At 38.6% G+C, this 72,089-nt stretch overlaps 1 long non-coding RNA gene across 3 annotated transcripts; it reads right to left on the reverse strand.

Moving 5' to 3' along the window:
• Positions 1-31,231: 31,231 nt before the first annotated feature.
• On the reverse strand, positions 31,232-33,909 carry LOC306798540. Of its 3 annotated transcripts, none has more exons than XR_013773390.1 (3): positions 33,771-33,909; positions 32,363-32,491; positions 31,232-31,315 (listed from the first exon to the last, which is right to left on the reverse strand). It is a non-coding gene; the product is annotated as an uncharacterized lncRNA (long non-coding RNA). The 3 variants fall into 3 exon arrangements; XR_013773391.1 differs by lacking the exon at positions 33,771-33,909 and adding an exon at positions 33,303-33,479; XR_013773392.1 differs by lacking the exon at positions 33,771-33,909 and adding an exon at positions 33,235-33,479.
• Between the last annotated feature and the right edge of the window lie 38,180 nt (positions 33,910-72,089).

Here is a 72,089-nt window from a genome sequence, read left to right on the forward strand (position 1 = left end):
AAAAGATGGTGGTATGCAACAAATTATATAAGTTTTATCCCCAGATTTGTGTTTTTCTTTGCAGGACTTAGCTCTGTGGTCAGTGCAGGACTGCAATGGGAACCACTGCCTTCTCATCAGATTCCTCCTCCTACAGAAAAGCTAGAAACTATTTTCATTTATCCCAAAGAATTATTTTTTTTTTTTATTCAAAGTACACAAGTGCAATATTGGAAAGGTCTGCTTTCATCACTGGATGGAATTCCCAATGAATACATGCCACTATGTGGTGCACATGGAGCCCAGAAGGGTTCTCTAAAATTGCTCCATTTTGCACATCACTCTCCCCAAATATTGTGAAGACTCAGTGTGTCTTCAGAAAAATAAGATTTAGATTCAAATTGGCTGATGGTGGAGCTCTGGAAGAATTTAACAATGCTTTTAGCCTGTTTCCTTTGTGTACCACAGTGTGGGGTGTCATTTGTTTCAGCACCTACACAGGAGGTGTCTGAATCTCTGCTGGTCACCCCCAGACCTCCCTGCAGTCAGAGGAGGGAGGTAAATTCTTGCAGAGTGTGGTTCAGCTCAGTCTGAGCCCCAGTAAAGCAGAAAGATTCACACCTGACTGATCATCTCACACAGCATAGAAAAAAAATGGGTCAGGTACAAGTCACTGTTATTCACAGAATATGGACAACTTCAACCGTAATAGCTAAATTAAAAATAATGAAATGCAAGCACCAAGTTAGCAGAAATGTCACTTTAACCTTTGCTTTAGAATATAATTCTGTTCAATTCAGTTTTTTTCCTTTGTTTGTACACTCATGTTCTTGGAGATTTTAATTACTCACTGGTTGACATTGTTCCAGTTTACATAAAACATGCTTGAAGACTAAATATAATACAATGTAAGATAAAGATACTTTTTTATCTTTACTGCAGAACAAAAGATCTCCATACTTTTCACTACATGCACCAGGAATATACATTTTATCATAGTTTAAAAATATACAATTTATCAAACTGATTTTAAGGAAAAGTAATGAAACACCACAAAGAAAGAAATTTTCTTTAAGGTAAATCTTTGCTGTCTTAATTGTATTCACAGTCATCATTTGCATTTGTTTTGCCCTCATACATATGTTAAGTATCCATTAACAGGCTTTCTGCCAGTAATGATCTTAGATCCCAGTGGTGGACTTCTTCATGGATTCATCTCCATGCTTATTATAAAACTGTTTATAGTTACAAACTCCACAACCTCTTGTAGCACTTATTACAGGCATGTCCTTCCAACTTATGCTCAGAAGAACAATCTTTGAGGTCAAGAAAGAGTAAAAAAAATTGCAACAATACCTTTAATTTAATATTTTTAATATTAACATTTTTAATTAATATTTAATATTTTAAGGCTTACTATATTGGATGTTCCTTTTTTCTTTGATGAAAAAAGATTTTTACCTTAAAATACAGCTCTATCTTATTAACCTCACTTCTCTAGCCACCTTTAATGTCTAGGAAGCATTCTTTATCCATGATGAATTAAAGATTTTCCTCATTCTGATTCTGAAAAGCAAGTATTTTCTCCATCTCAACCCTAGACTACATAAGTCATTGTAATTTTAATGTTAAAACTAGAGATTGCTCTTCAAGCACACTGACCAGCAATTGTGTCATAGGCCTCATTCTTTTAATAGTAAGATGGAAAAAGGTTAGAGTTGACATCGAATGGAAGCTTGGAGAAAAAAGAAAAAAAAAACAATTTACAAAAGCTTAGTAGACAAAACTAAGCTAAAAAAATAATAAAACAGTTATATGAGAGTTCCAAAATTTGTGTCAGAAATGAAGCTTATTTGTCTAGTATTTTAATTATACTTCATCATAGCAGAAGAAATGGCTAAAGAAAAATCTGTGTGATGGTTCCTGCTGCAAACTGTGACCATTTTCCTCCCCAAGCTGCTACTTGAAACTCAAACTGAAACTCTTTCGGTGCCTTTGGCTTTGCTGTGCTCCAGAAAGATCTAAACCTGCCAGCCTAGCAAAGCACACACTTGGCACACTTATTGCCAAGGGAAAAAGAAATGTGTTAGGCTTTTCCAATGTCTAATTTACACCAGAGATGCTGGCCTCTGTCCCTGCTCCTTTGTTGTTTCTTGATGACAAGTGTGGTGTGTGCACACATACACACAGCTTAAATAGCTGGAGATATATTTAGATCTGCTGGGGCAGGGTGATGGGAAGGGAGGGCACTGGGGGTAAGCCAAACCAACACTAAAACCCTTGTCTGAGTGTCTGTGTTGTTCAGATGACCTTTTATGAGTCTTAAGTGTCATTTTAGTGACTCAAAGACATTTTTCTTTCTCAGCATGCTTAGTCTCAGTCTCAATACCACATTCTCCAAACATTCATAAAGAGATGTTCCTTCTGATCCAATTTCCATAGATGGTCTTTCTCAGATGATTCTCCACTATGTTTTCAGCCTCAACTATTGTCAACTATCCCACACCTAAGTTTGTTTTGACTAAATGGCTCCTCATGCTGAAGATGGTACCTTGTAAGGGTCTCCTGGCACATGGAGGAGGAAAATCCACCTCTTACTCCTGATTGTCCACTATTTGGACTGGTGAAATAATTTTAGCAAAATTTCTGGAAGACTGACAAAAGTGGCAAATGGGTAAGGGCTCTCCAGTATCACAATCAAAATAAAAGAAATAGAATTTATGGAAAATTTCCATTTGTCTTGCAAAAAGCTGCACTTTGGAGTACAATTTCTGAAATGGACATTCCATGGTGGTTTAGACTTAAATAATCCATAATATGAAAACACAAACCTCCCATATTTATTTTGAAAAAAATGAAGTGTTTGGTGAGTTTTATGACCACTTCTAACTCAGAAATAATGAGGGATGAAGAGGAGATATTTGACAGTTTAATAGCCTGCATTGTGACATCTGTGGAGTTGGGAGGGAAGGGGACAAGGCAGTATATGTACTCGATGTCTTATCTGGCTTGGGTTTGTCTTTTTCTTTAGTCCTCCTGCATTTCTTTGGCACAATGTGCTTTGCAGATTGGAGATGATAAATCTCCCTTGCCACTGCTTAATAGCACAGAGCTTTGGGCCCATTTACCTAGGAGGAGAAGGAGGATAGATCAGGTTCTGTACATTACTCATTGTCATTTGGTATTTCAGTACTAATAATTTGCTCTAATTTCCTATTTGGACAGTCATACTCTAAATATTTACAATCAATGTAAGTTTTGTCCACACAAGAGATTTTTAACTTTAGATTCTGTGGAAAAAAAAGAATAAAGAACTGATTTAATTTTTCTTTCAGTCTTTTGTTCCCAATGTACATGTTGATGTGTAACAAACAATATAAATGTCTGAATCTGAAAACCATTGCTCATGCATTATCCTTTGGTTTAGCTTGTAATTTTTTTATATTTTTATATGGTGTAACCTTGATTCTCTGTTGAGATCTGTTTGCTGTTGAAAGGTGTGGAGAGAGCCAGACAATGAGGCAAATCCCTCTAATTCTCACAGTGCCATGTTCTGCCCATTGTCCATGCCATGAATGATGACAGATACTTAGTGGCTGCCCTAGATTTTGATATTTCACTTCTGTGAAATATCTGTTGTATTGATTCACTCCCCCCCTCCAAGATGCTGCCTCATCTTCTGGTGTGACACAAAGACAGCTGATGTAGAGTCTGTTTAACTTCATCCAATGGATATCTGCTTCAGTTTTTGTGAATCTTCAGCTGAAAGTTTTGTGCCAGACAACTGAAAGGGAACATTTTCCTTCCCTTCTAATATATTATTTATTATGTCACCAAGAAGAAACATTTTTGAAATTAGTAGCACAGCACAATCTCTCACTTGTGGAGATTAATTTTGCCAGTTCAAAGTAGCTGGCATGTGTGCTGGGGCAGCCTGGGAACCTGGTGGACAGGCACCTCTTGACCTCAGCTCTCAAGTCTGTACCCAACATGAATCCATCTCCACAAGCTGCAGTCATACCACTGACAAAATGGGCATCACCTCAAATGTACTTTCCCAGGTCTTTTCCAGCTCGTTGTACATGTAACTCTAATTTTCTTTCTGAAAATTAAAATCTTAAAAAGAAGTATGAAACAACAAAATTAGGAAAAATGTCTGCATTTATCTATTGTAAAAAAATAACTCTCAGAGCAAAGTGAGAACTAGATAGAAATAGTATGTCTTTTTTCTCTCCATTTTTTTGTCTTTTTATTTACCCCATGCAAGATTTTTTTTTCTAAATTATTTTTTTGGTAATATCATTTTGCAAGGCTTTTAGCACATCCCCAGCTCTAAGCTGATGAAGCCAGTCAGAAATTATTTGCTTAAAGTCGGAGACTTTTTTTTAACTTGTGCCACTATCTATTTATAAAGTGATGTGGAAAATGTCACAATAACCTTAAAGACACATTTTTTCTCTCAAATTCTGTAGGATGATTAAATAGGAGTTATTTTATAAGAGTGGTCAGAAGGTACTATTTTCTCTCAAGATTGACTTTTCAAGGTCTTTTTGTTTTCTCACAGAGAGAGATACAACAATCCTTTCATCTGGGCTGTAGATATATACATTTCCTCCTTTGAACAGAAAAACTACAAGGAATCAATAAAAGTGTCAGATCCCTCAGGGATCTCCTCCTGCAAATAGAAAGGTGCCTACTGTCCCTGAAACAGTTTGAATAGGAAGAATTTTTCTTCATGGATCATAAATACAGGCCAGAGACTCATGTTCATATATTTCTGCTGCATATATGCACATTTTGTGTTGAAATCACAGGACCAGGCCACAAAGATCTCATTCTCTCTGGTTCTGTAAGGGTTAAAAAGGAGACCAGAAGGAGGGTTGTATGGAGTGAATTATACATACTTGACTCTAAAAACAACTCTGTCAAGGAGTGTTGGGAGCTTGTAGTCAAATTTTCCAAGGGAAAAATCAGAGATAGAAGGCACCTTGTATAAGCTAAGTATGAACTTGGTGATGTAATCTCTTCACATGTAGACAAGAGGAAACTGAATTAGAGATCTTTAAACATGGTTCCAAAGCCAAAAGAAAGGTCACAAAAGCCATTCAGATCTGTCATATTTTCTGTAAAACTCCTGTGATCAAGGAGCAATTCTGCTGTGAGCAAATCAAAAGACAAAAAATAAAAAACCCTTTCACCAAATAAGTCCTTACATCAATGACTACTCCAAACACAAACATCACTGTCTGCTGAGGGGTACCAGTGCTCAGTGTTTTTCACAATGCAGAAAGAAGATTTTTTTAAAAAGGACAGAGAACATTGATGGCATTTGTCAATTTAGCCTTTTCATGGCTTTTACTGTTCTTTATTTGTAATTTATGACCAAGTTTTACTGGGATAGAATCCCAGTTCAGCTCAATCCTCAGTGTGCTGCACCCTGACCCAGCACATGAAATGGATGAGGACTGCTTGAAATCCCACCTACCTGAAGGAGCTGTTGCTGGACTCTGGCTCAGATGGCAACATTTTTCTGTGCTCTTGGTCTTCCAATAGTTCAGTGCACAATCATTTTGAATATTGCAAGAAAGTAAAGAAAGTCAAAACAGGCAATCATATTCTGAACAAATAAGACAAATTAGAAAACCATCAGAAGAGAAAGGGGAAAAAAGAGAAACATAGGATTTGCCCAGTATCACAATAACAGGCAGAAGTAGAAGTAGAAATCTCTCTCTGAATCAGTTGAGAGCTCTGCCAGAGTCCTGGGAAGATATAGCAGACACTCCATACAGTGCACATTTATTTCTCTTTTCTATATGTTTTCTTAAAGGCACCTGTGTCTGTGTGCTTCAGGGTCTGTAATGGCTCCTCTGTCACTGACACACAGTCAATGCAGTGGCTCAAGAAAGGCTGCACACAGAAAGTAAATGAAGGTGGCAGACAGTGCTCTGCACTGTGTCTTTTCTCTTAAGTGCAGAGACCCTTTAGGTCCCAAACAAAAGTTCTTTAAAGCAATGAAAACTTGTTTTAATTAAAATCTTGAAATTCAAACTGATAAAAGGATGTGTGGAGGAATTGAAAAAAGGCAACATCCATCTGTGGTACAACTTCTTTGAAACCCAAGGAAATTTACTGAAGGTAAATTGTATTCCAAATGTTTGCATATGGAAACCTTTGGTATCTTTAACTTTTTTACTTTAAAAAGGCATTCAGTGAATTGTGAAACTTTTTATTTTAACAAGCCTGAAATAAACAGCATCAGTAGCTTTTCCTTGCTACTCTGCAGCTCTACTCAGTTTCTCAAAATCTTCAGATTCTATTAGGTGCTTTCATTACCTCTTTTTTCTCTTATGGGAAAATAATTATGGTACAATTTTTTTCTCATTCAGATTTTAAATCCTGATTAGAGACCTGCAATCTGTCCTTCAAATAAAATATATAATTTTGTGCATCATGTTCAGCTTTCTAAATTACAGCAAATTGTTCAATTTATTTGTGAACTTGTAGTTACTGCAATCAGCTTACCTGCTCTTCACCTCAAAATATGTTATACTGCCCTAAATGATGAATGTTATTTTAATCAAAAGTCTTGGAGAAATCTTCTGATCTAATAGAATACTTCAGAAAACTTGTTGCCTCAAGAAATCACTAGTATTTCAGACTTTCTTTTAGGACTACTCCAAACTAAAGGTTAAAGCTGAAATTGTAATTGGATTTTTTAAAGATCATAACATGAACCCTCAAAAAACACTAGTATTGTCCCAATGAAAAAAAAAAAAAGAAAATCAATTTTAAGGTCAATGTATTTTAAGGTCAATTCATTTCAGACTCTTTATAAGGAGATCTAGATCTAAATCAATTCAATTAAAACATAAGTCAGAATTAGTTAATAATTAGTACATCTGGTAATAGGGGACCTCAGCTCTGAAGGCAGCATAAGGGAAGAGAGAGCACAGTGGAGCAGCCTCCAGCTTTTACTCTCCAAACAATTGGGGATGGCTAGAAGGTGCTGTGCCATATTGAATGAAGGATTTGTTATTCAGAAAGGTAAATTCAAAGAAAGAGAAAAAGAAACCCACAAGGTGATTTGAAATTATGGTAAAGGACAGAGAGTTTGGGGCTATGTTCGAGCATGGCAGGTTAGACCAAGTAAACAAGTGATTGGCCATGGCTAGGTCAGTATACAGAAGAAAGAGAAAGAGAACAGGTGTGGCAAACTCTTCTGAAACTTTGGAGAATCCAGGTTGTGGGTACAAATCATGAACTCTTTAAGCCATGCTGATTTGATGTGTTTTTCCTCTCTTTTTTGCCTTTAAAATATCTACAAAGTTAAATGTACCAGTATTTTAAAACAAGGTGGAAGTTGCAGTGTGAAGCACTGAGGATCATATTTCTTCTGACACAATTCAACTGAAAACAGATGAATTTTACCAACAGATGTTGGCTCTGAAAGTCAGGGAACACCAAAGTTAGCCTGAATGTCAGGCACAGTGACAGAATTTTTTCAATACAGAAAGCACATTTATTTTCATTCTCAAACAGCTTGAGTAAGCTGTTGAGGAATTTGAAGGGTTCCCTCAACAGTTCTTTCCAGCTCCCAAGATAGCCAGAGAATATCTCATGATAATGCAAGTCACCAGTGTGCATGTGCTTAAGTGAGCACAGCATGAAAGGATGAAAATAGAATTAGGCTATCCAAGAAGAATGCACGGAGAAAATAATCTCTTGTTTTTCTACAGGCATGTACATATGTGCCCATCAATATCTGACTGCAGCTAATTCATGTCTCCATTTCATGACCTGATGTCATTGCCTTTAAGTCAGTAACCTTAAGATCAGAAAAATCCACATGTTGCAGATGTATAAAAGATGTCTTTGTAATAGCAGCTGTTTTGAAATGGGAAACTGGTAGATATATAACAATGATTAAACCAACATTTTAGGGGTTCAGACAATGTTTACTGGTATTTGTGAGAACCAGTACAAACTTTTCTTCCTCCCATTGTTTTATTCCTTTCTTTAGGTTTGATATTTGGATATATATTTTTTTTAACATGCTCATCCCTGAGAAAAAATACCTCTAGTAAAAGTTACTAATGCCTTCTAAAACAGCAAGAGTTTACTGTTTTTTAGGTTCAGTTTTTATGTATATAACAATTTGTCTTGAACTATGTCCATCCTGCTATCCAAAACTATGCCTGTACTCACAGCTGAGGGGCCACAAGCAAAAATTTTCAATACCAGAACTATGTTAACTGTGAGCTTCAGGCAGCATAAGCCCCTTGAACTTCCTCTGTCAATGGGGCCATGGAATGGAAATCTGGAGCAGAAAGTTCCATTTTCAAGCACAGGCTCCTGCTGTGCTGTGCACTTCACCCACACCTGGGAACTGGTGCTCCCTGTCCCAAGGAAAATACAAAGAACGTGAGCAGGAGGAAAAACCTGGATTCTACACAAAAGCACTCCACTGAGAAAGTGAAAAGCACTTCCTGACCTTGGTGTGCCTGATGAAGAAGGAATAAATGCATTTTCTAAAAATACTATGGGCTGGGTAGGACTTTATCATTTGACTGGTGGTGAAAGTCTAATTCTGTTGCTGGGAATGGAAAGTAGGATTGAAATTGGCTGTGAAGGACCCTGAAAGCTCAGATAGTTGCCCATGATTTACATGATAAAGGTGTGTCAGGACACTTTACCTCTAGGGTTTGTACAGAACTGTCTCTCTGTTCTTTTTTAAGAAGAACTGTTCTTTATGTCTGTGGGGGGAAAAAAAAAAACAAAAAACAAAATACGAAAAAACAAGACTCAGATATCATGGTTGTACTGCCTTTCCTCATTTTAGCTGTTTATAGTAATTTCTTATGCCAACTGCAAATCCTTTATAAAGTCTATCACAAAAAATAAAATAGAATTTTACTGGAAAACCCAACCCCAATAATTTCCATTGTTAATTAAAATGTCATCTTTCTAACAATTAATTAAAAGATTTCTAGAGAGAATGTAGAGTTGAGCAGATCTCTTGTGACTCATTTTTTAACAGCAGTTTAAACCACCTAGGGCAAAATCAGGTGAGTTTCTCAGTGAAGAACACCTGGGTTATTTAGTGTAGCAAGTAAAACTCTTGTCCTCAGTGAAAATTCTCATTCATAAGGATGTGTCAAGACCTTCTTTATGATTCCTTCTCAGAGTTTTTCCCCAGTCTAGTGTAAAATCAGTTTTCTTCATTCATGATCATCTCTGATACTATCCCTCATCTCTGTGAGCCTGAACATAATTAGAAGAATGAATTCTTTCATGTCATTCAATAATATACGTAATTTAATTGCATTCCCACTTGACTTTCTTTTTATTGTGAATTTATATTTACAGCAGCTAGCTAGCAGTATGTTTCTCATTTTTGTTCTTTTGGTACCCAGGCACCTACTGCCAACAAATGAATGCTATATCTCTGTGAAATAGCCCAAAGTAAAAATCAGTAGCTAACACAGTAGCAGAAGTATAGGTTTTTTTCAAGAGCACAATAATATGGCATCACTGTTTGGGTTTGGTGCTGAGGAAAAATCTTCCATATTTTTATATTCTCAGCTCCTTAACAGTCTGTGAAATTAAGGGAATCAGTACTAGCAATTAACAATTAGCATTCTGAAATTCACAAAGTTCATATATTTGAATCCTAAACCTAAATCCTAAAATATATTCCTTCTGAACTGGGAAATTTCCAGTCTGAGCAGTGATTTTATTCTCTCTGAAGACTGGAACAAGTATTGTTGTTGCTTCCAGATGAAGTGTAACTCATGAACTCACTTGGTGCTTGGCAAGACACAATTCCCAGCCTCTCCTGTTACCAATGTCTACAGATACTCTCCAGGTGCATTCCTAGTCTGGAGGATTTTTGCTTGACAATTTCTTTGTATGTTCATCCCTGAAATATCTACATTCATAGTTCCTTGTTCCTCCTGACAGTTGGTTTAGTATTTTGTAACTAATTATAATTTTCATTAATTGTTCATATCAAATATTTTGAAATTATTTTTATATTCCCAAAGCAAAAGTGAGATAGCAGTAACAGAATTAAAGGACAAGCATATTTCTTTTGAAGTTTTAATTTTGTTGTGTTTTGCAGTACAAACAAAACTTCAACAGGCAGTTTAGCACAGCAATGTAAGAATCTGACCTTGCTATAAAATTCCTTGGGTAAAAAAACCAACCAGCCAAGGAGTTCTGCCTATGGAACATCAAATAAAAGCTGTCAATTTGCTAGTCATTACTTAACAATTTTGGGGAAGTCTTAGGGAATTTTTACTGCAGCAGATTCTTGGCATCTAGCATTTTAAAGGCTCTTTTGCCTCAATTTCCCAGAAAGACAAAAGAGACAAAAAGAGGGATACACCAAATTTAATAAGGTAAATATAATTTGCTTTCCTTGGTAGTCAAAGGGAGTGAGAGGCCACTGTTGAAGGGCTTCTCCCAGAAAATCACCCCAATTTGAAATCATTCTTTGGAACAGTTTTTCTATTCACAACTTAGAAAATCTTGGAAGCTGATCTCATTTTTAAAGTGTGATTAATAATTAAACTGCTGTGGTGAGAAATCCCACATTTTGCTCCTCCCTATTTTTAGTGGGCTTTCATTTTTACAGAGACACAGTTTTTGCTCAGATGCTCTAAATTGTGATTTAAAGGGCAGCAGAAGACACACAGGAATTCTTCTGGTTTGAATTTCTCTACACATTGCAATCCATATGTATAAATATTTTTACTCTATTTTGTGCTTTTAACCAGTGACAGAAAATCCCAGTATAATAGCTGTAGTCTTGATTCTTAACTGGTTTTCAGTGTCTTAAGCCAAGAGATTTTTTCCCCCTAAATTTAATAAAGCTTCACTGGTGCTGAGCCAATATTAATTATATCAAAAGCAAATTAGTGGTCTGTCAAAGTAATAGAGATAAAATTATCTCCCTTTTTTTACCAACGGACAAACCAGATGGCCCCCAAAAAATCCTATGTTAGCATCTCTGCAAGTCACTGAGAATAACCATATTAGTGAAATTTTGTCAAAACATCCAGTTTGAAATGTCTCCTAGGAGTAGCTGATGATTTGCAACTGAACTGTTTGTTACACTCTTGAAGGACAGCATTTATAATTCCCTTTTAACATCACTTTATCCTAATTGTATCATATTATCACGTTTATCCCAGGTTGTCATCATTTTTCAGTCGTCATTTGGTGTCATTAGTGCTCTCAGCCCAAGTCACAGCTCACACAGATCCCAGGGGTCTCTCAGAGGTTTCAGTGTGCAGGTCTGAAACATGCCCAGACCTTTTCTGATCTCAGGACAGAGCCAGGGAAGAGTGGCAAATGGGCAACCACAGCAGGGACCTCACTTTTTCCTGGACAAATTAGAACATGAGGAGATGAGATTTGACCCTGAGATGGATTTGGGGTTGGGAAGAGTCCACGCCTAGGGGAAAGGGCTTGAAAGGGCTTTAATGTTCCATATTATTTAATAAAGCTGAGCAAAATATGTTCCTAACTGTAGCATTATCTAAATTGCTTCAAAATTAGAGGGGGGAAAAAGTATGCTAATGAATTATTTGAAATAAATAAACCAGATGAAATCAAAATATTTTTCATCCTTTTTAATTAGTTAAAATATGCATATTTTTACCCTTTCTTATCTAATTATTTTAGAAGAAAGACAATTCTAGACATAGTAAATAATTTTGTCTTGAAAACTTTCATTTTAATGTGTAGGACAGATAATTTGAAAGCTTTTTTTATAAAATTTGGATTTGTGAGCATTGAAACTGCCAAATTTTGCCTTCAATCATCCACTAAAGTGACTTTCTCCAGCAGAAATACATGCAAATAAAATTTCTGAATTTCACAAAAGTGCCAGAGAAGTTCTCAGCTAAGAAAAATATGAGATAGAAGTCCCCTCACCTCCCTGCTGCCCCTTGGTCCCTCTGCACAAACCAGCATCTGCCTTTTTTAATGCTGCACACTGAACAATAGCCACGAGTCTGTACACACCACCTCACCCATATCTCTGCATTCTCTCTTCATTTATCATTGCTCTGCTGAGGATCACCTTCATTTGCTGTAGCAAGCACAGGGTAAGGCATTGAAATTTCAATTCCATAAAAAAAAATAAAACACAGCAGAAAGTCCATTTCTATGAGATAACTGCATTTTTTCCACGAAATTAAATTGTTTTGTTTTCAGATTTAAACCTTACATGCTGGCACAACCTAAAATCCTAAGATAAAAGTTGCTCTGTAAGAGATAAGTGTTATTCTTATTGATTATATAATTATCTAGAAATACACCACCACAAAGTCCTCAAGGTTTAATCTATGCCACATCAGAGCTTTATTACTATTGCAGCCACTCTGTGGTACAGACAGACTGAGTAAGCATTTAATCAGAAAATGATATCTAGTTTCACAGCAGGGTGGGTTTGTGAGTGTGCATGTAAGCGTGAAAGTTTTTTCATTTGACTTAAGGGGGCCAAATGTTGCTCTTGGATATGTACATGCTGCTCCTACTAACATCTGCATTTTTGCATATATATAACATTTCTCTCAAGGGCCCCAAAGGCAATGGTTTTCAAGTCCTAAATGCTTAAATTATTATGTATATTATAAGCAGTTATTTTAAAATACTGACTTTCTAAGCCTCAAAGCCATCTACTGTATGAGCTGTTGAAATAATAAGGGTTTAGAAAAAAATTTCTTATAAAGAGAAGTGTAAGTGAGAATTTAGGTACTTTGCTCAAGATGTAACCCGCTCTAGGATAAAAATTCACACCTAATACTAGTTTTTCTGTAGAAAGAGCCATTCTGGAACTGCCAGACATGATTAACTCACTATGTGATTCTCATATTTTAAAGAAATCCTAATGTATTCACAGTTTGCTTACTTTATTTTAGATTTAATTGCAAAATATGCCCTTGTTCTAAATTAAGTGCATCAGTTCACAGTGTTGCAAGAAGAACTATTTCACTTTAAACTACTATGCCAGAGTCTGAAATTACATCTCTCTATAGATATACTGGTTATGAAATCAGCAGGATTTCAATGAATTTGGATGACTCTGTAGCAACCACATGGCTTCAGAGTTACTTTAACTTCTTGCTCTATCAAAATCTACTGCAAACCATTCCAGTGTAAAATATAAACCAAATTAGTGAAATACAATATCCTGCCATTTATTTTGATGTCCATTAGCATTTCCAATTAAAACCTCTGTGCTTTGACATATGTGAATGAGCCTGCTGTCCCCCTGGAGTCCATTGCAGGTGGACAGGAGTCTCCGTGCAGATGGCCTGGGTTTGCTGCCCCCAGCAGAGGGTCTGGACCCTGTGCACAGGGTTTGACCTTCCTGCTGTTCAGTAGCCCTGCCACGTTTGGGACAAGCACAGTGGGAGCAGCAAGTGAAGGTGACAGTGAATTTGTTGGACACTGTGACTGGGAACAGCCCTTACAGGTGAGAAGTGACCAGCCAGTGACTCTGAGCTGCCACCTGACACCTCCCAGCCCAAAAAAAACCAGAACCAACAGATCTCAGACTAAGAAAGTTTTCTTTTAGACTGCGGAAAATTGTTATAATTTGTTATCATCTCAGAGCTAATCATATTTGAATGGAGGGGAAAGCAAGGTATCTGCCTCGCTGGGGTTACAGGTAAAACATGAAAACAGGCAGCCAGTGATAGGCAGAGACACAGAAGTAGGACATTTAGGTTTTGGGGGGATTGATTGTTTTGATTTTTGCTGTTGTGAGGGGAAGCTAATTACAAGTCCTTTTTCTTCCCATGGTTATTATCTTCAGTATACATCAGTAGTTGCCATCTTTCTGTCAAGACCTCAAGCAATTTCTAGAGAAATGTGAAGAAAAACCAGCTGCTAAATCAGTTGCTATCAGTTCTAGTTTTAGGTTTTGGACAACACAACAATTTTTTTTTCTAATTATGAACAGCCATGCATATAGAGGATTCTTTCACACAGGACTCAGTCCTGTGACTCGTTCAGCTGTTATAAGGTAAAGCTGGGCAGCCAGAAACCTGCAGTTTACTTGATTAGGGGCAAATACTAAACAGGTAGGTAAATAACTCAAAGACAACTGGAAGTGTTTTTGGGACAATCACTGACAGTGTCTAAAATGCAGTGAAGGGATTGACTGAAGGGGAACGTCCCAGAGATTTCATCAGTTCCAGAATAGATGACAGGACATCCAGAGTAGCCAGAGCAGCCTAGCTTGACTCACCAAAGTGAGGATATGAATGCTGCAAAGTGTATCCATTCCAGTTCTGGGATGGAGAAAGGCTTGCAGAGAATAGGTGGGCTCATAAAAGCATCTCCTCATTGTAACTTCTGGCTTGAGAAAAGGAAGAAGCATGAATCAAAGCTGAAGCTTGTAGAATAGAGATTCTTGCATCAATTAATAGAGCTTAGTTTGTTTTATTATAATTTTCTACCCAAATATACACATTTAATTTGGTTGCAAAAGTGTTTGAAGAACAGTTTGGGACTTCTTTAATCTGTAGTGTCTTTCTGATGTGTATTGTCAAAGAAGAATCACTTTAACTTTAAAAGGAAATATATATTTATATATATTTTATATATATTTATAAGGATTTTTTTTTGTTGTGCCTAGCACGAAATTCTGTGAAATTATGATGTAATTTGTGAAGTTGTCAATAAAGAGAATAGTATCATTGATAAAAGAGCAAAGCCAGGAACTGGAGTATATGAGCATTAGTAACACTCTCCAACCACCAAAAACCAAAGATTAAGAAATCCAATTTGTACAGTCAGAAAAAAAAAGAGAAAAAGACATACTGAGTCCACATATAGAGGTATCCCTGGAGTTAAATAAGAGGAAACAACAGCAAAAATCTCCAATGGAAATAAAAAGGGAAAGAGGAAAAATACATGCTACTGCTACAAGCACTGGAAGAAAAGAGATGAGTATTTAATGCTGTTTTGTTGTTTGTCAACACTTACCAGAAAGGAAGGCACAAAAGAGGAAAGATCTTTTGGTTGCAGGGTGAATAAGGGTATCACACATATGTTGTGTCAGGGACTGGGATTTTACCATTAGGAAAAGGAATATTTGAATGTTTTTGACCTACAGCTGGAGCTAAAGGAAAATAGGAAGTTGAGCAGAAATGGGCAGATAAATATTGTGATGAGACATCATAATCCCTGGCCTGTAAAATGGCTCCTTTGATACCACTGAATCAGCAGCCAAGCCTTGGTAAAAAATCTCTAAACATGCTGACATTTTGAGCTGTCTCCAAACAATCAAAAAGACTCTGAGAAAACACTCAGCACAAGGGACTCCTGCTTTTAACCAAATTTTAGATTTTAGTATCTGTCTGCTTTAAAGCTCTACTTGCTTTATCCATGTAAAAGTAATTTTTCATTCACAGTGTCAGGATGAATAGGATGGGCCATTTAACCCCCTAGCATTTGTAATACCTTTGGTCAGGTACTGTTTGGTTTGGATGCTCATCCCCAAAAAAGATCTGTAGTCACCTAAACAGGACACTAAAAGGATATTCAAGCATTAAGGTGGTAATGCAAAGCTATTTAGAATGCAGAATTAGTGTATCCTGAAAGTCAAATGATGTCTTTGGGTTCCTAATCAGGAAGCAGCCAAATTTCTCCCAGTGTTGTTGCCTGCTTGGTGTCTGTACCACCACACAATGGTGGTGGTTCACAAAATCATGGGCAGTCCTCTCCCAGCTCTCACAGGCTGCCTGCCCCAGAGCAGAGGTAAAAACTGTGCCATGAGTCATCTGGGCCAAATTGTCCTGTGCAAAACAACCCAGGCACCCAGAAGCCTCACCAGTTTGTGCAGAAATAAAGAGCAGCATTCATTTAGGATTAACCTTTAGGATCCAAATATGTTGCACTTATCATTGATTACCTTACCATTGATTCCCTTTCTGAAAGTCTAAATGATTTTTAAAGTGCTACCTGATTAAAAAATGTTTATAAACAAAAGGGTGCCTTCGTTCCACAGGTGACTGTTCAAATCCATACCCCCCTACCAGTTCCATAAAAGCAGTGATATAGCCTGCAAGGTTCAGAGACTCCAGAACACACATGTGAAAAAGCAAACTGTAAATGAGGCACTGCTCAGGCACTGAGGCCTGAGTACCAGAAAGGAAGCCTCAGAGCAACACTGATGTGAAGCCATCAGTCCAAAACCTTTGCTAGTGCAAGCGTGACCTGGGAAAATTTGAGGCAGAAAGGAGCTGCCAAGCATGGTGTGGGGGACAGAGCCACTCCATCAGTTCCCCTTCAGAGGAGAGGCACAGTGTGGGACTTGCCATCAGACAGCATTAGGGAAAAGCCTCTGCTGGCTGCACCTGAGTGAGCTCAATCCCAGCCTGTGAAGCTCCAGTGCTGCAAGAAGAGGGTGAGAAAGCAGCTGAAAAAGTCACTGCCAGTGGCAAATACCCAGAGCAGAGACCTATTGAGGTATTAGGCACAAACAAACCTCCTCCAAGTGCCACCCCCTGGCTGCTTCATTTGTGGGAGGCTTGGGCTGGCACAGCAAGGCAGAGAGCTGGGCTGCTCCAAGGTTCCCAAAGTGCAGGTTAAAGGCATTAGCCCCTGAATTGGTTTTTGTGTCATATATTTTCCTTTTCACTTAGTCCAACAGATTAACAAAAGGATCCCAAAAAAATGTGTCATATCACAGAAGGAAATGAAAAAAGTTTCAAATATGAGCAGTCTGTATATTTAACATAGAAATCTGTGGTTTTCAGTGTCTCAGGGATACTGGAGTAGAGAGAGGTGTCCTCTTCAAAATCCACCTGAATCTTCTTAATGACACAGCAAAATACCTCGTTTTCATCACTTTATACTTCAGTATATTATTCCCTGAAATTCAAGCTGCAATTCAGTTTTTAAAAGTCTGATGCAATCGAGATGTAAAATTAATTACTTCGAAAAATACCATCAGAGTGCTACCCCTCATTCCAGGTTTGGAACAGCAGTTACATGGCATCCACCCATTCTCCTTGCATTTATGGCATCCTCACTCTAGAGGAAGTATTGAACAAAAGTGCTTCAGGTAATTCTAAAAAAAAAAAAAAAAGTTGTACTGAATGTGTTGGAAAGAACTTAAAATTGGGGAAAATAATGAAGAGATTTTGTGCTCTGTCTCTTCATCTTCCAACACAAGCAGAGGATATTTTATTATGAGATAAATACAGTCTTTACAATAAAATTTTAAGATACTACTGTAAATTTGAATAAATAAAAACAATAAGTGTATAAATAAATGTTCCATAAAAGAATAAAATGTGTGTACATGTTCTGCTACATTCTGAAACAGGCTCCAAACACATGGTAACATTGCCCTAAGCCATCACTGCTGTTGTATAAACAGAGAAATTTTCCAGGTAATCCTATAAAATGCAGCTACTATACATGGTTGAAAATGCAATACATTTTCTTTGAATTGTTGGACTGTACTAAAAAGTAGGTATTCTTCAATCTTTTAAATTTTCTTATGTCTCTATTTTTGGTATTTTATTTTTTAACTATTTTTGGGCAAAAAATACATTTCTTTTCAATTATTCCTCTATGTACTTTATTATTACTTGAGCAAGAGAATGCAAAAACAACTACAGAAGGTTATCTATACTTTTAATTAATTTTTGTTTAAAAATAACTGCTCAGTTAGACCAAAAATTTTTTTTCCAGTTTTTTAAAGTTTTGTGCTGTTTTTTTCCAAAAACTAAATCCAGGCATTTCCATTTTCTACAAAACAAGCAATTTCATACAAAAACCTTGCATACAATTACCTTTGGGTGAAAAAAGTTCCTATCAGTACACCCAAAGTACATTGCTTGTACTACATCTTTACAATACAAATGAAAGCTGTTTGAATCTTGAGCACAAGGACATTGATCCCTTTAATCATTCCAAAATAATACAATGACAGTTGTCATTCAGAAACCAGCTGAAAGATTCTCCCCCTCCCCAAAAAAGTAAAGCAACCTCTGGTAGCCTTTCCTTGGTCACAAGGAGCATACGTGAGTTTATTATGGGATATTATAAAAAAAATCCTTAAGAGCATCAGGTGTTATAGAACAAAATCTTTATAGTCTCACATTAATAGCATCAATTGTTTTATGCAATCTGTCTGCTGAGAACAAATAGAGAATCAGAACTTGGAAAAGGGTTGAAATAGCCATAGGAGCAGTTATTAGAGAAGAATCCATGAAGATTCATGTTACATACATGGGTATTTGATAAGACATTGTTTTGATGATGTCTGACTAGACTTTATTGTTCTAGCATATGATCATCCCAACAGAGCATAATCAAGGCAGTTTTCCTCACTGGAGCAAAAATCAGATTTTCAATGGACCGTCACAAGAGACAGGGAAGATTCTTAAGCACCAGCAGTGGCAATCACAAGCTTCACTCCTCACAGTCTCCATTTTGCTTTCTGTATGTTTTCCTCCTAAATTCATGTGATATTCCATGTTTAGTGGTACATCAATGTGGAAAGATTTCATATCATCTGGGGTTTTTTTTGCATGGATGTTTTTCTTTTCAGATAGTATTTCATTCTGTGTTTTCCAGTTCAGCTTTTAACTTTACTCCTATCTGCCTAGAAATGTTTAAATTTCTTTGCCAGTGCCACCTCTGTTCCTAATTTCTTTTGCAAGGGCCAAGACATAGAAAATACAATAATGTCAACACTGTATTTTTATTCACAGGTAATATGGGTGCTGGAAAAGTGATTTCCATGCTTACTAACTGTTGGTTCACACATTATGTTTATCCTTGACCTATCTATACTAGCAAGGGAATAATCTTTGCTTCATTTTAATGCTCTATTCCGCTCTCATAATATGACATATTTGGTTGTTGTCTTCTGGTGAGAATGACAAAGGGAGAAAATATTATCTGGCCTTTTAGACCTTTTCACAATTTTTCTTGCATATTTAAATTAACCTTTTGCCTTGGAATTTATCATTACTTCTTCTGTAAAATGCAGCATTCCTGCAATGCATTATGCATTTTTCCAGGTCTCACCTGAACATGCTGCTCATCAGCCCTGCCTGTGCCTGCTCAGGAACAGTCCAGCAGAGCAGCTGATCCCGATCCTGCAGAGTCCCTGGACTCCTTTGGCTGCTCATGGATGTGTCTGCCCAGCATCAGCCCCCTAATGCCATGCTGGCTGTGCATTTTTTTGGGTACCAATCCACCCCTGAAAGCTCAGCTGCGCCTGTGCTGCTGCCTCAGTGAGAGGTGAGAGGATCAGGTCTGAGGGATGGATGGTGAGAATGGCCTTCGTGTGCTCAAACCCTCACTGCCAGCCTGCAGCAGATAAAATGAAGTTGCCCATGGATGGTTTAGTGGTGCTCTTGACAAGGTGGCAGGGTTGAATTTTCAGTGCCCATCCACCCACTGTAATTCTGACTTCATTCCCAAATGCAAGTCCTGGAGTGTAATTATCCCTGGAGCCACTGAAGAAAAATATGAGGAAAACATTTTTCTTTTAAACTGCAGCTTTAAGGACGGAAAGCATTTTCAGTGTATGGAAATGTCTTTTAACCTAGCTCTGCTGGGTATAAAATGAACTTTATTTTGAGTGACAGTCTGCTATTTTCTTCTCAGAATCTTCAGTCTAACTCTATTTCATGGTGTGTCGACTCTCTATATGATTACTCCAATATTCAGGTGCAGAGAAGTAAATGTTTCATGAAAGTGATGTCCCTGTCAGTAGTGTGCATATCATCTGGCCCCCTGAGCTGTCAGTGAACAGATTGTAGAATTACCATTAGAATACAGGAGCCCATAGCTGCAGGCAGTAAATGGAGAGCCGGTAAGCATATGTCACCAGCGTGATATTTTAGCTTCGTATGAATTTGTAAAGTGGAAATAAGCCAGCAGTACCACAGCAACTGCTAACTGTTCTGACTATCCATGTTTCCACATTACACCATATGTTCACAAAATTTGCAGCAAAAAGGAATAAAAACTGCTTTCCACTTTTGTGGAATATAACTTTGTGAGATGTGGTTTAAAATTTCATTGGTCTAATGCTTTAGAGATGTGTTTACCCTGATGAAATTTACTTTTTAAGATATCACAGGATTTGTGTGGATGTCTACCTAGGAAATTATGTTTAGCTGTCAGCAGGATAAAAACAAGGCACATCTGGTTTGATCCTCCAGGGAGGAAGGTGTTAGATACGTTTGGATTTCAAAGTCAAATTATGTTTTTAATCGTATTCAAGATGCGGTTGGATAGCAGTCCATCCATGCAGGCAGAAACAGAGTTCAGTGCTGGCTATCACTTCTTGTTATTAACCTTGGAAAATTTTGTCTCTCAAATTTGCCACAAATGTTTTGAATCAAAAAGAAAGCCCCTGGGTCAGTGAAGAGGTATTTATGCCTGAAATGTCAATTCTTTGTTCTCAAAAGCTCATCTGACAAATTATAGAAAGACACAATAATTCCACTAGGTCTTAAACCATCAAAAAGAAAAACTAGGTACATTACTTTCCATAACACAAATATATTTTCTCATTAGTGGAACATTTATATTGAAGAAAACCAAGTCTCCCCTTTCTAAGTCACAACACCTAGTGCAAAATAGAAATAGACAAAAATGTTGATATTTGGACAAATATTAAGTCTGAATTACATTCTGCAGATATCAGTGTCTGTTTGCCTATTCTGGGATAAGAAATGGGAGGGACACCAGGTTGTGAGGACATTAAGCTTTCAAGAGATGCAAGACACTTAGATCCCAAAACAAGATGGGATATAGAGATCAGCCAGATCAGGGCCCTGTTTCTTTGGTGGACAGAACAAATGAAGGTTCCTTTACTCAGGAGCATATCTGGGACTATAGCAAGATATCATTATTAGATGGTAAGAAATAATTTTCTTGCCCTGTACTTTGACACAGAACATTAGCTTTTGGTAACCCATTCTCAGCTGCAATATGCAATTATTCATCACCCATTGTCTTGTAGAGGCTAAGAGGCAAAATCAGCACAACTGTCATTATTGATAATGATTCAACCAATTAATAAATAGGTGGCTATTTTCTTGGTTGGAATTTGATAAATGGTAGTGACATCAGAGATATTTGAGCCTTGATACTTGACAAGGTCATACCTTCTGAGACATACAACATACACAAAAACTAAAGATGTGTTTAATTATTTTCTTTATGAAAAAAAGAAGCAGACCACCCAGTCAAATATCATGACCTTCTGAGCATCTTTGAAGAGTCATTTATATGATAAAGCATTTGGGCAAGTTCAGATTTTATTTCTTGGGGGTGAAAAAGAAAACATCATTCCCTTCTTCTGATTTATTGGCTAGCTGAGTTAATTTGTTCTCTCTGTGGGATTATTGCTATGCTGTTTGCTGGCAATCATTTGGAATTGTAAATCTAATTAATTTTATGTGTACCTATAGCTTTCCTGTGGGTGTCTTTATACAGCTTAACCGTATATAAATATGATAATAATAATGTATAAGAATAAAGCAAGGTTAGGAAGAGGTAACAAAATAAGACACACTGAAAGACTAAAATGATAACATGGCAAACAAAATCAAACCCTCAATCATTGGGTGTCCTATGAGGGAATAGTCTCATTGAAATCTCATTTTTCTCTCCTTTTTTTTTAGTGTGTGTGCACGTTTGCATTCTGGTCCATGATCTATAACAGCACCAAATTTGAAGGTTCTACTCAGTGGCATTGTGAAAAATCACCATTGTGCCTGCAGCATACCTGCTTACTTTCAGCAATTTTCTTGGCTACAATCAGATAAAGAGATTTGATGACCTTTATTCACCTTAATTTTTCCAAACTGAAGGCTTGCTGCACCTTAGTGTAGATAGAAAGGAATTGGTTCACACACCATGGCTGACAAATGGATAGTCCAGACTTGAGGAAAATAACTGAAAGTTCAGCCTTTACTGTCAGGGTAGTTTACTTTTCTCTACTCATAACGATTGCATAAATGAACATATCAGATCTCCAGACCTTAACCTGGAGTATGGAGACTAATCACCACAAAACACACTTGACACACAGCTCTATTGTATGGATAATAAATGTGTATTTGTTTGTGGTTTTGCTCATTTCTGCAGTTTCAAAGCAAGCACCTGCAACTTTGATTATACTCTCAAGACCATAACTGGGCTTTGTTAGTTTTTCTTGAGATAATCAGAGCAAAGTTGTGGTGTTGCTTTTAGTTAAAGGGCATTAGTTCTAGAACTCTCATGCTATATGACAGGAAAACCTTCCATTCAAAAAAGTTTCTAGTAAAAGAGGAGATAGTGCTTTCCATCCTATCTTTATCAATTAAACTTAACGATGAACTTAGTGCTTTAGATGGCATGAAGGAAACTCTCTTTAAAATCCACATTTTGTATCACTATATTCTATTATTATTACATTCATTTGTGTCGTGGTTTTGCAAAAGATAATTTGTAAGATTTTTTTTTTTTTTTAATCTACTTAGCTGTGTATATATATATGCATTTTTGGTAAAGAATCACCAAGTTTTTAAATTATGCTATATTGTTTCAGGTATTCATCATACAGACCCTGTAGGCCCTGGCTGCCACTGGACAATTGGTTTTAAACCATCAGTTACCATAAATACCAAAAGTGACAATAACAAGCCAGTGTTAAAGGCTCTATTTCACATACAACTCTGGTTTAAAGTATGACCCCTCTGATATCAGGATTCTCTCTATATACATAATTGTATGTAAAGCGGATAGAAATCTTGAACATAGTTTTAGGTCAGTCTAACAATACCCACTTGTATCTTTGCATTATCTTTTTGGGGATGTTTTTAGATCTTTTCATTGACATTGAGAATAAAATTAATATTTGTTTAAAGCCCATTGGGTTCAAATTTCAACTCTGTTAAGTAGAAACAAAATTTAATTTCTCTCGTTGGTTTTAGGAATTCTTTTCTTGCTGAAACAAAGACATTTGAGGAATTTGATATGTTTGGTTTTTTTTTTCCACTCAGAGATTCAAGCAGTAGAATCTTTCATTTTGATAATTTCAAAATGAAAATTGTGATTTTCTTCATTTTGGAATCATAGAACAGTTTGGTCTGCAAGGTAATTTGAAGATTATATATGTCAACTCCCTGCCCCAGGGGTTCGGTTCATCCCCACACTCAGGACTTCATCCAACCTGGCTTTGAATATTTCCAGGGGTGGGGCATCCACAGCTTCTCCGGGCAACCTATTCCAGTGTCTCACCCCCTCAGAGTAAGTAATTTCTTCATTTTGTCCAAGCTAACCCTGCTGTCTTTAATCTGAATATGCTTTGTCCCTTATCCTGTCACTACAAGCCACAGTAAAATTCCTTCTTCATCTTTCTTTTAAGCACTCTTTACACACTGCAAGGCTGCAATAAAGCCTCTCTGAAGCTTTCTCTTCTTCAGTCTGAACAAACCCAACTCTCTCAGTCTTTCTTTACAGTAAAGGTGTTCCTGCCCTCTGGCCAGTTCAGCAGCCTTCCCATTGACCTGTTGTAAAAGGTTCAGGTCATTCTTCTGCAAAACTCTTGATTCATCTCCCTTCTTTTGTATTAGAACTTAGTTGCAACAGATTTATTTTAAATTTTTTAATTCTAGTAGATAATCCTCGAAACCCAAACTGTTTACCTAAGTGTGAAAGTGGGAAAAGTGAGAATAAAACCATCTTCAAATAGCCCTACGACCTTGTACTGGAGCAACAAGTGGGGAGCAGGGGGCAGTGGGTGCCTGTGAGGAGGACAGAAGGAGCTGAAGGAAGGTTTGCTGTGAGCAACACCTGCCTAAAAGGTGGAAGGCACCCCACCTTTCACAGCCAGACCCATTTATGGGCCATGACCATCTCAATGAGGGTCTTTCCACCAGCTACAGTGGAACACAAGAATAAAACAGAATCTGATCATTTAAATCCAACAGGAACATGTCATATTCCCTACCATGTATGCAAAGTGTTGAGATGTTTATGGGACCTTATCTCACATGCAATTCCAATACCACCAAGGATGGTAGTACATCAGTTCTTGCAGTTCTCAGACTCCTGGAAGCCTGAAACAGCCAAAGAATAAAAGAGCAGACATGATATTTCCTCACCATCAAAGGAAAAAAAAAAAACACTGAAAAAATTGGATGTGCTGGGCACTGAAAAAAAGAAGACTATGCTGGGCAAGGTGAGTCATTAATCTATTTTCTCCTTTTTATTTTTTCTCTTTTGTGTACATTATGAAGAAATACTTTAAAAAATAATTCTGGAGAACATTTACTACCATTTACTAACATTTACTAGTCTGAGGCCTCCTTCACCACATTCTGAGATCTAACCTATAGCTGTGTAATAAATCCTGAAAATGATGTTTGTAATGGAAATGCTGACAGAACTTTGGCTATAATTACAGCACATTACTATAAATTACTATAAATACAGGTCTGTGCAGCATATATATGTACCATATCCACATGCATATGCTGTATACAGTGGTTTATTAGTCATAAGACATTTAATGTTTGATTATTTTTTCAAAAGTAGAGATGCTGCAGCTGTGTCCTGAACACATTCTAACAGAGACAATTAATAAAATTATTACTGCATATATTGTGACAGATTCACACAAGTATCACTTTTGATGATGATGTATTGATAAAACACACTGCAAGAATAAGTAACTAATGTATATTGCAAAAGGTAAACCTGCAATAGCAGGAATTTTGCTTTATTTAAAGAAAAAAGACAAATGTGCAGATGTATGAACTGTCTCAATTGCATGTTTTCTAGCATCTCACACAATCCTCTCCAAACCAGGTTTTAACAACATTTATGCTTTCTAGAAAAAAAAAAAAAAAAGTGAACAGAAACCCACCCCCAGCCCCCCTCCCCAAGTTATTTAGAAAGAAAGGAGCATCCACCCAGGTGCCCCAGCACACATCACTCCTGCTCTGTGTGAAAGGAAGGCAGGAGCTCCATTACAGCATGACATCCCTCCAGGGGATTGTTGCTGGTGTCAATCAAAACAAGTTTTTCACCAACACATTTACTGAGAAAACCTTGTCTTTCTGCAAGGGGCCACTGTCAAGACTTGTTAAGAATAAACAAGGCAAGACCATTCCAGTTTACATTTGACATCAGAAGGATGCACATTTAGCTGTTTCCCAGCCTCTCCAGTGGGTAGAATCCTGGAATATCGTGAAGTAGAAAAGCCTGATATGTAAAAACAGGCTTGGAGTGAGTCAGTGAAATATACAGAGAGCATGTATGATATCCTTGTCCTGTAGGATAAGGAAACCATGATTAGTGTGGGGAGGCCAGCAAGAGAGCTTATCTATGAAGTTTTCTGAAACACTAATTGCAGTTTCTTTCATCAAGATAAAGACATCTCAAGAGATAAACTGAATAATTTTATATATGCAAAACCATAGTCATTTCTGCTGGCTAATATTCAGCTTACTGGTCTTATTCTGCAGCTCTGGAAGGGCACAGCTTATTCTAAATCACCAGAATTGTTTTTATCTTGAGTTTTAGTAATAATTAGTGCTTAGTCTTAAAGACTAACTCCCCAGAGTCATGAGTTCCTAAGATAATCCCATGCTTTATTACAGTAAAAAGCAGGATTTTTGTTGTTACGGTCAAAAATTAGCCTTAGAGTTTCCCTAGGGTTTCTAAATAGAAAGGCAGGTAAAAACAGCCAGAAAGCTTCACTTGGTTTTAAGCAAAACAATGAGTTTTCTCTTCTTTTTGTATAGGCAAGCAAAATCATAACTCAGACAGCAAAACCAGAAGAGAAAAATACCAGAAGTTCATGGGAAAAAAAACCTGAAATTGAAGTAATTTTTTCCAACTATCCTACCTTTAGGAAGATAAGAGATATGAGAATGACATTGCTGTTGTAAGTAATGCCTGAAGCATGGAGCAGCTGAGCAAGATTTTTGATAACTCCAGACAGAATGAGACTACAGAAATATCAACTAATCAATTTCTTACTGAATCAGCTTGGAGCCTTAGGTCACAGAATGTTTTTTTACAAGCTGTGACCTCTGGATCTCATTCTTACTACCTATGCAGGTACCTAAAGGTTTTCCCCTCTAATAGATGCAACAGCACTATCTCATGGAAGAATGCAGGAAAAATTAGCATCATGTATGTAGAGGACATATAAATGCAGAATACACAAAATTCAGTCTTATACATACAAGATTCTAAATTCTTCTTCCTAATTTTGCAAAAGAGATCACAACAACAATAACTACTATCCCTAATTTTCAGAGAAATCATCCCTTACATATATTTTCCATACTTTTTTAAAGTGTATTTCCACTGGAAGTATTCCAATACTTCAGTTAATGACGTATGCAGTTGTGTATAAAGGCAGCAAACTCTATTTACTTAAATCTGCATCAATCTTTTATCAGTAGATAAAGGCACTATCACACTATCATAGTTAAACTAATTATTATTGATTCTGCATTTCTTGCAAAATACCATCACATTTTTGTATCTCATCACTAGAATCAGTAAATAGATCTTGCCTTTGATGGTTATTGTAAACCCTTCTCTCACAGCTATTCTGTGAGGACCCTTACAGTAAAGGATGGAAGCAGTCTATTTATTTTACAAGATGTTATACCTTGACTACACAAGAAGTGAGAACTACTAGGATATTTTTGCTTTGCTTTGATATTTTCTTTCAGTTCATCCAGAAATTTGAAAATGTGAACAAAGACTGAACACATATTCAGAATTGGAAACAAAACGTTTAACTTTATAGGCATTAGATATTCCATAATTGAATTTAGGATTGTCTCTGAGAAAAAATAGTCCAGTTTTCAGGATATATGCTTGAGGGAGACAGAGCTAGAGAAATGGCTCCAAATAGCAAGGACTGCTGAATTGTTCAAGGGGAGAAGGGCCAACATAATAAAAGCCATTAACAGAGAGCAAATGCACCACTGATTGAGCTGAAGGGGCAATGCTGACATGGTCCTGCACTGGAGAAAGCAATACAAAAATTAGAAAGTTTCACATAGAGTCTGTGGAGGATGGGGAAGAATTAGAGGTTAGAGAATTGTTTATAATCTAATCCCATAATATTTCTGAAAGACATTCTATAATACACAGGATATATCTGTGCTGTTAAAATGCCAGGAGGTGAAGCTGAGCACTGGATGGGGCTGCCAGCTTTCTGCAGTGCATAATTGCTACCATATTCCCTGGCAGGGTTTTTGCCTTGCCCAGTTAAGAGCTCTCCAAGACAATGACTGGGCACAGTTCAGGGGATAACTTGTGCCAGGACCATCCCCAAAGGCCACATGGAGAAGAATGTGGTGGTTTGGGTGTCCCCCACCCTACACTTTGCAGCAGTCAGCACTCTGCCCTCAAACACTCCTCTGGCCACAAGACACTTCATGCAACACATTCCCACAGCTTCATGCTATGAAAACATTACTATGGTAGGTAACAGTCTTCATGTCCTTTCTCTACCTGCAAGCAAAAAAAAAAAAGAAACCAAATATAAAAATAGTATTTTTTTAAAGCTCAGAGATGTTATAAGGGTCAGAGGATGCCCACAAGACCCTTGGGCCCTGAGACTATGACAGTGGTGTGTGACCTTGTTTTATTTATTAGTATAGACAGATCAAAGAAATTTTCACTGATATCTATGATGAATGCTACCAAATACCAGAGCTCTCAATACACATACAGTGATGAAAATGCCTCCACACACTTGGTGTTTTGCATTTGTAACTGTGTGATTGCATCAGTGACTAATTCAATAAGATAAATCAGCAATATTTGATGGAAGAAATTTGATAAAATATCAATTAAATGCAAAAAGACATTCTGAGTGCCACAGGCTTTTAATAAGAGAACCACAAAGTTCAAGTAATTATCACCCAAGGTCCCTGGCAGCTGACAGATATAAGACCAGCTCTTCAAGACAGCCTGGTAATAAAATCAATACACAGACTCACAGTGGTGGCTGTATGTTCACCTAGGGCTATATGGCCTGCTGTGTTATGATGTGTAATATTTCCAATTTCAGTAGCCACTGGCAGATAAAAGAACAATGTGGCTAACAAAAAATTCAGTGCTCTTTGATTCCCCAGCTGAAATAAAGAAGAAAGCTTTTCCTAGCTGCTTCAGTTAGGTAAAAGGAAGCTAACACTCATAACAAGAACTCACAGAGGGCAAGGACACACACTGACATTGCTGGATATATTGCACATTTCCTTAACCACATAGCTACAGCATCTCATTTCATCTCATCTGCACCATGGCACCAAGCTATTTACTGCACAAGAAAATAAGAAATGCAGGATGATTAGCACTGTGGGTCTTTGGCATTGTAACAGAGCACACCAATGTGTAAAAAGAAAATAGTGCTCTTGAGGATATGTTGACATTTCCTAACATTAGGTATACATTTCCTGACTTGTACATTGGAAATTTACATAAACTATCTGGAGTACCCTGGGTCCTGAGACAGCACTCTACAATAAGGACAAATGCTACTCTTTGGCATCACCAGAGATTGAAAGATAACCACCTGCTACTTCTGAAACTGCAGGAGAATAATTCTATTATCTTTGACAGAATATATTGTAGCAGTGATAAATACTGCAGCAGAATTAACACATTTTTTAGCTATTTCCAGAATATCAAAACAATAGAGAATTATCTAAAAAGAGTTAGGACATTTATGTTCATTTGTATTGGTTTGCATAGCAAGACTTTTGAGGCTCCAAGGCTCCAAGAGAGGCTCACCCTGGCCAGGGCTGAGCCCATCAGTGACAGAGGTGGCACTCCTGGGGTAAGGGTGTCCTGGTTTCAGCCAAGGACATGGTTAATTGTTCGCAATAGCCAAGAAGAAGAGTGGCTGAGGGGGCATGACCAGACTCTGATTTTATTCAATACCACCTCATGTCATTACCAGGGATGAGTAAAGAGACTATCTCCCTTCCAAGAAGAGCATCCTTTTACAGGGGTGAGAAAATGCAGTGGGGAAGAGCTGGTCAGTATTTGCTGCAAGTTTTCCATGTAAATAATTTCTTTGCCTCATATTTTTTGTTAATAATATCGTTGTTGTTACTGTTTGTTCTCTTATCTCAATGTTGCTTGGAGTTAATAGTTCTTACCTCAAGCTGTGATTTTTTACTTTTGTGCCTCCAGTTCTCAACTCCATCCTGCCAGAGTGGGAAGGGCAAGGGGGAGTGAGTAGTGGTGTGGTTTTAGCAGGATTACTGAATTGGAGAATACCAGTCCTAAACAACAATGCATAATTGAGAAGGGAGGAAAAAAACTGTGCATGACAGCAACAGAGAGAAAAGTGAAAATATATGAGAGGAGCAGCCCTACAGATGGAGCAGAAGGAGGGTGAGGAGGTTCTCCAGACACTGCAGCCCCTGGTGCAGCCCATGGTGAGGCAGCTGTGCCCCTGCAGCCCCTGGAGCTCCACAGCAGAGCAGAGATCCACCTGCAGCCTGTGCAGAACCCCAGACTGGGGCAGGGGATGCCCAAAGGAATCCCCATGGGAAGCCCATGTTGGAGGAGGCTCCTGGAGGCACCTGTGCACAAAGAACTGCACCTTGTGAGAAGGACTCCTGTTGGAGAAGTTTGTCTCCCATGGGAGTGACCCAACAAGAGGAAGGAGCAGCTATGATGTGATGAACTTACCACAGCCCCCAGTCTCTTTGTCAATGCCACTAGAGAGAAGGAGGTAGAGAAACCAGGAGTAAAGATGAAACCAGAAAGAGGGGAGAGTTTTGGGGAAGGTATTTTCAAATTTTGTTTCATTTCTCATTATACTACTTTGATTTTTTTGTTACAAAATTAATTTTCCCCAAGAAGAGTCTGTTTTGCCTGTGATAGTCCATGGTGATCTCTCTCTCAGATCTCAATCTGAGCCTTTCCTTTTTTCCTCTCTCCTGCCCAGATGACAGACTTAAAATTTTCCTATCACTACTTCCTCCATTTCCCCCTCTCATAAAAAGCCACTGCACTCTAGTTACATGGCTGCATAACTGTTCAAAAATAACTGAAATACTTCAGAAAACATTTCCCATCTTAAGTCAAAGCATGGAATTTTTTTGTGTAAGCTGTTAAAAGTTTTAGGAAATAATATAGGGATGCATAATGGAAAGTTTCTGGTTGCTATAATCTAAAATACACATATATATCACACAATCACAGCATGGTTGAAGTTGGAAAGGACTCCTGGAGGGCATCTGGTCCAACCCTCCTGCTCAAGCAAGATCATTTGAAGCAGTTGTCCTGAACTGCATCTTGATGGTTTTTGAGTATCTCAAAGGACAGAGACTCCACAACCTCCCCGGGCAACCTGTGCCCACACTGGGTCACCCTCACAGAACAACTTGCTTGCTGATGTTTAGACAGAGATTTCTGTGTTTCAGTTTGGGCCCACTGCCTCTGGTCCTGCCAATTAAAGAGGATGCAATGGCTTGTGGTGAACGAAACATAGGGATGCTAATTTATGGATTTTGTTCTAGTGCCTAACCAAACTCAGGGGCACAGGATGGTTCCTGGAAGAATCTTCAGTTCATTTGTGAGAAAGAAAGACATAAGTCCTGCAGTTCAAGCTGAAACATCCTGAAACAGATCAATTACTCATGGGTTCCAGATCTGGCATTAGGCATCTTTGGCATTTTCACATCCAAAGCTGTGAAATATTACATCTATTCAATTCAACAAGAGTTTTTGTTCCAGAATTAACACTTATACTCACACATCTCAGCATGAATTAGCACAAGGAATTTTTAAATTATGTAGTGGGAAAAACCTGCAGCTTTTAATTCCCTTTAACCTTTGCTGAGTTTCTGATCTTTAAATTGCTCCTACAGCTATTTAATTTCTTCCCCAGCATTACCAGCCATTTTTGTTTGGTTATTATTGTTTTTATTTGTTTTGTCTTGCTTGAATGGAGGAAGGTAATAGCTGTGTCACAATGACAGAGCACTAGCTCTGGGCACCAGCCCTGGTGCTGCTGCAACCATGTCAGAGGGAGCAGAACTCTGGTCTGCCTGGGATGGGCACTAGAACACCTGCCCCAGCCCAGTATGGCCATGGAAGACACAGGTGAAAAAAGCCTGAAAGGAGAAGGCAGGGAGGACTGGGGAGAGGAGGAAAGCAAGGTCTTCTCTGGCAATGGAGGAAGATTGCTCCTCCCTTGCTTATCTTGTGTATTACAGATGGACACAGACAGGGATGTGATCAGACCATAGCATGCTACTGTCTTCTCTCTCCTGTGCCACTCAGTCAGAGTGTTGCCAGTGCTCTACAAGACAAATGGGCACCCTGTCATCATCTTACAGGAGTCTGGAAGCTTCCCATAATCATGGGAAGCAGCTCCAATCTCCCTGGCTGGACCCTCAGATGAGCTCCAGGCACCAAGCCCTAACAGTGTAGCGTCCATGTCACAGTGGGCAGAATGATGGTGGTGGCCCTGTTAGAGTGGGGCTGGTGACACGGCTGGCCCAGGATGAGGCTCTCGTAACTGACAGGGAAATTTGGGCTGGACAGTCCTGGTGAGAGGCTGGCAAAGCCTTGGGCAGGGTGAAAAGGGTTTCTCATGTTGACAGAGGGTGGCTGCTCCATATGTTGACTCTGCTGTCTTTGACAGCCACAGCCCCATAGAGAGCCACAACCAGATAATGGCACTTGTCAGTCCTCTCCCTCCTCCACTACTCCACTGGAGAGCACTGCAGAAAACTGTGCAACATCAATCTAAGCTTCAGGAAACACAGATATCTTCATTCTGTACCACATCATGCTCCTATGGGTGCTAGAGGGCCCCCAGAGCTGTGGATGAAGGGAGCTCCACTGCACCCACCATCTCTGTGGCCTGTCATGGTCCCAGAGGCAGCTGGAATAACACCAGAGCTATGGACTCAAGGAGCTCCACACTACCCCACTTTCCTTGTGAAACTTCTATGTGTCTAACCTCCTTACAAACATGCAAGGAGAAACCAGAACTCACCTTGTGAAAAAGACAAGTCCTGAACTTCGTCAGCAGTTCTTGTCTTAATAAAATAAAAAAAAATTGAGGAGAACACCTATTACATACTAGTGCTGAAATATCTACCTTTGCTATTTTCTGCTGATTTCCTAAATGTTTGTTCTCACAGAGAGAGCAATGGCAATTTATTAATATCCACTATTCAGCCCTGAGGATATATTTACACTTCCCAGGAGACAGTGTATATATATGAATAAATATATATGTGTGCATATACTCATTTACATATATATATTAGGTGCATATTATACACATAAAGGGAAAGTCACTATAAGGAAACAGTGCCAGGTTTTGAAGGCAACTCACCTAGCAACTCTGAAATGATTGTCCCTGCAGCCTCTCCCTGCTGTGTATGTGGATCCATTAGCTGAAAGTATTCACAGAATGAGAAAGAATCCGTGGTCTCTGGCAGTGGAGATCAGTTGTGCCTGTTTACTGAGAAAGAAGATTTCTTTTTCTTTTACTGTTCAATTTTTACCTTATTGATTTTTTGCTTTTTCTATTTGATGAATATTGATTGTACTCATGCAGTGTTGCATTCATACTAGCACTTTATTTCTCCCTTGTTTATTCATCGTGGTAATTTACTAGGGGTATGAAAACTGCTGAGTATCACAGAATTACAGTATCACAGAGGTTGGAAGGCACCTCTGGAGATCACCCAGTCCCTGCCCAGAGGAGGGTCAAATACAGAAGACTGAGTATTCTGTCAGAAATCATCTGCTGACACACCAGAGGGTCCTGTTACTATCCAAAAGGACCCCAACAGGCTGGAGAAATGGGCTGACAGGAACCTCCTGAAATTCAGCTAGAAGTGCTGCACCTGAGGAAAAACAGCCCCACTCAGCAGTGCCTGGGGCCACCCAGGCAGAAAGCAGCTCTGCAGACCTGGGGGTCCTGGTGGACCAGATTGGTGGACATGAGCCAGCAACCTGCCCTTGCAGCAAAAAAGAGCAATGGTATCCTGGGCTGCTTTAGGGAAAGTCTTGCCAGCAGGTCATGGTGATTCTGTACCTTTTTTCAGCTTTGGTGAGCCACATCTGGAGCACTGTGTCCAGTGGAATCCAGTGTATTGTCCCTCCACCAGATAACAGGGTGGCAAACGTCCTATGAGTACTAGGGCCTACAGCTTTGAGGAGTCTTCCTGATGCTTGAAGAAGGTTCTCAGCAGCCATCACCTGCCTGCAGGTAGAGCTCTGCACAACCCTGCTGCTCTCATACATGAAGGGCAAATCTTTCTCCTCACCAGCCCAGCCTGTCCTAAAGAGCCTGTACCCTTCCATCACAGCACTCCATTTGTGTGAGCCATTCCACGACCTGTCTGTGCAGCTGAACACAGCCCTGCCTGCTCCCCATGCTGCAGATGTAGCACCTTGGGCCAGCCTTTCTTGTGCTGATTCCCCAAAGGTGTGAGAGCCTCTCCCTGTGCCACCCTCTCAGCATTGATGTGCCCGTGCTGCAGGCAGGGCCCATCTGCCTCTTCCATTGTTTCCAAGCTGTCTCCTGCCCACATCAACCTGCATCGTCTGCTTAAAATTCATAGAATCATAAAATGATTTGGTTTAGAAGACCTCTTAAAGATCATCTGATTCCAACTCCACTGTGGCTAGGGTCCACTAGACAAGTTGCTCAAAGTCCAGTTCACCCTGGCCTTGAACCCCATGGGTGAGGTAAAAATCCAGTCCAAAACCCCTGCATCTATCTCCCTGCTGACCTTCTCCTTCTTCTCTTCACCCCCTCTCCTCCGCATCCCCAGTGTCATCCCCACACACCAGCTTGCCCAGCTTGTGGGCAGTGATGGTTCTGCTGCCTTGTCCAGGTGGATCCGTCCCTTTCTGGCAGCCTGCCATCCCAGAGACGGTCTCTGCAACCGAATCCCGCCCATCCACACCGTCGGGAGGCGGCGGTGGGGCTGAGATGCGGGATCGGGATGCGGGCCGGGATGCGGGATGAGGATGTGGCTGATGCGGGCCGGGATGCGGGATGGGATGCGGGATGGGGATGTGGCTGATGCGGGCCGGGATGCGGGATGGGATGCGGGATGGGGATGTGGCTGATGCGGGCCGGGATGCGGGGCCGGCGGCTCCCTCTCCTGGCCCTGCGGCGGCACGGCGGGGCACTGCCGCGGGCTGGGACCTGCGCTGCCTAAAGACAAAACACAGTCAAGATTTCTGTTTGGGGTTTTTTGTTTGGTTTTTTTTTTGTTGTTGTTTTTTTGTTGTTTTTTTGTTTGTTTGTTTCCCGAGGCATTCATATTGCTTCCCATGGCCGTGCCTCCCCAAAACAGAGCGCCTTTTCTTTGCACATGTCAATTCAACATAGATAGAGTTAGCGCTGAATGTCTCCTGATACCTGAAGGAAGGAAAAGGAAAAAAAAAACAAACCTGCTGACTGGGCATTCTGAGCAAGTGGAAAAATTGGGTTCAGAACCTCTCGTGAGGAAGAAACAAATAATTCCTTGTCCTGTGTTTTCTTGATATGTGCACTAAACACCAATCTCTAATGGGAATGGGAACAGCTCCTGCATTTAATGAGTCTGTACTCTGCTTCCTTGCAACGCTGGCCTGAGATTGAGCTCCTGCTTCTGGATTACAAGTGGGAAGAAGCAATATTCAGTCTTAAATTCAGAAAGGGTTGGCAACTCCGGAGGTGGGGGGGGGGGGGGAAACAGGTAAATAAATATATAAAAAATATAGAAATATAGAAATATAGATTTTTATTTTTTTTAATCAAATCACTGAAAATCTGGAGAGAATCCAATGTGACAGCAGCTTGCATACTTTCAAAAAAACTCAGCAATGTTCTCACACAGCTCCAGTGTATGTGGCTGAGCAGCATGGAAGGTGGGCATTATTTGGTGCATTGACCCCTTGTGCTTTATAAAACTTCTGCAAACAAGAAGAGCAATAGTGAATTTATGACAAACTATTAAGAGTTTGTCCATAGGGAAAATTCAAGAGAGGTTCATTGCTTTAAATGGATTATCAAAGCCTCATTAAGCTTCTTTGAGAACCCCTTATTTAGTATTAAATTGTCTTTATTCTTACTCTGAGGGGGTTTTAACACTTTAAATATACACCTTCGGTGCATTTAGATTGATTTTCCTCAGTATCCCTGTTAAGAAAGATCCCATGCAACTGGATTTTAGGCAGTTTGCAAACAGCACAAAAGACTTCAAGATTCATCCCCTCAATCCAGAACCAATCCAGGACTACTGTCACTGTGGTGAGGAACCTTTCCTGTACTGTCTGCATTGTAATTTCAGATCCTGTCTAGAGGTGCAGACTCAAAAGCAAGATTTCTCTTGCCTGCATAAGCCCTTAGATCTCCATGTGAAAGGTAAGGTGACAGGACTAGAAGAAATGGCCTCAAGTTGTGCCAGGGAACATTTAGATTGGACATTAGGAAAAATTTCATCACTGGAAGGGTGCTCAGGCATTGGAACAGTTCTGGTGGTATCACCATCCCTGAAAGTGTTCAAAAACATGTGGATGAAGCACTTGGGGATAGGGTTTAGTGGTGAATATGATGGTGCTGGCTTAATGGTTAGACTTGATATTTTCTAACCTCAGTGATTCTGTGCCTGTTGAAGTTAGTCACTGCTCTGAACTTCTTTGGAAAATAGGAGAATGCTGGTATGGAAGTCCACAGGAACACTCCCTCTGTGATTGCACTGACTGCCTGAGTCTCCACTGAAGGTGCTGAAGCCTCCACAGAGCTTCAGCCCCCAGAGCTCAGTCCAGCTGCTTGAACTTGGGGTGTCTCACTAGACAATTCTCCTTGAGACTTATTCCATATATCCACATGAGGACAGAAGATAAGATGGACACAGTCTGAATGGGAAAAACCACAAGGGGACCCCAGGTGGAACTAGATACTGATGAATAGGTTAAGTAAAATATACCCTAAGTCTTTTATGCTAAAAATAGCTGATTGTTCTTTTGCTTTCATTGATCACAATGGGAAGTCAGACATATTCTGTGCCTCCAAACAATTACATACAGGCCTTAATTTTGAACTTAAAGTTCAAATTAATGGGTTTGATCCTGTTTTTGGGGGGCTTTTTTTGTTTTGTTGATTGTTATTTGGTTAGGGGTTTTTTTGGCTGAACGTAGATGAATTTGGTGCAGCAGAGTTTTAGGCACTCATACCCCTGAGCTTGTGTGACCAAGAAAGGGTATGATAATCTCAGTCATGAGGAAGAATCTTATGAATTTTGTGTCTGCAGAGCTCAGCAATTTGTAACCCTATTCTGAACGTGAACTAATTTTAGGTACTAACACTCCAGAATAGATGGAATTGGAGTGGGTTGGATCTTCTCTGGTATATCTGTCTTTCAGACTGGCATACAAGACATAGGAATGCTTATGACAGTCTCCACTCACTTATTTTGCTATTGCTGGAATTTTGTGGGTGAATAGAGGTTTCTTAGAACTAAAACGAATTTCTGAGTGATTTCTTTATTGGTGTGTTGCTCAGATCCACTCTTACGTCCCACATAAGCAAATTCCTACATGGACAATACCTGTGAGCAAAAAAAAAAAAAAAAAAAAAAAAAAAGGGAAAATGCAATTTTTAAAAGGACATGCTCTTCTTGATAGGTCTTTTCAGATAACTCAGCTTTTTCTTCAGGAACAAAATAAAGTAAGCAACCAATATCCCTTGATGGTGTTGGGAACAGCAGAAAACTAGCAGAAGAGGCTGGGGGACGTTCCTCTTGCGGCTTCCAGCGCTGCCTGGATTTTGTGGCAAGCTGCAACGCAGATGTGCCGTGCACAGAAGGGCTGGGAGCGGGGGCGGCAGGGGGCGAGCGGCTCCTGCCAGGGGCGATCCCAGGGATGCGGGACGGAGCCTCCAGCGAGTCCCAGCCCCGAGCACTTGGATCCTTGGCTGCCGTCCCGAGAGCCTTTCCGAGCAGCCAGACTCGCGCTGGAGCTGCCGAGCGGCGCTGGCGGAGATCAGGTTTCAAAATTAGGATCTAATTTTAAAAGAGATGTCAAAAGCTGGGAGTGACAAACAGTGGGGAGGGCTGCGAAGAGGCAAGGCCAGGTAATCTCTGCGGACAGCTCGGCAGCCGTGCTGACAGCCGGAGCGGCAGCTCCGCAGCGCCGGGCGAGCGCTCGGGATGCGCCGCTGGCCCCGGGGCGCTGCAGGGAGCCGGGATCTGCCAGCCGGGAATGCCGCTGCATTCTCGGGAAACACTCTGCCACCCATGGGAGCCATTTTCCTGCCTCGCGGTCCCTGTGTGTGGAGACCCCACCCCATGGAATAAATAAAAACCAGGACTACGGAGCGAAGTACTGCAGTATTCCCCGGTGTAATAATGCACTTCAGTAGCATCGCTGCGCTTGACTGGGGCTCTCGTGGGTTTTTTTTTTCCCTCTTTGGAGCATTACAGACCCTTGAGGAAGTGTCCAAGCCAGAAGCAAAGAAGTCTGGCCATGCAAAAGGGAAGAAAAGTGGTGAAAACAGTCAGGCAGCCACTGTCTTGGAAATAAAATAATAATGATGATAATAGTAATAATAATAATAATTTATAAAAGCAGTGCATTGAAATAGGCAGTGTCCAATTTGTTGTGTGTAGTTAAATAATCTGGATAAATGCAATCGCCAGGCAGGTGTAACATCACCAGCTCAGATGAAGCCAAATCATCTCCTGTTTAGAAACTCTGGTAGCAACATTCAACTGGGCTGCTATGCAGCAATAAAAGGGAAACTCACTTGTAAAGGATGAACCAAGGACTTATCTTTACTCCTCTTTTTCATGTTTCTTTTTTTTCTCTCCTGTGGATTGTTTAACTTTCTTTTATTTTGGGGGTTTTTTTTAGGGGGAGGGGTTGGGGACGCTGAGGTTTTTTTACATATGGGTTAGGAAAAAGTATGACAACAGGGCCAGCCTGCTTTATCTGACTATTTGAAGAATGATTGCCTGATTACTTTGAGTCCTAGAGAAGGGGAGATAATAATGATGTGCAATGGGGTTGTAGGTTTTTGATGGGGAAGTATCTTTCATCACTTATGAAGTTTTTCTGTAGTCAATGCTTTTAGTTTTGAAAAGAAATTTTCTGTCTTGACTGAAGAAGATGCAGACATTGTACAACATACTAAATAGACCCAGTTAATTAATTTCATCTGCAACCTCAGCACATTTAAAACTACCAGTGTGAGTGTACCTTTCCTCCTAGACATGGGACCAAAACCCAGATTTCCCCCACACGTTTTCCCACAGTCCATTTAACTCTATTTGGCTCCACTTTCTGACACCAGCTTATTTGGCTGTTTCTGATTCATCTCAACTAGTTTCCTTTGTTTGTTTCTTTGTCTTTGTGTATGATGAGCATTTTCACCACATGCGTTCCTGAAGCAGAAGTTGATTTCCAGATCATTCCATGTGTCAGGCAATAGAAATCTGGGCTCAGGCTGCAATACAAGGACTTTTTTATGTGTACAGATTTTCCCATTATCTTAATCTGTAACACTGAGGCATCAACACACCACAAGTGTGAGCAGCTCACAGGTTTTAAGATCACACGTGTTAGAGTGACTTGCTGACTTAGAGATTAGAGAAAGCATTTCATATTTCATAGATCATTAGACTATCTAGATGTAGAGCTAATAGTTCAAAAGGAAATATAATCGATTATGCTTTCATCAAAGAGAGAAAGAAAACCAGAGACATTCTTATTAATGCCAATCAACACTGGAGACTGAAATCTTGAGTGATTGTGATGTGAGGAATTTGTTTTCAGTCCTTTCCTCATAGCAGTATTATAGAGACTGAAATCCAGGTCCCTGATTAACCCCTGAGTAAAGAATAACCTTCACCTAGAGAGCTCTGTTTTCAAAAGGGTTGGCCCCTGTAACCAGAGCCTGTTCAATTATTCTTCTTCAAAGAGAGCAGGCACCCAAGAATGTCAGCTTCATAGAAGGAGCTATAATTTTGAAGCAACTTCCTGTTTGTCAATTTTTTTTTTTGTTTTTTATCTTGGTGCTGTAAATGGGAAGAAATGTCCCAAAGGAGATTTTTCTTCTTTTTTTTTTTTGGTTCCATGTTGCATTTTGCAATTGCAGAAGCTTACAAATGGTGTGTGTTTTCTGTCACTGTTTATAGATTGAGCAGACTATCTGTACATGTGTAGCTACCAAATACATCATGAATTCAGATTTGCAGGATAACATATTACAGCATTCTTGTTCAAAAGTAAATAATGAATTCCACTAAAAAAAAAAAAAAAAAAGCTCAAAAAAAACAACTTGAAAATCACACACTAGCTACTATTCAGTAAAAAAAGAGAAATAGCTGAAGCTGAGTTTAGGCATGAAGTATATCCCTGGAAGAAGTCAGCCTGTCAAAATTTCCCTTCCCTGGCAAGGTACCAGAAGGGGAGTATTTTCACAAAGATGAAAAGAGTGTTAAATGCTAGCATGCTTCCAGATTGGACACGCATTCTTTCTTTTACATATTTTTGTTATGAAACAAATGCATTTTGATAAAATTAGGGATGTGTTTCTGCCTCTACTGTACATTTTGTGTGATAAAATGGCATTGATTTCCTATCTAATTTAAAACAGTTTAAAATAACTGGTAACATCTAGTAGTTTTCTATTCTTCCAACCTTTATTTTCTCTTCTGTGTGTTTTAATGCAAAGCAGGGAGTTGGCAGGGGTTGTTTTCTTTTTGTTACTTTTCAGTTTTAGAAAAAAAAGGCACACATTTTTACCTTTTCCCTTCTGTTCATGACTTCCTCATCATCGCTAAGCTTTTCTGTTTAGTGTCCCAAATTGCATGGCAGAAAGAAATGTTTGGATTTACACCCTGGTGCTTTATGGTTTATGATTCAGTTCTTGAAAGACAATAAAAATCTTTATTAAATGATACATTAGCTCCTTCTAAACATCCCTCCAGTATTTGGAAGCCAGGATATACATGTACTCTATTTTCTTTGTCACAGCCCTTATATTTCACAGTGTATTTCACAAATCTCTGATTTGGGGGGCCAAAATTAGTGTTTGCCAATGATCTCAAAACAAAACAAAAATAACAACAACAACAGAAAAAGGAAATAGAAGAAAAAAAAAAGAAAATAAGGAAACAAAAAAACCAATTCTATAATTTCCCCCCCAAATATGTGTTCTGTGCAACACCAGGACAAATGAGTAAATGAACAGTATGTGCATGGAAGACTCTTCCACAAATTCCCCTATAAACCCAGATCCTAGATCATGCTATTTGGGTGTACAGAAACTGTGTAGTATGGGCAGGCTTAATCTCAGAGGCTGCAAAGCTGCAGCCTGGTAACATTCAGCATACTCAGGTAGTACTGGATACATACAGTATACAGATATTAGGTGCAACTCTCATTAGGAGGCTGGACCTTTGTCCTCTCTTATAAACTAATTTTTTTTTCTTTTTTTTTTTTTTTTTTCTTTCTAACATGGAAATCCTTTTGAAAGGCTTATGCTTTCCAGGAAAGTAAGTAATTTTATTCAGCCTATGTTTCCCTAATCCCCTTTTTTTCCTTTCATGGTTGCTGCCATTTAAAATAAAATAAAATAAAATTTAAAAAGTTTCAATGAAACAATCAAGCTTTCACAGATCACAAATATTAGGCTACAAAAACAGGTAGAACGTGATTTGAAAAAAATACACTGAAGGAATTGAATTAATGTAAATTATCATCCTCCTGTATCTCTCTGGAAAACAATACATATGTTTGTTTTAAACTCATTCCAACACCCAATTCCCAATCTGGGAAGGCAAACCCAGCCCCTACTTTGTGTAAGCTTCAACTGCAAGCAAAGCTTCCACCAAAGCAATTGCAGCTGACATCCCCTCAGGATCACTCCTAGCATGTGCAGCCTGCGAGTTTCCTTGGAAACTGCCATGCAGCAAGCATGAGATTATGGCACATGACTGCTAAGCTGTACAGCTTTACCCAGGAAAATAAAGGAATGCAGGAATGGGGACCAGGACTGCAATCCACCTCCCAAGGACAGTAACTGCTGATTTTCAACCTGAGTTTTCTAGTGGCTGATGGATTACTTGTACTCAACCAGAAAAGATAAGGAACTAAAGCAAATCTCTTTATTAAGAGCTTATGTTTATTCCATTGCAGCCTGTTTTCCTGCTGGGAGGGGCAAAACTGAAAAGCAACCTGAAAATCACCACATCTGCAAAGACCTTCTGCAAGAAGTCAGCTAGGAGGCCATAAGACATTTTCCTTAAGATGAGCTAATCTGGATAGGATACCTCATTTTGATAGAGGCATTCCCTCTCCAAATTTCTATGATTGTACAGTGCTGCAGGTGAGACTTGGGAATGACTGCAGTGGTCCAGCCAAGTAACTACCAAACTCACCAACCTGCACCTGACACGTTCAATAATAAAGTAACTGAGGAAGAATATATGTACAAGGGAAACACATTTTTTTTGTATTCAGGCACCCTTGACAGATTTTCCTGCAATGGACCTCAGCATTTCTGACCACTAATAACCCTCTAGTCCCATCCCTATCCTGTGGCAAGCAGTCCTGCATCAACACTTAGTGAGGAAGTTTTCCTTTGGCTTATCATGAATCACAGTCCTGCTGGTTTCCCTTTGATGGCTCTTAACTTGCATAGTAAAGACAGTGACCAATTGCTACCTATTCACCTTCTCTTTTCAACTAATGATTTTACAGCTTCTCTATCAGATCCCCCTCCAGTCATCCCAGTTTGAGGCTAGAGAGGAGAGCACTAGACTCATTGTTTTACAGTGCATTTTACATGTACTTTGTCTATGGTGATGTCAGCTTGGGACATGCATTTTCTTGTAGTTTTATTAGGCGAGACTGATTAGCTGAATCCTCAAATATATAATCTAGTCTGTGGGCTTTGTAGTCTCCATATGAATTTGACCTAGGATATACAGGTCACAGGAAAGCTTAATGATTTGGGTATTTAGATGATCTGTGGGAGCCCAGCTTTGCTGCCATCCCTTCATGGCAGTAGTTATTATACTTGGCCTCAAAATCATTCATATTAACTCAGATCAGCTTCAAAGGTTCTGATTTAAACCCCACCTACTCTGATTGATATCTTTCTGGGACTCTGCTGTGTCCCCCCAGACCCTGGCAGGAGGCTGTGGCCCTGGAGTTGTCAGAGCACCCACCCAGAGCCATCTGGTGTCTGCCTGCTGTCCTCCAGGCACTGCTGGCTGAAGGACAGCTGCCCAAAACAAATGGTGACCTCTGTCATCTGCACCATCAATTGTTGCAACATCTGGCAACTGGCTTTCTTATGAAAACTGACATTTGGTTGCTTTGGACTGAGGATTTTAAGATCCACGGGCCAGAGTAGAAAATGGAACAAATCACAATTATATTTTTTTAAATATGTACTTCAAATGGCTTGCAGTCACTTGGAATAACAATATAAAGAACTCAAAGCAAATAATCAGTTTATCACAGTGAATGAATGTTTTTGATACATTTTTGCTGGTGTTATTCCATTCCTGCCTTGAGTTGCTACCGTGCTGCAGCCCCAAAAACTCTAAATTGTGTTAGAGACTCTTTCCTGCACCTCAGAGATGCATTTAACAAAACACAGTGACTACATTATTGCAGTTGTCTCCACTGAATGTAGGTGCCTGACCATGTGAGTTTGCATCCAGCTTTACATCTGCACCCATGTGCACAATGCAGCTGCTCTGGCTCCCTGTGCTCACTCCCCCTTCTCATAACTTTTCTTCACAAGACAAATGCAACAGATAGATGTTGGCATACATCTAAATTTAAAACATTTCAGTATGTTAAAAAGTGTTTTTGGCCTTTTGCTGCATTCATAAAGCAATTTTTTTAAAAAAGATAAGAAGACTGATATCCTCAAAATCTTGGCAAAGCTAATAGTGAACTCTGGAAAATTACATTCAGGTACTGTATACAATTTATTGTGTTATTTCAGTCCCACAGATGGCTACAAATAAAATAAACGTTTAAAATAAAATATTTATTTTGAGCTACAAACACTGTTTTTAAAAGATTCCTCCCCTAAACTCTAGGCAGATTTGACATAAAACAGAAAAAAAGAAAAGCAAATAACTATCAAATAAGCAACTAAAATAAACTTTAGGAAAAAAAACATTCAAAATGAATGAATAAATCTTATTAGCCACAACATAAAAGAAAACCAAATAAAATATAAATATGACAAACATGTACCTACATAAGGAAAATAAAGGTTATTAAAATGTATAGGAATAAATTTATAATTTAAAATCTACTTATTACAAAACTAATGCAGACTTTTAGATCTAATTGAACTAATTAGCATGAGCAGACACTAATGCACAGTGGCTGCACTGATTTATCAAAACACCAAACATTCAGATAGTTAATTCCAAAGGAAGAAAAAAAAAAAACCAAAAACCAACATCTAAGAGCAAATACTTATATGTCTCTGTGTTGAGGTTTCATCTGGGCTCCCTGTGAAAAATGGAGACGGACAAACAATAGTGTGGAGCTCCAGAGCCCCATTTCAGGCACCTCGCTGCAGCAGCCCCTGGCGGAGTCTGAAATGGAGTTGGGCTTGTTTAGCATGCAGGGTCACACCACTGACCCACTCCCCTCTGCTTCCACTTAAAACTCACATTTCCTCCACGAAGATAACATGCTCCTGGGATATTTAGTTACCTGGTCTCCAGAAAGATCTCAGTTTTCAGGGTGTAATTTTTAACCTTTGTTTAAGATGTCTTTTTTTTTTTTTAACATAAACTCTTTAAACCTGATATATTTCTTCAAAGAACACGTGCTTACAAGGAGAATGTTAGGTTATTAAAATATCTTAACAAATCAAAGTTCTCTGCAATTTTAGCTTGGTAGGTTTTAAAGGAGTGTTAAGGCTGTCATTAAATGTTCTTTCTTTAATTTCTTTTGATATTGTCTAGCATAAACATGAATATTCATAGAGATAAACTGATTTTGTATGTGCTTAACTGAGAGCTTTTGAACTGAAAGAAATCATGAGCTAGCACTTCTGTGGATTTTTTTAAATTCAGAAACGTGTGATTTGTGATACACATGAAAATTTTTTTAAAAATCAGATTAAACTATGACAGAAATTTTCATGAAAAATGCCAAAAACCAGCTCAACCACTTTTTGAGGGTGAAACACTTCAAAATATTGTTTGTATATTGAAGGAATTTTGAAGAAACTGGAAACACATCTGACTAGAACTTTCCTGGCATAAATTTGTTTCAGTTGAGGTGCAGGTTGTTGCTGGAGAGGACCTGGCTGAGCACATTTGGTTGAGGAGTTGCTGCTGTTTGTGTGACAGCCACAAAGGCACCCTGGATCCAATATCTGTGCAAGCACTCTCTGCTTATCAGGAATGGCAAGTCCCAGACCACCTCCCTGCCCAAGTGCCCCCTTGAGAGGCCAGATTGGCATTTAAGGAATGTGAGGATTAGTGATGTAAACTGCAGCAAATCCAAAGTTTGAAGAGGGCAGAATCTATTTAAATGTGTCACTGGGAGATCAGAATTGCATTTTCATATTTTGCTTTCTCCAGTCTTGTCTTTTTAAACCTCCTGACTGCTTGCTGTCCCAGTCACAAGAGCAGCCTCTCACTTCTCTGCTTCTTAACATCCCCACATAATCCTTCCATGCTGTCTGCCAATCTGCTAATTTATTTTTGTTTTTAAGATAGGGGATAGAGGAGTGTGGTGTGTTGTTGATGTTGTAAGGCAGCTGCTTCAGGCAGTGGGCCTTTACCTGAGAAAACACAAACAATTCAGGGCATCTCTGCCTGCACAAACATAAAACTAGGAACCTCCCAAATCCTGTTCCCCCCCTCGTCAATCTGTAGAATTCCTCCCTGACAAAAGCACAATTAAGAAAATAAGTGCAACTACACATCACCTCTGAGACCATGATTTTACATGAGGATTTTGCTGGTGAGAAGTTAATTTTTGAAGTTTCATCTCCTTTTTTTTTTTCCTTCTCACCTGCTCATTCCTTTCTCTGCTACCCCACCTCTGGTGGGGAAAGCTTTTCAGTCCTTCAGCAAGGCTAATGGATTCATCAGTATTGCTGCTGACAGCTGGAGTGATGCAGTTTAATAAACAAAGAAAAACAATACTTGAAGAAGGGTGGGAGAGAGTGTCTATTAGCTTAGATCATTCCACTCAACCATTTTTTAGTATGGTCATCCAGGGAGTTGAATTGCCACATCTGAGTAGCAGCACAGGTGGGAAGACTGCTTTTAAACTGGCTTTGCAACTTGGAAAGTTATAATGTGGAATCTCAGCCTGATTTCTTGGGTGTGTGGAGTAATATACATTCAGGAATCATGTTACACCTGACTGAAAGGCAACCAAATCTGTTGCATAACTACTGGTTTTGGGAACATAAGATAACAGATTTTGATACAACCTGTATAGAGATGTTGAGACTTGTACAAGGGCTGACTCCTCACTTTCTGCTCTCAGAAGCATCCAGGCATGGCAGGTTTTATATTCTCCTTACAAAGGCAATTCTGTTCCTCCCCATCTGAAAACAGGTGCCAGAAAAAGAGAAAAAATTTAGAGAGGAGCCAAAAAAAACAAACAAAGGAGCATAAAGCCTTCCATGGAGGTGAGAACAAAATACACTAGATGACAACCCTGTGGAAAGGGAAAAATTCTAGAGGAGTAGGAGAAGGGCCCAATTTGGGTGTTGTTGAAATGGTACATAAGGATGGTTTGCCCATAATTTCATACCAGTAAAAAAATAGTGGCTCACCAAAATGAGTAAGATGTAAGCTGAATACAAACAAAAAAGGAGTGCATTTTCTCACTGTGTCTAATTGAAGTGGGGAATTTGCTGCTACAGGATGTTTTTGGTGCTCGAAGCTCTCTTAGATTCAAGGGAAGAACAAACAAGGACGATAAATCTAGGAATGGAAACACCTAGAAAACAAACTTGGCACAGGAGGCCTCTGAGGTTCAGCTGGTGGAGTGTGCTTGGGAAATATCAGTGCATGTCTCCACCTTCCTCTGCACTGCCCCAGGCACCCACCTTGTCACTGCCAGAGGTGGGATGGCACCTGGGATGGGTTTGACCCAATTTGGCACACCCGTTCTGATGTTCTGCAACTAAACTATAAAATGGGAGGTGTCCTTGTGTTTCCCTGTGTTGTTATGCTCCTTCATGGACAAGGCAGCATCCCTTATTGTATCTACAAAATGGTGTGGACCTGCACCCACATCCTGAGTTAGGGAGCAGAGAGGGATGTTTGTCCCTGGAGTCAGCACAGGTGGGAACCAGTGAATCTGGCAGCCTGGTCCTCCTCCTTCCCTGTACAGGAAGGACTTTTAGGGAGTAAGATAAGAGCCCAGGGCTCTGTTCTGCAACTGATTGGAAGCTAAGGGAATTTGATATTTTTTAGGAGATAATACACCCCAGTTAATCCACCTAAATAATAATTCTGGTGTGGTTGGTTCCAGCTATAACCTCTTGAGTGCTTGACCATGTGCGTTTGTAAAATACAGACCCTTTTAGAGCTCATTTGAATTTCTCACAAAAAGCATTTTGTGACCTAAAAACTGATACCTTTAATAGATGTACAAAGACTCTAAATACCAACACTGGTAAAGGAATAAAGAAATAGATAAGTGCTGGTGTTTGGTTAAAGCTTCTGTTTTAATCCCTATAACAAGGAAGCATCAGAAGAAAAGGCTTATGTTCATTTGTGTTTTACTTTTAAAAACAATCTCATAAGGTTTAATGTTGCACTATCACATAGTTCTTATTTTGCATAAATACATGATGATTATAGCTGTATAACCTTGGCAACATACTGTCCTCATGAGGCAGCCTGAAATAGTAGAGAAATGCAGATTATACTATACAACTGCTCTTTGGGGAACAATATTTTATTATGTTTTATTTCCTTTCCATAAAATTCAAAGAAAATGAAGGTAATTTGGGTTCCACAAAACCAATGATAAGCTATTGGAGGAAATTCCTAAATCATGCTCAGTCACAGCCCTACAAACAGGTGTAGGCAAAGGTGGGTAAGAAGATCAGGCTAGACTCATGAACACCTTGACATTGGAGATTTCAAACAGGAAGTCATTTAAAAATGAATAATTATTTGAAAACTGTGGGGCCAAATCTCAGACACAGGAAATAACTTTATGCTGTAGCTTACTATTGGGGGAAAAGAAGTGCTGAAAATGCAGGGTCCAGTTGTTCATTACTTTATACAGCCTGAGAATGTGGCCCAGGGAGTCTCTCAGGCTGGCCATTAGGGCCATTGTAAAAGCCATTAGGACTAGCCTGTGATGTCAGTGATAAGCTCAGCTTTCATTTAATAAGACAAAATAAAGGCCTTTTTCATGGTGGAGATAGAATCTCAGCCAGCTTGCCTGCCACTGAAGGAAAACAAAACTAAAAACCTTTCATATAGGCAAGCGATTTTTTTTTATTTTTTTTTTTTTGACACTAAATTGACTCTTGGTCTATTATCCAGGGCAGACTAAAATGCCACTTCTTATAACCAAGCCAGTACTCATTTGTTTAAGAGAAGTGTTTTCTGTTTAGTGCTTCATCAGAAGCAGGATGAAAATGTTCCAGAGAGCAACAGTGCCATATACCCTAGACATGCAAATTATGAGTTTTGCCTATGTGAGGAGAAAAGGGCTAAGCCCTTTACTACAACATGAAAAAGATAAAGCTAAACAAATTGTTTTATGAATCAGTGATATAATCTGTGAAAAATCCCACAGGAGTGAACCTTTGCAGCTAAGGAATGGTGTAGCATCAGCTTTACCATGGAAGGACTGCTGCTTTTAGTGCTTGGCATGAAAGAGTGAAAGTGAAAGAGTGCTTCATTGGCATGTCAGCCCATTAATCTTGCATTTGGCATATGAATTCCCATATGATTTGAACATCTGCCTGGAAGGTACCTTTCTGGGCTAGCACAGATGTATTATTCTGGAATTAAAATAAATAGCAAAACATTTCTGTCTTTCAGCTTACTTTCTTCCTATAACCGTGTTGAAGTAATCATGGATGAAATTTGTCAGAACCCAAAGCTGCTAATGTTTCATTAAAAAGGCAGACATTAAAAATGTAGTAGGGTAATTCAGAACTTGTCTGTGGGACAGGAATCTACAGGGTTATATTCCTGTTCAATCATGGGAACAGTATATTCCACTGGTAAAGCCCTTGCCTACAGCTTACAACACAAGTATCTTTAAATAAGAAACTTCTGTTTAATGCCATGATATTTAACACTAGAGTTCCTTCAGTGCTGTTAAAGATGGCACTAGTAGCCTAAAAATGATGACTGAGAAATTTTGAGGATTTCTCTCTGCAGGCCAGCCTTGAATAATTACAAACCAAATGTCCACCTTCTGATTGGAGCTGGTTTGACTTATTATAAGACAAACCAGTGACTGCCCACCAGAATTTCCATGTCTTCAGTGGCCATCTCCTATTTGACCATAAATTTACTGAATGGCAGCCAGCACCTGCCTTGCAGTGACACAGGAGGCTGTGTGACACTGCTGTGACTGGCTGAGATAAAGATGACACTGCCTCCTGCTCCCAGAGTGGATTCCTGCATGCACAAGTGTTTGTGAAAGTTGAAGTCCTTTCTACATCGTGGGAGGACTTTAAGAGCAAATACAGGCAAAGATGGGACTTCAGAAAGAGTGGAGACATCTCTCTGTGGTGTGTCTTTAAAGAGAAGCAGCATTTAAAGAGAAGCAGCATGAGCTCATAAAGGGAAATCACCGAAGGGGAAGGATGTGACAGAAGCTGCAGCCACAGTTTCACTGGCAGACCGGAGATGGGCTGAACCATGGAATAAAAGGTGTTTTGTGCACGTACCCCTGAACTGTCATCTGCACACCCACTGAGCTTGAGTCATCCATCCCAGATAGACATTGACACTATCTGTTCAAGAAGGCAAGAGGACTAACAGTGACAGTGTGCTAATGTTGTTCTATCCCCTATATTCCACATGCAGAACATTCAATTTCTCCTTCTTTCTAAGTGCCATTGTTTCCCAACTGTGGAATGATCTTCAGATGAGATAGACAGACGATTCAAGGTGCAGCAGCAAGATGCATTTTATAGAATGAGTCAGAAGGGAGTGCAAAATGGAATGGTTTGTGCCTTCAGACTTTTGTGCCTGTCCTGTCAAAGCAAAAGGAGATGAGGAACATGGAGAGGAGGAGAGGAAGAAATGTATTTCTTATACTTCCAAATACAAAATTGCAGTTGCTGGCTTTATGAGTTGCAAGAAGAAACTATCATTTGAAGAATTTTAATATGACATTTGATAGATATGTTAATCTGAATATGTTATTGGCAATATGAGAGTCCATCACTCATCCTGGTCATGGTTTGAAGTGAAGTCATACAGGAATTTTTGTTCCAGAAGTAGAGTAAGCAAAAACATTGTTGGTGCATAAAATAAGAATATAAGATGATCAAGCTTAAAAGTAAAAAGCATATTGGTAATCTCCTGTATCCATAAAGAAAAAAATAAATAAGATATTTGATGCCTAGCACACCACACATTTTATTTCAGAGGAAAATCTGTCAGACATTATTCTGATTTCCAAAAGACTGCAGACAGGCACACCTGTTTCACCTGATCTTTCTGATAAATTGTACCTTATCATATGGACTGACTGGGCTACAGTACTTCCAGCCAGGGGAGGAAGGTGCCAAGGGTCCAGTCTGTTTGAGTTTCTGGTAGTTTTTTAGACAGTGGGAATGAGAGAGGATGACCTGCATTTTCTACTTATTCTATTAGTTCAGAAATTCACTGTCCTAAGGATCTTAGAATTTCTTCTTCTCTTTTTAAGAATTTCTGTGTAGTGCACTCGCAGGTGATGCATATATTCTCCATACAGTTCAGTTACAATTTTACAGCCTCACATAGTGCATGAAATAACTCATTAAACAATGTGCTCTTCTATGTGCAGAGCTAAGGTCTGCTCTCAGCTGCCAGATGTGGCACTTGCCCATCACAACAATTATCAGCAGCATTGGTGCTGGTATTTGTGCTGGTATCAATACTACACTTCAAATCACAAGCACAGCAAAAGGCTCTACTGATGACAGTCAAAACACAGCCTCACTTTTTGTATGCAAGATACCAAATTTGTTTTCCCTCTGTTTGGAATTAATAACACCAATAATATTAATAATTCAAAGTGTCAGGAAAATAGTAATTGCTTTAGAACTGTATGGGAACAAGCAGTAAATAGACTGAAGAATTCAGAAACAGATAGCTAATATTACTGAACAAAGTTTAATAGCAGCACCAGAGCCATATGCTTGTCTGACTCCTATTTCTCTCCCATGCACAAAAGCCTCATCTCTTTTTAGGGAAGTATTTCAGTCTGTAGTGTTCAGATTGGATTTCCCAGAAATAGAATCTGGGTCAATTATGATCATTTTCTTTATCTATATTTAAAATTAATTGGAAGGAAATGGTGACACTTAAATGCACCTGGCTGATTAAACCATAGTCTGTAGCCAACTGGAGTTAGCAGAAAGTCTTTTATTGATTTCAGTGGAGCTCAGACCATGCTATTTAATCCATTTTGCTTATTGGTCTCATTTATCCCATGAGTGAACACAAACTGAAAAAAAGAGATTGGATACAAGTGAAAAAGGGCCCAGTGAAAGTGTCTTAGACTCTATGTGAAAGAAAAAAAACCCAATTGTTTAGGTAGTATTGGAGTTATCTAAGAATAAGTAAAATACCTCACACTGTTTTTTTTGTCTTTTTCTCTTCTTTTAGTCCTTTCCCTCTTTTATGGGTGAGGAATGTGTTTTTACCTATACAGCAGAAACATTTAGCACATTGTGGATTCTTCTGAAATCCAAGCAATAACTAATGATGATGCATCATTCTGCAGTCTTACAAGTAGATACAAAGGGCCAGCAAAGGGTTCATAGAGCATTTTATTATTGACATCATTGTTCTGGGAGCTTTTAGAATTACTCTGAGATTTAATAATGAGCTCAAAAGGACACTTCATTTTTTCTTAGGATTTCTTTCACACAGTCTTTGCTGTAATCTGGAATTGTAGAAACATGCAGGAATCAAAAAACCTATTGGTTTAATAAGTGTTAGTAAATGAGTTGAACAGTAATTACAGACTGGACAGATTGAACAATAGGGTATATGAGCTATGTCTTCTTATTAGGTTCTTCAATACCAGACACAACAGGATCCCAGATTTTTATGAAGATTTCAGGGCATGGTTTAAATAGAAGAAACATATGAATGTGCAGTTCTGAGTCTTTTGGAATTCCTGAGAAACTCCGCTGGATATTTCATTCTGCAGTTATGGAAAGCTGAAAGTTGAATTTGCACTTGAATTTGCGCTTTTAAGATTCTTATTCTGTTTAAATCCAAATAGTACAGACAGGTTGGACTGAGGCTGGATAAGTTCTTGCACCTTGTAGACAATCAGACCATGTGTGATGCTAGATTAGAATTATTCCCAGTCTGTACAGAAACATCTAGTCCTTTTATGAATCCCACTATATCATATCTTAGGAACTGAGCTTCAGAGAAGAAAATACTCAAAAATGTTCAAGGGAATTTGTTAAACAGCACTGCAAACTCAAAACATTCTCAGTTCTTTTAGGAAAGTAGAATTTCTCCCTTTTACTTGCCAAACATTTAAAAACACAGTTCCTTGTGGCAGAGTGCACCTCTCAGCTCCTGTGCTGCTCAGCCTTCCCAAACACCCTCAACACAGAGATCAGAACAAGCAGAGCACTGTGTTATAGAGCCAGCTGTTTCCAGACCTGGAGAGGATGGCTTTGACTGCATGTTGCTCTCCAATTTTTGTTTTGTTTGATTCAATATGAAGCTAGAATGACATATTGCTGTGGTTTTGACACAGTACATAGGTAACTAACTTTGTTCACAATAGTATGTGATTAAAATAGAAGGGAAACAAAATAACTTTCATTTTTGAAAAGAGATCTCTTTCACTCACTTTTCTCAGAAATCAAAGCACAAATTTTGGGGTTGCCAATAAACAATTTTATTAGAAGTAAGAAATGACAATCCTGTCTGACGAAAGTACTGTTTTATTATGTAATTGACCAAAAGCCACAACTTCTCTACAAGCTCAATTTTTTGTTTGTTAAGTTGGGTTTTTTTAATAATTTTTATTTTTGTTCAAAATTCCTTAGAAAGTTCAAGAGTTTTTACTGCTTTTAATTGAAAAATCATCTTTTTGGCAAGAGAGTGTATATTGATAGGTTTTCCCTAAATTTCTTTCTGCGCTGCCACTTCACTAGCTCATTCACCTTATAGCATTGAGGATAACATGCAGGTAATTTTAGAGAACTGTCAACCCAGAAAGAATATTCAGATCATAAAATGGAGTGTTCTTGTTTGGAGGAACTGGAATCATAAAATCACAGCTGATTATCCAGTCCAACCTCCCTGTTCAAGGAGGGTCATCCTAGAGCCCATGAAAAGGACTGTGTCCAGCTGGCTCTTGAGTAAAGAGGGAGACTCCATAGAGCCTCTGGGCAACCTGTTCCAGTGCTCAGTCACCCACACAGTAAAGAAGTTCTTCCTCATATTCAGATGGAAATTCCTGTGCATCAGTTGCTGCCTGTTGTCTCTTGTCTTATTGCCTGGTATGACCAAGAAGAGCCTGGTCCATCCTCTTGATGCCTTCCCTTCCAAAGCTTTGTTTGCTTGTGTTTAATTTTAGACACTTAACTGACATTCCCCACTAACCCCACAGAGGCAAAGCAAAAGAGAAAAACACTTTCAATTCAAAATCTTTCAAAAAGGAAAGTAATCCAGGTTGAAGATCTCTAGCTGATTATTTCTGATGACTGTTTGGTAAACCCAACCAGCTCCATCCCTAACTTCAGACAAGCAGTGAGGGTCTGGTTGAAAGATTCCAAGCTTAGGAAAAGTAGACCATTCCAAAACTTCTCAGGTGACAATGCCACCTTTTGCATCTCTGTGAAAAAGTCTCTGAAGCAACAGAATTCAGGGAATAGAGGATGATATATTATCAGCTGAGATGTGCTGCAATGACTATGCAAGTGTAGCACTTCAATAACTCTGCAGACATGTCTCGAGTTCACCAATCAAAAGGTCTGTTTTTCACTTTGAACAACTGACATATTGCCTTACTCTAAAGCAAAACAGTTGGAAAGACACGGTTTATTTATTTATTATATTTTTTTACAACCAATCACACAACAAGAGTTTGAGGTATAGTGTAACATTGATGACCTTGTCTTGTGGTGAAACCACATGTGTCTCACCTTCACAGTTGTCTTTATTCTGGGGCAGTACAAGCATGCTAATGGCTCCTAAATGAAAACCCACCTGTCTTTGACAGTAAAGTCTATGCATGTATTGGTCAGCAGTAAACACAGCTAGCAACTGTTGAGTCTCAGATTCTTTGAAATCTAGCAATATTTCACTGGCAATGTTACTTAGGTAAAGAAGACATTCAAACAGTGGTTGCACGAAACTAGAATTTATAATCCTTGTGAAACCTGCAGGAGTGGTGATAAGCATAGGAACAGAGTTATCTTGAATCATATATCAAAATTGTTCCTCCTCAATCTTTCTCTTTCACATTATTTTGCTGCTTTGGTCATACACCCCACAGGATGTGTCAGTTTGCATAAAGGTCCTTACCTTCATTCTGTTTGAGTCAATCTTTCCCTACAGAACACCAGAGTTTGAAAAGCTCTTTGACTTCAGCAAGAATTGCTGCTTTCATAAAAGATAAATACCTGATCTCAAAGCTTTCTGAGCATCTAATATTTCTACAGCTACACCTGCACTGCTTAGGACATTGATCCCAGTCCTTGAACCCCAAGCTGTGATTCTAAATAGCCCATAGCCATGAACATTGCTGCTCACTGCTTCAAGAGCAAACTGGCTGCACCTAAAGTCTGCACTATTTGAGCCAGATTTCTGCTAGCCCACCTGTTGGTTTGTTTGTTTTGGTTGAATGGTTGTCTGGCTTTTTGTTTGTTTTCCCAGTTCAAGATGTTTGAAATTATGTGAGAAGTGTTTTACAGCCCAACAGAGCAAATGTTCTCAGAATGGCCACCAACTTTCATCCCAGAAACGTCTAATTGCTTTACTCTGAGAGTTTGGGTGTGAAGTACATACACAGAGAGCATGATGAAGAGATTGGAATAAAGGAGAGAGCTCACTTTTGTGATAGTGTAGACACACACACACTTAAAAGATACTATAATGGATGCTTTACAAGTATCTAAATAACCATAAGTAGATATTATTCTTGAATCACAGATATGTTTATGGTTTTCCTTTCACAAACTGACCATATCTTGGTCCAAAAATGCTTCCTCTTAGACAACAGTCTTATTACATTCCTTGCTCTACTGGATTATCCCAAATGCAGCTATTTCCTGTAATACAGGAAATTTCATTTAATTGTGAGAAAAAGATTTTTTTATTGTAAGTGTGATCAAACACTGGCAAAGGTTGCCCAGAGAAGCTGTGGAGTTTCCATCTTAGGAGGTACTTAAAACCTAACCAGATATGGTCCTGAGCAAACTGCTGTGGGTGACTCTTCTTTAAGTAGGGGTATAATTTTATCATTCTATGTTTGTTATTTCTGAAGAAAATTCTTTTTTTTTTCATAGTTAAAGGCATAAAATGTCATATATAAACAGTGGTCAAAAAGTGTGGGTTTATGTCTTCATGTTATCCTGGGGTTCAGACCAAGACTTAACACAATGGGAAAAGAAAGCTGGGCAGCTTCATCCATCTTTTCCCACCTTCTTTCAGCTACTTATTAACTCACATACTTTGTATTCAGGGAAGTAATTCAACAATTAAGTTTCACTTGGTCTGGATGCTCTATGTCAATGTTTCTACTAATGGAAATAAAACAAAGAAATTACATTACTAATTGTACACATGTATCACAGTTCTCTAAATGGTGTCCTGCAGTACAGGTAGATGTCCCTGAATATTCTTGTGCTCTGTGCTGGTTTTCCCCATGACAAACTGAGGGTGAATGTGGATGGTCAAATGTTGCATGAAATATTTTAATTGCCATAAATGGCTATTAAATTTTTATTGTTCATATAAGCTGTGGAGTAACACTGATAAAATGCAGTGGACTTCTGATATTTTTAACACATTGGAAATTTTTATTTCTGAAAATTTTCCACATATGACCTATTTAATTTCCCTAAGATGAGTGTGTCGTGTCTACAAATTATAGACTTGATGAATAATCAAGTAACATTTTGTATTCATCTAGATGGATTGAATAACTCATAGCACAGAAATAAAACAATCGTTTTAATTTTCCTAGAATGTTAAAGGCATTCAGATGCAAATTCAGATTTTATGGACCTAAAGACACATTCATTATTAATTTAAAAATATTTAAAATAGCTTCGATTTAATCATCTAGAAAACTTAAAGAACATAAAGCCAGATTAGTGACATCAGAAATCAAATTAAATAGTTTAAAACCATCTCCTCAACTTCATACAGGTGGCAGTTTCATATAAAGGACAGTTTATTCCGACTGAAAATAATTTTGAGATCTACATGAAATAATAAAGTACTTGCCTTCATTTTGCATTGATTTGAAAGCAAATTTTCTTCAGAGTCTAGATCCACCAGGAACTTGGAATATTTTCATTATAACAAGGTGTCCTAGATTTTAAAAATAGCACTGGATAATGATATGTAGTGTCTTGTCATCTGCAGTTGGATGTTGATTGCAGAATGTGAGAGACCTTATTTCAAGGGTCCAGGTCTGTCTCAGATCTGCATGGTGTGAGGATCAGGTCCACCCCAGACTGTGGCAAATGGCAAAGGTGGACCAGAGTCAGTGGTAGAAAGAAGGACAAGACTTTCCTTAGAGGTAGCAAAATTGTTGAGTTGAGAGGAGCAGTAACAGCTAATTGAATTTATTTGCAGCTTAGGTATTATTTCACAGAGTCTTTTAGTATCTTGAAAACTAATTGCAGAATGAAAGCTTTACTTTAGCTCTGAATTCCAGGAAATATGTCTTTTCCTCATCCCCACCTGATCCTCTTGAAACAGTTCGATTGCTGTCCAGTGGTGAAAGCTCCCAGTGGTGGGACCATAATTTCATATATCTTCAGGATTCAGAGAAACACTTAAGTATTAATCACCCTTCTCTTTAAGAAAGGAGTTGAGTGTCTTCTGCTAATGGCCTAGAAAGTTCAAAGGCACTTATTTTCCACAGCAATTAAGTGAAATGAATAATGAACTACATTTATTTGGGTTCTTTCTGCTGTCATGATTATTTTCTCCCATGCAATTCATTGATTTCTACACAGATATTCCTGACTTATTTAGTCTTTGTACTGATTGCTGACCCTGCTAAAAAGAGAATTAATTAATGTCAGATGCAGGGGAGAATCACTGCCTATCAAATGCGATTGACATTATCATCTCCTTTCACCTTAAGAGTAAAAATGTCAAAGAATCAAAGTAAATTTTGAGTACTTTCAAGCAGCTCTATTTTCAAAACAGTGACCCTTCTGAATCCAGAACAGACATCTATTTAACTTTTTATCATGCTTAACCTAAAAAAAAAAAAAAAAAAGAACAAAATATTTTTATTTATAAAAGCTCTTCTTTAAAAATCAAAGTGACAGTACAGTGGGCAAAAACAATCCTTTGTATTATACTTATGATTGAAAGTTTTAAACTTGCTGCCACCCTTTATAGAAAAACAATGAAAACTGCTGACTGTATACCTTTATTGCTTCAATTGCTGCAAACTACTTTTTCTGCTACTAAAACTTTTTCATTAGGTACATAACTGATGTGGCACATTCTTTATCAACCCTCACATTTTCTGAAGGAAAATCCCAATTAATTAATGTGTCTAAAAAATGCAACTAGATTTCTCTTTAGAGTTCAGACACACTGAATGATGAACACTTTTAATATGCCATAAGAGGAAAACATGTTTTCATGAAACCTTATTGACAAAACCTGATAATTGTGTGCTTGTTGGAGTCCTGTTATTGGATTTTTAAAAAGAAAAATGGCAAAGCAACCCTTTCAAAATCCTTCAGAGCCTTCATTAATGATGAATGTTTTTGTTTTTTTTTTTTCCCAGTGAATGCATCTTCTTTTTCTTTTTTTCTTATTACAGCATGTGCAGAATATTGGATGACAAATATTTCTCATTCAGTGTTTTGCCAGCAGTTACCAGTCCTACAGCTCTTGTGCTGAGTAGCTCAAAGGAAACTGGTATTACGCATAATGTAAAGCTCTGTGAGCAAAGCAAGAAGAAAATAATGCAGAACACAGTTCCAAAGGGATGGTTTGTGTGCATGCAGATTGTCCCTAGCAGGGGACAGAGTGCAATTTGCACTTTTTTCAAGGAAAAAGAAGGAAGGAGAATGAAGGGAAAAACAAACTGGCTGACCTCTGCTGAAAATGTCTGTGCAATGATTGCTGCTTGCTCTACAGACCGAGGGCTTTAGCTCACCTTTTCTCCTGGTCCTATTCTCCTTTTGCACCTACTCATTCAATAAGCCTTGCATGCAGCTTGTTGCACAGATCAGCACATATAGTCCAGTGAAAGACTGTGTTTTAAAACTTAAATAAATTCCCATACGAAAGCTTTGGTCTCTCAAATTGCAAGACTAAGAAATAATTTTTTTTTTCAAGTAAAATCAAATTAAAATAATATAGCTATTTCCTCTATAACAGTTGCCAGCAAATTTAACCAAAAGTTACCTGTATAATTATAACTAGTCACATTTGAGGAAAAGAAAAAAAAAAACCCAACCCCCCCCCCCCCCAAAAAACACCCCCCCCCCCAAAAAAAAAACTAAAAAAAAACCAAACACAAAAACTAACATTAGGGAACCTCATTTCAAATTTTGAACACATCTTAATGCAGAGTAGGTCTGACACAAAAATCTTGCCCTCAGTGAAGTAATATGGGATCATGCAGAAATGTAAAAATGTTTGTGTCCACCAATGTTAACTCATTTTATTAGTGACATTTTGACATTATCATGATCATAATTGTAATGTGCTGGTGCACTGTCTCAGAATTTTTGCCAGAGCTTTAGATAATGGAGGGAGTAACATTAACACTGGTGGAGTGAGCACTACATCTAGTCACTGCCAAAAATAACATTAATCATAAATGTTTTCATAAAAGATTATGTAAGTTATTTTTTGCTTGGAGTCATCTTAAACAGGTTTGGTGGGGTTTTTTTTGCTATTTCATTTATTCTGAGTTATGTCTCTTTCTTTGGTTTGTCCATTTTAACAAATTTTTTATTAAAAGTAGTTGCAGATAAAATTTTCATATCATAAATTATTGATTAAAGCTGGAAAAAATCTTAACCTTACATAAACATTAGTCCAGAACCCAAATATTTTCAATCCAAAAAAATCTATATTAAAAGGAGGGAAAAATAGATTATTTACATACCTGTTTTCCAGGCAGGTCAGGATTTTTGAGCAGACTTTTCATGTAATCTCATGAATTCAGAATGTGAAAAGTACCTTGTGGAGGTCAAGATTCTTCAGCCCCACTGCGTAGAGTTGGCATGACTCATTGGGAAAAGCAAATGTAGGTCATGAATGCATCCTAAAGCCTCTGAAGCAGAACACATGAAGATATGTAACACACAGGACATGAAAAAAATACACATTTTTCATTTGTTTTTCAATGCCAAACTAAGAGACTCTTTAAAACTAGTCAGCAAACAAGACCAAAAAAGGGTGTCAACAAAGTGTTTTCAGACAGTGTTTTTAGCTAATCTTTGCCTGGGCTCCTTCTGGAGCCTGATTCCCTCTCTAGAGCTGACAGCACTCTGCAGTGATGCTGGATTTTGTCCTTCACTCCATGAGCATCTTTCCCAGAAATTAAAGCACTGCTAATGAAACTGTATTTTATTGGCAAAATGGAAGTCACTAGTACTTCAAGTTTATTTTAAAAATTATAAAAGTATAAAATTCTCTCAATTAAAAGAAATCCACATTCCCCAAACCAGTTCAACAGCCTGGTTTTTTCTTTGGGACCATATTAGCCACTACAATTTTATCTCACCTCATTTCAGTGACTGAAGATTGAAGTAAGAACCAAAAGGAACAAAAATGGGAATACATGAATTTGTTCTCAACATAAACATTGAAAGGACATGGATTACATCATTTTGGCAGAAAAATAAAGAATTAAAATAGTTAATTCCTTTCCTTATCATTACACTCAGAGTAGATTTTGCAATTTTCCAGCTTTTGGCAGCCCCTTCTTTAATGCATATTTGAACAAATGCCAGCTTGTTCTTCCTCCCCAAAGTCTGCCTGGGATCATGGTACTTCATGTCCACAGAGACAAGAGGGCTGCCCTGTCCTAGATTAATGAAGCTATTAGCTCTAACAAGAAATTTCCAAATGAGGAAAATCAAGTCAGTCTTATATAAATTTTCCCTTGTTTTTAAGAGTTTTTAATTTCTTTTCTGCTATACAGGAATTAGAAGAACATTAAGAATATAATTTAGCATCCTTGAAAAATGCCAAGGTAATTTTTGAGTCTCAGGTAAACTGTGTCATCAAAATCAATTTTTCATTACTCAGTGCTGATTCACTGACAACCTTAGGAAAAATAATTATATATATTTATGTATTTGTATGATTATAATTGATTGGAAATAATTCTAATGTTAGAAATGCCAGGTCAAATCTAGAATAAAGAAATATCAGAGAAAACTGCTGAACTATCAATTTTCTTATCATAAGCCTCAAGTTATTTGAATTAGGTTGAAGTCACTTTGTTGTTTCATTCCCACAGATCAGCTTCACTGAGCATCTGATTTGCTGGGGTATTGGCTCTTTTGGCAAAGCAGTTTCTTGTTTCTCTACAGAAAAGTTATGCAAGAATTGCTTTTGTGTTGAGGAGATGAAAAACAATAACAGTTAAAAACAATCTTTCAATCTGAGCAAACCCAATTCTGTTAACTCAGCTTCAGGAAAATCCTGTCTGCTGCTTCTCACATTTAATCTTGTAAAAGTGAGAAACCACTGCAGAAGAATCTATAGGAGAGACAAGTGAGAGATCAAAAGCAATGTGAACTAGGACCAGTGTTACACCTCCTCTCACAGAATGACAAGGGGAAGAATAAAGAATGGATGAAAGAGGAAAAAAGAAACACTGAAATAGAAAGGGAAAAGTTGTGGAAGGCTTCAATACACAAAGATAAGAAGCAAGATATAAAATTTAAAAAAGGAAAACTGCAGCCTTTTGAATGTGGACTTTTATCTCAGATTCTGTAATCAGATGCTTGTCTTCAGGCTTTCAAACAAGTGCCATGAGAACTATCATATGTTATTATAAATATCAAACATAATAATTCACAAGAGATGGTAAAAACTTGGAAGGGACATTATACTTTCTTCTCCCACATGAAATAACAGCAGGAAGTAGTTTAGTAAACAGGAATACAAAAGGAATTTATTCCTGAGAATTTTTACTCATGAATGTTCTTCATGAGGAGAATAGGAAGAATGAAAAAGTTGTGGTGGAAATAACTAGCTTTTAATGCATTTATTGTGAATATGGATTTGCATTGTAAGACCTGGAAGCACTTTTTTGCCAGGCTTTTTAAAAAAGACTGATTTGTGGAATCAATAAATACTTCAGCCACTACCTTCCTGCATTTGCTGTGAGAGTTCTTTGCAATTTTCTGGCATAAATGGGCCTTAATCCCACAATTTCCCCAGCAATTTCCCAGTCCTCTTACTCATTACAGACAGAAAATTGTTATCTCATCATCTTCATCAGATTCTTTTACACGGACACTTACATATTGCAGGACAGAACACTTGCAGGCTTCAATCATCTCCACATTTAGGCTGAAAACTAGCAAATGATTCTTATTATGTCTTAGCCTCCTTGATCTTTTCCAAATGACTCTCCATGAGAAAGAGAGAGTGAAAGAGAGAGGGACAGTAAGACCTAAACCAGAAAATTTGCTTTAATATGAGCTGTCCTAGTTCAAAATCTTTTTTATCTCCAATTTTTCCATCTCAAATTTGAAAATTACCTTTTTACTTGTGTAATTTTTCTAATACCCATACTTTCATTTTTAACTAAAATGAGGATCTTTGGGAGTTTATTTTGTTTTCCTCTGCTGCTACACTTTAAAGTTTCTTGACTCACTTTATTTGAATTAAGATACTTAATTTCTAGCTCTTATTTAATTGCCTGCATAGCATTGACATAGAGGAGCTTGCATACATATGTGTGAGGCACATGTGGGGCACTGGAGGTGCAGAGAGGGGTTTACAAGAGGGTACAGCCTCTATTTCAGCCATCAGATTCCATGAAGAAGTTGCAGGAGGTCGAAATTGCAAGATATTATATTCTTCATTAAGGCACCAGCTGTTCTGTTATGCAACCTGAAGGTTGAGAGATTTCAATTAATGATGATTGTGAGGTCTACTAATATTGACTGCTGTCTCCTCCATCGATCTGGAGTGCTAGTAAAATTCCCCTAGCCTACCATGCCAGGCAGGTTTTTGAGAAGTGCCTGCATTCTGCTCCTCCTGCTGAACTGCCAACTCCCACATCTCATTAAAATTAATGATGATTGTGTGCCCAATGACTGCAGGTTGACTTGCAGTTTTGCTGGCTTTGTGGGTAATTTTCCCTAGCATGCCTTCTTCAATTATTTCCTAGCTAAATTATTCATAGCAATCTTACAAAAGTAATAAGCCTGCTTATTGTTTTTTAACTGATATTACAAATGCAAAAGGGAAAAAAAAGAGAGAAAGCAGAAAGAAAAATGCAGCATTGTCTGCTTATATACTGTCTTCTGGTCTCACACGAATTATAGCTGGGTTGCTGTGTGCTGGTGACTGAACAACCCTCATCCAATTTTACTACATATCCATAGATTTCCTGAAGTGAAAGATTTTGGATGTCCTGTATTGACAGCCCTATGTGAGTTGTTTTGTAGTTTGAAGCAGATGACTGAAATTAAGTACAGCTGGAATTTTGAAAGTCCTTAGAGTTATTCACAAAAATAAACTCATTCAAATAAATAGGCATTTGTAAGAGAGTGAGCCAAAAAGTCTTTGAAAAATAATTTCTATTTTAATAAATATCCTTTTAAATACATAAATGGAAAGCAATCACTAAGAAAATTTCCAGCAAGGAATAGGTATTCTGTAGGCAGGGCCTGCAAGTTTTGGTAGCAATTTTTTAGATTTCAATAGTCCTTGGATCTGACCCAAATTATTCTTTAAAAAGAAGATTGTCTCAAAATCCCTACCTTTTTTTACAATTCTTACAAAATTTACCTAATCTAACTGTTCACTTGCACATGCACATGTTCTATGTGGAATCCTACCTTTTTTCCTGTCATTTGCAAAAGACATGGCTAGTTTTTCACAGGAGATTGTGGCCACATAAGAGAACATGAGTAATGGTACCAGACCTGTCAGGGAATTTCCTTCCAACCCCTTCATCGCTGCTGCTCCCTGTCCCAGAACCATAGAATCACCTTGATTGGAAAGGATATCTGAATTCATCAAATCTGCCATTAACACAACACTGCCAGGTCCACCACTAAACTGTGTCCCCAAGTGCCATAAGTGTTTGTGTTTGAAATGCTTCCAGAGAAGGTGACTGAACCACAGCCTGCAGACACAGGATGTGCCCAGCTCACAGCAAGGTATGAAAGCCAAATAGAAAGAAGATCTGTGTAGAATGTAAAGATAAACTGCTTTTTTCAACTACAAACCATGTACAGACTAGAAGATTCTTTGGAATAATCTTCAGCAAAAAGGGCTTTGGGGAAGATTTCCCATCTTAAGACACTTTGAGTGGTAGAACAGAATTTATTTCTCATAGCACAGAGCTATGTCCTGTACTTATTAAGCAAAAAGTCTTGTGTTTTTCACAGACACCAAGGAATCCATCAGGCTAGGAATTGCACAGTGGGAATCACACAGTGGGAGGAACTCTCCAGATATGTGTATCCAGTGAATATTACACTCTTCAGTGGAAACTACCTAGCCTCACTCTCCAACCTTTTTCAGCTGATTCCAGGAACATTTTGCAGCCTTAATATTGAATTTCTCTTGGCTTCAGTGGAAGTCCTAAGTATGATGAACTATTTATATAGGATTATCAGGCCATTATCACAGTATCCTCAGCATTACCAGATCATCCTCAGCAGTGACACCACGATAATGGGAAGAAAAACACCTAAAGAGCAGAGAGCTAGAGAGCCAGAGAGGACAAGTAGGAATTTCTGCACAGTTTATCTTCCTTTCTCTGACAATTCTAGAACCTCCAAATTGTTTCTGAGATCTTGAAACTTCGTGTTTTTGTTTTTCTTGCAAATCTTGCATTATTGTTATTTTTTCTTTTTGACGTTTTTTCTCATTTTGTCTCCACAGACTGTTTTTGAATCTAAACCATTGTTTTCTGAAATTTTACAACAATGGATTTGATCAAGGTCCCAAAATTTGGAACCTAGAATTGGCTGAGCTTAAATCTACAATATATTCTTTTAGCTGAGAGGTTAAAATGAAAGTCTAAATTAAGAATTTACAATGGGAATATAGCTAGAAGCACTACACGGTGCACAAGAAGGAAGATCTGAACCCATTTTTAATTTTCAACAAATCCAGTGACTCACACATTAATTAGAAAGTATATTTCTTTACAAGATTTTTAAGTGTCTGTATCTGATTTGGACATAGAGGTAATCATCCTATTTCGTGGAGACACAAAGAGTTCTTGGCAGAATTTAAGCTCAAAGAGTTAAAAAAAACATATATCAAGGTCTTTTTTGTTCCGTTTCCACTCAGGGTAAATGAGAATTTTGCAGGCTCTGAAAGTTAAAGTGGTTTTGGTAAGAAGTAGAACTGTTAAGGTCCTCTGCTTTTGAAGATGATAACTATTTCTTTCAAATATTCCTTGGAAATTTGTCTTCCAGTTTCCTTAATTGGAAAGGAAATGCTTAACTCTACATTATTCTTCTAAGAAATTCTTTTTTCTCTATGCCCTTCTTTCTCTTAATTTTCTTTGCAATGATTTTGCTTTGGAAGTCAGTGCAACTAGAAATGCTTGTTACTAAATACCTGTATGAAGCTCGTTTCTCAAGGACTATATTTATCACTTTTGTAGCCTTTTTTTTGGAAGAATCAATGTTCTGAAGAGGTCTCCATGGCTTAAAGGGCTTTATAATATATCTGAACAGAATTTTAATTTTTGCCAAATATACAAATATATGACTCCTCTCTGGAGAGGTCCTTTGCCTTTTAAAGTTGTTCTGACAGACATCCTCCAGAGTCACTTTTTCAAACAAGATCCACATGAGATCCTCACTCCTGGAGAAAGATGATAGTTTTTATAGTAATGGTTCCCTTTGCACCTTGCAGCAGAACTTTAAAGCCTATATGAAGGAACAAAATGTGAGTTTTCCAGGCAACTTCCCTTTGCATAACTTCCAGCAGTTTTGCAAGGTGATTCAGGAAAAGATTAATTTAACTGGGTGTCAAAGTAGATTTTCTGCCAAAATAAATAGGTGATCCTTCAGGGTCTCTGCAGCCAGAGAGGAAGCGCAAGCAGAGGAGTGTACTCTGAAGAAAGACAGATCTGTGAATCTTGCCCTGCAGATGGGAGTCATGCAAGAAATCCTAGAATCCTAGAATATCCTGATATCCTAGAATATCGGGAGTTGCAAGGGACCCACAAGAATCATTGGACTCCAACTCCTGGCCCCACAGAGCACCATCCCCAAGAGTCACACCATGTGCCCCAGAGCATTGCCCAAACATTTATTGAGCTCTGCCAGGCTGGTGCTGTGACCACTGCCCTGGGGAGCTGTTCCAGTGCCCAAACACCCTCTGGGTGAAGAACCTTTTCCCAATATCCAGCCTAAACCTCCCTGGCACAGCTTCAGGCCATTCCCTCAGGTGCTGTCCCTGTCCCCACAGAGCAGAGATCAGTGCCTGTCCCTCCTCTTCCTCTCCCAATGGAGCTGTAGCTGCAGTGGGGTCTCCCCTCAGTCTCCTCCAGGCTGAACAGACCCAGTGCCCTCAGCCCCTCCTCACTGGCTTCCCCTCAGGGCCCTGCACCATCTTTGTTGCCCTCCCTTGGTCACTCTGCAATAGTTTAAAGCTTTTCTTACATTGTGGCACCCAAAAGTGTCCCAGCACTGGAGGTGAGGCTGCCCCAGAGCAGAGCAGGACAATCCCTCCCTTGCCTGGCTGTGATGCTGTCCCTGATGTCCCCAGGACAGGGTTGTCCCTCTTGGCTCCAGGGCACTGCTGGCTCATGTTCAACTTGCCACTGACCATGATGAAAGAGAATAGAGGGTTGAGCATCAGTGACTGTCACTTGCTTGGCTTTAAGAAAACACAAGTAACCTACTGAAGATTTCCCACACTCTGTTGTGCTGAAGGGTACAAAGTGTCTCCAACAGCAAGACAAGCAGGAGATGAGATATTGCTGGGTTTTTTATTTATCTTCTAATGTCCTTATTCAGAAGCAAACAATCACAGAATCATCTTTGTAAGAGAGATTGACCCTGCAGTTTAATTCATCTTTTATTTCCAGAGCTATTCAGAAAACTGCAGAAAATATATTTCCTTACAGAAAATCTCTTTACATAGAGAAAGGTAAGAGAAGCTTTCCATCAAAATTTCATGGTTTAAAGTATGCTAATAATCCCATTCTTTCTTTTTCCAACACAGGAGAAAACCTTTCTATTTCCCCAAGGGAAATTTTTGCAACTTGTCAGGACAACATTATGAACATTTTTTTTTCACCCAAGAATCCCACTGTGCTTTGTAGACATTAATACCCTCTATTTCAGATGAACCCTATATCATATAGTGACTTTATATATGTGCTGTTCTCAGACGTAAAAGCTGAGATACTTGTATTATTTTATTATTTTCTACTGTTTACAAAGAATTTGTAACTCAACTTATTGAGTTGCCCCTTCTTCCAAGATTATTGTTTAACCATGATGTGGAAACAGTACTCTAAAAGCTATGAGCAGTCTTAAATCAGAATTATTTAAAGTGCATCCACACTATCTAAGCAATAGTTTTCTTCCAGGTGTGGCATGCCAGATGCATTTCCCTTTCCAGAGATTCATTTGCAGAAGCTCTGGAGAAGGGTAGATAACACCTGACAGTCAGCAGGGCACATCATGGATGCCAGTTTCAACATGTGGATTATTCCACTGTGCAAGGTCAGAATATGCTCCCCATATTGCAGATGACAGAATGGATTAATGGTGGGCTACAGCCCCTCAGCCCTTTTCACAAGTGTCTGAGAAAGACAATGCTGCTCACTGAAAGGGAAGACAGTGCACCAAAGCTGTGCTGCTGTGGGTATAAATTGTCAGCCCTGATGAAGGCATCATTCCCTTACTCAAACCTCTTAATCAGTAATGCTTTCTAAAATTATACTGATTCTTTCACTTTTGAAGAAATTTTCCCAGGGCTCAGGTAAGTTGTATCTTTTTAGTTTTTCTTCATCAATACTGTCAGTTAAGTGAATAACTGCAAATTCTCATGCTAAAAGAAAACCAATCGAAAAATCTTGGGAGTTTGTTGGGTTTTTTTTTTTGTTTGTTTTTCTTTTCAAGGGAGAAAAGTGCAAGATCAACAGCCACCCTGTACATTCTGGAGCAATTGGACTGCCACATATTTGGTGGTGGCAAATTTTGCTGCATTACTTTCTCCAAGATTAGGGCAATATTGTCTTTCATTCCAATTTGGTTTGGTCTGCTTGTGAAAGTGATTTCCATATTTCTTTGTCTTGTTTTAAAAAAAACCAAAAAAAACCCCAAAAAAACCCACCACTGTTCTGATTTGAAGGACAGTTATCTGCCAATAAAGGCAGAAGCTTCTCTTTGAAATGGAGAATGGAGAATGCAAACCCCCCCAGCAGAGCTGTGGAGGATACACAGGATCTGCAGGTGAAGGAACAGTGTGATGGGGGAAGCCTAAGGGTCTGCTGCAGGATGAGGAGGGACACAACCTTCTTAGAGCTGTAACTCCATGTTTCTACCATGTCCTGAATTCCTTCAGGGACAGCATCCAGCCCCAAGGGTTGTGTTTATACAGGAAAACAAAACAAGGCTGGGAGAGAGATTTGAGCAGTAATGAGTAATTTTCTATAATTCTTTAATTTTTAGCATACTCCTCTGCATGATTTTAACCCATACCAACAATTATGTCTGTGATATTGTCTGGGCATAGGTCAGATTATAGCTCAGGCTTTAATAAAAAGAAATATTTTTTAACAGAAGGATGAGTATGAGAAGAGCCTTACTGGTAAGAATTACAGAGTTTTCTGTGGCATATCCTAAAATCACAGTTGCCTGCTATGAAAGCTTTGAATTTAGCATCAATAAATCTGCACACCTTTCATTCAAGAGTTCTGAAAGAGTTGATCCAGCCCTCTCTAGACCACTACAACTATCTTAAAATAACATTTGAAACAGTGATACAGATGGCTGGACAAAACCAGTGTTGTGTGAATATTTCAAAAAGCAGAAATAAGCAGATCCAAGTGATTACACGTCTGTCAACCCAGAACTGACCTTCGACAAAGTAACAGAAAATGAGCTGTGAGACTGATTCATAAAGAATTAATGGAAGGAAATGCAACCAACTCCAATAAAGATGGGAAGCAGATGTGATTGAACTCACTTGATTACTTTTTTAGATTAGACAGGAAATGTGGTTTGTAGAGGCAAAAAGGCTGATAGGATAGACTTATGTCCAGGATTGGTACTGCATGATATTTTATTTGTCAATAAATTCAGGATATGAAACTGAGTTGGCATGTCATATAGATTGGAAACAAGCTATTGGTAAGTGTTAAATTGTAACCTTACATGAAGAAATATCATTAAGCAATTATATTATTTCTAGGAGATTTACACTGCTTAAAAAATTTATCAACACAGTCTGTACAACAACTTTAAAATCATTGCTAATGAAGTTTGCAAATGCCATCAAAATAAGGATAGCAAAGAAGAGTAAAAAGAAGAAAGGATGTCAGTAATTATTTAGCTAGTTATGTGAAACCCACGTATATAAAAATAACTCAGAAAGAACTTGGGAGTCACCAAGGACAACCTGCAGAACATGCTCTCTGAAAATAACATGCTGACCAAAAATAATAGTACTGTCCCTTGGACAACTGGGAAGTGTACATAAGAATTACTCAGCACTGGAGCCACAGCTATGGAAAACACTGCCAGTAGAAATGGGAAAAATTTGAGTAAATATCATTAAAATAATAGAAAATATTGAAAAAATCACTTGTTCCTTCATACTATCTAGTGGATACCACTTCAATATTTCTTTTGTTTTATAGTGAGACCATCATAGCATCAGCACTGTCTTGATGCAATCGTAGAATGATTTCACTGAAAGGGATTTTAAAGATCATCTAGTACCAGCTCCTCCACCATGAGCAGGGACACATTTTCACTAGACCAGATTCCTCAAAGTCCCATCAACCCAACCTTTAACACTTCCAAGAAATGGGGCATTCACAGCTTCTCTGAGCAACCTGTTCCTGTGCCTCACTATTAAGTATTTCTTCCTAATATCTAATTTAAACCTGCCCTGTTTCAGTTTGAGGCCATTGTCCCTTGTCACTCCATGCTCTTGCAAAATGCTCTGCATCTTGCAGATTCCCTTCAGGTACTGGAAGGTCACAATTAGATCATTCAGAAACCTCTTCTGCAGGCTGAACAGGCTTAGCTATCTCACATTGTCTTATTAAGAGAGATGTTTCAGCCATTGGATCATCCTCATGCCTGTCCTCTGGACTCAGTCTTACATGTCCTCCTCACCTGGGGACACCAGAGCTGGATGAAGAACTCCAGGTGGGGTGTCATGACAGCAGAGCAGACTTAGAGTGAAAAAGAGTTCAGTATGCTCAATTTTATCCAAGAAATCTAGATAACATAAAAGAAAAATGTGTTTAGTCCAGAAACATAATTTAGAGGGGAAAAACTTCAACAATGTTGAGAAAAGAAAGGTCAAGGCACCCAATAACTGGAAGATATAAATAGACAAAATGAGGGCAGTCCTTGCTTGCATCGTGGTTATTGGAAAAGATGACTGCAGTGGTCCACTAGACCTTGAACCCTTCCAGTCTGTACAGAAGTAAGTTTTCAGTGCAACATGGGTGCCAGGAGGCCAAATTCTCACGTAATTGCTGTTAGTCATAACAAAATGTGACATATGATTTCTCCATAAACAAGAATTTGCTCTCAGATTATACTTCAGATTCTGTTGCACTGTCATAGTGTGCCATAATATAATATCACTGTCTACTCTACTACTGGCTCATCTCTCCAAATATACTGTAAATCCTCTATTTAAGCTATTTAAGGAAAATGATGAACAGAGTGATTTAGTTTATTTAAGACAATCTTTATTCACGCTCTCCTAGACATAGCCTAATATATTGGTGGCCTAACAGCAATATTTTAATAGCTTTTAAAAAAATGTTTGAATATGAGTTGATATGTTATTTTTGTAATGCTAAGTGTTGGAGGGAAAAGTGCTTACTATTAGGTCTGCATACTTGAATAGGAACCTGGCTACATCATTCAACATTTGTTGGAAATGTAACTAAAAGGAATTCATTTGCTGTCCTCACTGATTGTCTTTCAGTGCAATTTCTAGAATACCTGTAGGGCATCTGTCCCTAAACAGCTGTGTTGAACAAACTAATATTCTTTCTAGTAGTCAGTTCAGGTTATTATCATATAATCATTACTTGTTTGTACTATGTCACCTAGAGGTTTCACTTGAAATGAGAATCATTGTTGGAGGAACTGCCTTTGCCCAGACAGCTTATGGCTTAACAGTTGGGACAGATGAATACACTTCATCTGTAGTAATGAGGATTTTGCAGAGCAATTTACTTTCTGTTATGCTTGATTAAACCTATTATGCCTTTACTGACACTTGTGCAACCCCATTACCCTTTGTAGGTTTACACAGGTATAACAGGTTGGACCTCTAACAGGAATTAATTCTGTGATTTCTGCATAAGAACAAGTAGGACTCAACTCTGTCTTAGCTGTACTAGCTCAGGAGGATAGACAACAGTGAAAATTACCTGCAGTGAAATGTATTTTTAGTTCTAAATTACAAGGATGGGACTAGATATGAAGAGGGAAGAGATGTCTGCTGAACTGAAAGATACTTTTTTATACTTAAAAAATAAAAGATTTTGAATGGCAGGAGAATTCTTCAAAAACATTGAAGAAGTACATGGAGTAACATAAAGTATAGACAAAATTGCTGCTATTAGGTTAAGGACTGAATCAGTTGGCAAATCTAAGTAGAACTGATACTACAGGTGTGGTTTAAACTAAGGGATCTATTAAATCTATACCCAGGTATTTCAAGATCAATTTTCTTGCTTAATCTGAGAAAGCTATTTTCTTCCATACCAAGACACTTTCTCTAGCAGTTAGGGAATATATATTTAATTCACTGTCTATTTCTGCTCACACAAATATCAAATGAAAAATCTTGAACTATCTTCCATGGGACAAAAAGCAAGTGGGAAATGTTTAATTATGTAGGATTACATATGTCAGAACAAATGTGGATTTTTTAAAAATCTGTATCTTGTGCTCCCAAATCCTTGTGTGCAAGCACTTCATAAACAAGTGTCAATGCATCACCACCCTAAGGCAAATGTTTAACCAATATCAAAAATTACTTGACCTACATTAGCTTTACTAAGAAAATTACTTTTGAACCATTATTGCACATAATCATGTGTTGTACTTTGGCATAGGCTTGTGGACAATACACTAGCACTGAGAAGCATAGCAATGTGTATCCATTTAAAGTTTATTCAATGTGAACAACACAAAAATTCCCAAGTTCCTACTGAATTTGGCTGCAAAGGTCACTGTTACTTATTCACATCTCCTCTTACTGCAAAATTGCTGGCATGTGGTGAAAAGAGCTTTTCAATAGGGAATTAACTGACATGAGTAGGTACTTAGCTGTTGATCACAATATGAATTTTTTTCCATTATATTTTATCATCTGTTTGATACAATTGATATCATATGGAAGCTACGTCTGCCTTAACAAACAGAATGGAGCAAGAGGAGCAGATTCTATGCAGAAATATATGGGTTTTGGTATCTAACATCCACATTTTGAAAGCTTTTTATTTACTATTGGACTAATTCTACTTTGATCCCATAGCCTGCATGCCCATATGTGGCTGGAGCACAGTGAGTGTGCCTCTGGAGCAAATTTTCCGGTATAATTTCATGCAAAATTAATTGAGCTTGGAATTCAGAAACATCTGTGTGCTGTGAGCCAGAGCAGGAACTACTGGGAGATGTATTTCAAAAGTATTTTCCTGGTCTGAACTAAAACACTGGTACACCAGAAGACTGTGCTGCCATTGAGCCAGACATGGACAGGCTGGAGAATTGGGCAGAGAAGAGACTAATCAAGTTGAACAAAGACAAGTGCAGGGTCCTATACCTGAGGAGGAATAATCCCATGGATATTACAGGCTGGGAGCTGCTCTGCTGGGAAACAACTCCATGGATAAAGAGCCTGAGGGTCCTGGTGGGCAACAAGCTGCTCATGAGCCAGCAGTGTGTCCTTGTGGCCAAGAAGGCCAAAGGTATCCTGGGGTGCATTGGGAAGAGCTTTGCCACAGGGCACAGGAGGTGATCCTGTCCTTCTGCTCAGCCCTGGTGAGGCACATCTGGAGTGCTGTGTCCAGTTCTTGGCTCCTCAGCACAGCAGAGATGGGGAGATCCCTCAGCACAATGAGCAGAAGGCCAGGAAAATGGGGGACTGGAGCTTCTCTCTCAGGAGGAAAGGCTGAAGGAGCTGGGCCTGCTCTGCCTCAGCAAGAGGAGACTGAAAGGGGATGAATACCAGTGTCTCAAGAGCAGGAGTCAGGAGGACAGGGCAGACGTTCTTCACGGTGCCCAGTGAGAGGTG

Source organism: Erithacus rubecula (assembly GCF_903797595.1).
Source record: "Erithacus rubecula genome assembly, chromosome: 2".
Lineage (NCBI taxonomy): Eukaryota > Metazoa > Chordata > Aves > Passeriformes > Muscicapidae > Erithacus > Erithacus rubecula.